Genomic DNA, 72089 nt, shown 5'->3' with positions numbered 1-72089 from the left:
CTCACGGGCATGCTTGACACCGACGTATAGATACTCGTCACCACACCTATACGTCGTACTCAACAATTAACACATAGCAAATAAGACTACAACTCCTATTCCCTCAAGCTAAGGTTAGACCAAACACTTACCCCAAAGCCACGAACACAATTCAAGCCTCAACTACCGCTTTACCTCTTGTTTCCACCAGTAATTCGCTTGTATCTAGCCACAATTTACTTAATAATATTAATAAATGATTAATAAATCAATTCTAATGCATGAAAATAGGTTTTCCAATGATTTCCCCAAAAGTCAAAAATCGACCCCAGGCCCACATGGTCAAAATCTGAGGTTCGATCCAAAACCCGATTACCCATTCACCCACGAACATAAATGTATAATTTGTTTTGAATTCGGACTCAAATCGAGGTCCAAATCCCCAAAACTTTAAAACCCTAAGTTCTACCCAAAATCACCCAATTTCCCATGAAAACCCCTTGATTTTGAATTGAAATCATGTAAAAAGATGTTACAGATTGAAGAAAGTGAGTTAGAAATGACTTACAATTGATTTGGAAAAGAACTTTTCTTTATAAAATCGCCCAAGAGAGCTTAGGGTTTGAGAGAGTTTGAAAAATAAAGAAAATTTCGTCTAAGTCCCAATTAACTGGTCGCAGATGTCGCAATTGCGATGGGAGCTTCGCAAATGTGAACCAGGCCTCACATTTGCAAACCTGTGCATGGTCTTCTTACCTCGCAACTGCGAACAAATCACTGCAATTGCGATATTGGCCCTCCCTTTATGACTTCGCATTTGGAAAGAAAGGTTCGCAATTGCGAACACTGGCAAGCCTAGGCTTTCTTCGCAATTGCGATCAAGCCTTCGCAATTGCGATCAAGCCTTCGCAATTGCCAAGCCTGTTGGGCTCGCAATTGCGAAGCCTGACCTCGCAATTGCGGAATCAGAGCCTGCAACACAACTGAATTTGCAACAGCCATCTCTCTAAGTTCAAATTCACTCCGTGGCCTATCCAAAACTCACCCGAGCCTTCGGGGCTCCAAACCAAACATGCACGCAAGTCCAAAAATATCATATGGACTTACTTGTGTGATCAAATCATCAAAATAAAATCAACAAGAATGAATTAAACTTCAAATTCATATAATTACTCAAGAACATCAAAATTTCTATTTTCTCAAACATGCGTCCTTTTTATACCAAATCAATTCCAATCTTTACTAAATTTTGCAGATTCAATGTAATTATTATTTTAAACTTGTACAAGGCTCCAGAACCAAGATACAAGCCCGATATCATCAAGAAAATGCATCAACTCACTTCTAAAAACTTTTATATTTTCCAGCAAACAATTTTCTTTAAAAAGTCATTTCTCGGGCTTGGGACCTCGGAATTCGATTTCGGGCATACACCCAAGTCCCATATTTTACTACAGACCCTACGAGACCGTCGGATCACGGGTCCGGGTCTGTTTACCAAGAATATTGACCAAAGTTAACTTTAATTAATTTTAAAAGTCAATTTCCTTATTTTACTTAGATTTCACATAAAAGCTTTGTGGAAATGCGCCCGGATTGCGAACACAAATCGAGGTGAGACAAAAAGAGGTTTTAAGGCCTCAGAACACATAATCAACTTGTAAAACAAGTGATGACCTTTTGGTTCATCACATTCTCCACCTCTAAAACAACCGTTCGTCCTAGAACGGACATAAAAAAAGTACTTGAGTCGGAGAAAAGATGGGGATATCAGCTTCGCATATCGGACTCGGACTCCCAGGTAGCTGCCTCGACAGGCTGACCTCTCTACTGAACACGAACAGAAGGGAAACTCTTCGATCTCAACTGACGAACCTGCCGATCTAGAATAGCTACCGACTCCTCCTCATAGGACAAATCCTTGTCCAACTAGACAGAGCTGAAGTCTAACACATGAGCTGGATCGTCGTGGTACTTCCGAAGCATAGACACATGAAATACTGGATGCACGGCTGATAAACTCAGTGGCAACGCAAGTTTGTTAGCCACATCTCCCACTCGATCAAGAATCTCAAACGGGCCAATAAATCTAGGGCTTAGCTTGCCCTTCTTTCCAAATCTCATCACGCCCTTCATAGGCGACACCCGAAGCAACACCCGCTCGCCGACCATGAATGCCACATTACGAACCTTATCGTCGGCATAACTCTTTTGCCTGGACTGAGTTGTCCGAAGCCTATCCTGAATAATCTTAACCTTGTCTAAGGCATCATGTACTAGATCCGTACCCAACAACCAAGCCTCTCCCGGCTCAAACCACCCAACCGGTGACCGACACCGCCTACTATATAAAGCCTCATAAGGAGCCATCTGGATGCTCGACTGGTAGCTGTTGTTGTAGGCAAACTCCGCTGAAGGCAAGAACTAATCCCATGAGCCTCCAAAGTCAATGACACAAGCTCGGAGCATATCCTCCAAAATCTGAATAGTACACTCGGACTGCCCATCCGTCCGAGGATGAAATGTTGTGCTCAACTCGACCCGTGTGCCAACTCACGCTGAACTGTCCTCCAGAAATATGAGGTAAATTGCGTACCTCGATCCGAAATGATAGATACGGGAACACCATGAAGACGAACAATATCCCGGATATAGATCTCGGCTAACTTTTCAGAAGAATAGGAAACTGCCACATGAATGAAATCTATCAACAATAACCCACATTGCATCGAACTTCCTCTGAGTCCGTGGGAGTCTAACAACGAAGTCCATAGTGATACGCTCCCATTTCCACTCAGGAATCTTAATCTTATGGAACAAACCACCAGGTCTCTGATTCTCGTGCTTTACCTGCTGATAATTCAAACACCGAGCCACATATGCAATAATATCCTTCTTCATTCTCTTCCACCAATAATGTTGTCACAAGTCCTGATACATCTTAGTGGCTTCCGGATGAATGGAATACTAGAAACTATGGGCCTCCTCTAGAATCAACTCTCGAAGTCAATCCACATTAGGCACACAAACTCGACCCTGCATCCTCAAAACTCCATCATCTCCCAATGTAACCTGCTTGGCATCACCGTGCCGCACCATTTCCCTAAGGACACACAAATGAGGATCATCATACTGTCGATCTCAGATACGCTCAAATAATAAAGAACGAGTGATTGTACAAGCTAACACACGGCTGGGCTCAGAAACATCCAACCTCATGAACTGATTGGCCAAAGCCTGAACATCTAAAGCAAGAGGTCTCTCACCGACCAGAATATATGCAAGACTGCCCATACTGGCTGACTTTCTACTCAAAGCATCGGTTATCACATTGGCCTTCCTAAGATGATATAAGATAGTGATATCATAGTCTTTCAATAGCTCCAACCACCTTCTCTACCTCAAATTTAGCTCTTTCTGCTTGAACAAATGTTGTAGACTCTTGTGATCCGTGAACATCTCACATGACACACCATATAAATAGTGCCTCCAAATCTTCAACGCGTGAACAATTAGGTTGCTGCTAACTCCAAATCATGAACTGGATAATTCTTCTCATGAATCTTCAACTGTCGCGAAACATAAGCAATGACCTTGCCATCCTGTATCAACACCGCACCAAATCCAATACGAGATGCGTCACAATAAATTGTATATGGCCCTGAACCTGTGGGCAAAACCAACACTGGTGCCGTAGTCAAAGCTGTCTTGAGCTTCTAAAAGCTCGCCTCACACTCGTCCGACCACCTGAACTGAGCACCTTTCTAGGTCAACCTGGTCATCGAGGCTGCTATATATGAAAACCCCTCCACAAACCGACTGTAATAGCCTGCCAAACTAAAGAAGCTCTGGATCTTTGTAGCTGATGCGGGTCTAGGCCAGTCCTTGACTGCCTCTATCTTCTTCGGATCCACCTGAATACCCTCTGTTGAAACAATATGACCCAAGAATGCAATTGAACTCAACCAGAACTCATACTTTGAAAACTTAGCATACAACTGACTATCTCTCAAAGTCTAAAGAACAACCCTCAGATGTTGCTCATGCTCCTCCCAGCTGCGGGAATAGATCAAAATATCATCAATGAAGGCTATTACGAGTGAATCCAAGTAAGGCTTGAACAGTCAGTTCATTAAATCCATGAAAGCTACTGGGGCATTCGTCAACCAAATGGCATCACCAAGAACTCAGAATGCCCATACCGAGTGCGGAAAGCTGTCTTAAGGACATCAGATGCCCTAATCCTCAACTAATGGTAGCCATATCTCAAATCAATCTTCGAAAATACCTTGGCACCCTGAAGCTGATCAAACAAATCATCAATCCTCGGCAATGGATACTTGTTCTTGATTGTGACCTTATTCAACTATCGATAATCTATACACATCCTCATCGATCCGTCCTACTTCTTAACGAATAACACCGGCGCACCCCAAGGTGAGACACTAAGTCTAATAAAGCCCTTATCAAGCATGTTTTGCAACTGCTCCTTCAATTCTTTCAACTCTGGCGGGGCCATACGATACGGCGGGATAGAAATGGGCTGAGTGCCTGGAGCCAAATCAATACAGAAGTCAATATCCCTGTCGGGTGGCATACCCAGCAGGTCTAAATGAAATACCTCAGGAAACTCACGAACAACAAGCACAGAATCCATAGAAAGAACCTCGGTACTAGAATCACGAACATATGCCAAATAGGCCAAACATCCCTTCTCGACCATACGTCGAGCCTTCATATATGAGATAACCCTACGGGTGAAATGACCAGGAGTCCCTCTCCACTCTAAATGAGGTAAACCCAGCAAGGCTAAGGTCACAGTCTTGGCATGACAGTCCAAGATAGCGTGGTAAGGTGATAACCAGTCCATCCCCAATATGACATAAAAATCAACCATATCCAAAAGTAACAAATCTAATTGAGTCTCAAGACCCCCAATCACAACTATACATGAATGATAGACTCGATCTACCACAGTAGAATCACCCACAGGTGTAGACACATAAGCAGGAGCACTCAAAGAATTACTAGGCATGACCAGATACGGTGCAAAATAAGATGACACATAGGAGTATGTAGATCCTGGATCAAATAAAACTGAAGCATCTCTACTACAAACCAGAACAGTACCTGTGATAACTGCATCGGAGGCCTTAGCCTCAAGCCAGGCTGGGAGAGCATAACATTGGAGCTGGACCCCACCACTCTGAACTACATCTCTAGGACGACCTCCTGCTGGCTAGCCTCTACCTTTAATACCTATACCTCCACCTCTAGCACTTCTACCCCCACCTCTAGCTGGTTGGGTGGGCGGTGGAACCCTCGGTGCCTGAACCATGGCACGGGAACCCTGATGTTGAAAGCTGCTCGGTGCTCGAGGGCAAAATCTAGCAATATGTCTCGTATCGCCACAAGTATAACAAGCCCTCAGCTGCTGAGACTGCTGACCCTGACAGCCTGAATAACCACTCTAAAAACTCTGGAGCAGAGGTGTACTAATAGGAGTTGGCGGTACACTGTAGGGCAGCTGATCAAAATACTGCATATGAGAACCACGGCCACCTGGAGCACTGTGAGAAGCCTAAAGTGCTAAATAAAACGGCTTGGAAGAATGGCCCTTACCAAAAGAATATCTGCTTCCAGATGAGGCACCACTGAACCTGCCCGAATGATGAGGCCTCTTGTCAGACCCTTGACCACTCCCCTGTGATAGAACCATCTCAACTCTCCTGGCCACATTGGCTGCATCCTGAAAAGAAATCCCGCTCCCTATCTCCTTAGCCATCTGCAATCGAATAGACTGAACAAGTCCCTCAATAAACCTCCTTACTTTCTCTCTTAGTGGGAAGTAGAAGAAGAGCATGACGGGCCAAGTCAATGAATCTGGTCTCGTACTGAGTAACAGTCATAGAACCCTGCTAGAGATACTTAAAGTGCCTCCGATAGTTCTCCCTCTAAGTGATAGAAAGAAACTTCTCCAGAAATAGCTGAGAGAACTGATCCCAAGTCAAAACCGGTGACCCAGCTGGTCTAGCGAAACAATAATCTCTCTACCAAGTCTTGGCGGATCTAGAAAGTCAAAAAGCAACAAAGTCGACCCCATTGGTCTCCACTATCCCCATATTCCGTAGAACCTCATGACATCTGTCCAAATAATCCTAAGGATCCTCAAAAGATTTACCACCAAAAGTAGTATTGAAAAGCTTGGTGAACCTGTCCAACCTCCACAAGGCATCAACAGACATAGCTAGCCCCTCACCGGTCTGTGCTATAACACCCGGCTGAACTACTCCAACTAGCTGAACTGCTAGAGTCTGAAACTGGGGAGCCATCTGCTCCGGAGTGCGAGTAGCAAGAGTTTGGGCTCCTCCTCCAACCAGAGAGATGGATGGTGCTGCAGGAATAAGCCTGCCTGGGTGACACTCTCCATAAGGCCCACTAGATGGACGAGAACATCTTAAAGTACCGGGGTGGCGATGAACCCCTCTGGGACCTGAGCTGGTCCTGCTGGAAATGTTTGGGCTGGAACCTCATCGTCAAACTCAACTAGAGGCTCCACTGCTGGTGCTGCTGCTCGAGCTCTAGGCTAAGCCCTGCCTCTGCCTCGGGCCCTAGCACGGCCTCGGCCTCTGCCCCTCGCAAGAGCTACTACTGGGGGCTCGGGCTGCTGGTCAGCTGATGAAGCGGTACGTGTTCTCACCATCTGTGAAAGAAAAGATGTAAAGTTATTCCTAACTCTGTAGCCTATGGGGGATAAATACAGACGTCTCCGTATCTATCCCTCAGACTCTACTAAGCTTATCCGTGAATTGTGATACCTAAGAAACCTAGAGCTCTGATACCAACTTGTCACGACCCAGATTTCTCACCCTCGGGGGTCATGATGGCACCTACTAGTAAAATCTAGGCAAGCCAATTATTCCAATTATTTTACCTTTTCATTTTTAATCCCTTAACAAATGTGAATTAACATTTTATAAACAGCGGAAATAATAAAGCGGAAGAATAAAATATAATAATTTAAGATAATACCGATACAAATCCATAAACATAAATCACCCAGAACTGATGTCACAGTCCCACAGACTATCTAAGAGTACCACAAATAGGGTCCGAACAAAATAGATACATGTATGTCTCTGAAATAGTAAAGAACAAAAGAAAAACTAGATAGGGAGGGGATGCCAAGACATGCGGACGCTTGTAGGACTACCTCCGGTCTCCTGATGAACTAAAGGTAGCAACCTCACTATGGTCCAAAAGCTCCAGCACCGGGATCTGCACACAGTGTAGAGTGTAGTATCAGCACAACCGACCCTATGTGCTGGTAAGTGTCCAGCCTAACTTCGGCGAACTAGTGACGAGGCTAGGACAAGACTACCAAATAAACATGTGTAGTTATATCATATACAGCAAATAATAACGACAGAAACTAGCAGTTAAAGATGGGAAGAGGAAACATGCTCGGGGGAAATATCATGTACAAATAGAAATTCAGTAAAGAAGCATGCAGAGCACCAAAATTCAACTATAAGCAAGAATAGGGAAAATAATCACAAGTGCACGGCATCACCCTTCGTGCTTTTACTCTCGTCCTTACCGTAAGAATTAATATATTCGGCACGGCATCACCCTTCGTGCTTTTACCTCACATAATCATGGCAAGGAATTATCCTTCGTGCATTATCACTCATATCATGGCACGACATTGTACATCGTGCGACACGGTATCACACTTCGTGCATTAAAATCACAATATCGGCACGGCATCACCCTTCGTGCTTTATCACTCTCTCACAAATATCACGCACGGCATCACCCTTCGTGCTTTTACACTCTTCCTTACCCAAGCAACAATCACAAAGCAATTCGGTCAAGAGAATCAATAAAATCACAATAGAATTCCGGCAAGGGAACAATAGTGTAACAATAATATCACGGCAAGGGAACAATATCATAAGCAATAACATCCCGACAAGGGAAACAACATCAAAGCAATAACATTCCGGAAAGGGAGACAATATCATAAACCTCTTCTCTTTTCCACAATTACTTCACAACTCAATTCTCAACTTGAGCCAATGCTCTAGAACGTTCAATTACCAAAAATACTTCCATAAACCTTGTCCAACATTAGAAATCATCATATTAAGTATGAACTATGCAAAACAGAGTCACATCAATCATCGTATAAGATTCACGGGCATGCTTGACACTGACGTATAGATACTCGTCACCACACCTATGCGTCGTACTCAACAATTAACACATAGCAAATAAAACTAAAACTCTTATTCCCTCAAGCTAAGGTTAGACCAAACACTTACCTCAAAGCCACGAACACAATTCAAGCCTCAACTACCGCTTTACCTCTTGTTTCCACCACCAATTCGCTTGTATCTAGCCATAATTTACTTAACGATATCAATAAATGCTAAATGAATCAATTCTAATGCATGAAAATAGGTTTTCCAATAATTTCCCCAAAAAGTCAAAAATCGACCTCGGGCCTACATGGTCAAAACTCGAGGATCGAACCAAAACCGGATCACCCATTCACCCACGAACTCAAATATATAATTTGTTTTGAAATTGGACCTCAATCGAGGTCCAAATTCCCAAAAATTAAAAATCCAAAGTTCTATCCAAAATCACCCAATTTCCCATGAAAAACCCTTGATTTTGAATCGAAATCATGTAAAAAGATGTTATAGATTGAAGAAAGTGAGTTAGAAATGACTTAAAAATATTTGGAGAAGAACTTTTCTTTAGAAAATCGCCCAAGAGAGCTTAGGGTTTGAGAGAGTTTGAAAAATGAAGAAAATTTCGTCTAAGTCCCAATTAACTGGTCGCAGATGTCGCAATTGTGGTGGGAGCTTCGCAAATGCGAACCAGACCTCGCATTTGCGAACCTGTGCATGGTCTGCTTACCTCGCAATTGCGAACAAATCGTCGCAATTGCGATACTGCCCCTCCCCTAATGACTTCGCATTTGCGAAGGAAGGTTTGCAATTGCGAGCACTGGCAAGCCTGGGCTTTCTTCGCAATTGTAATCAAGCCCTCGCAATTTCTAAGCCTATTGGGCTTGCAATTGCAAGGCCTGACCTCACAATTGCGAGATTAGAGCCTGCAACACAACTGAACCTGCAACAGCCATCTCTTTAAGTCCAAATTCACTCCGTGGCCTATCCAAAACTCACCCGAACTCTCGGGGATCCAAAACAAACATTTACGCAAGTCCAAAAACATCATACGTACTTGTTCGTGCAATCAAATCATCAAAATAACATCAACAACTATGAATTAAACCTCAAATTCATATAATTACTCAAGAACGTCAAAATTTCTATTTTCTCAACTATACGTCCGTTTTATATCAAATCAATTCTGATCTTTACCAAATTTTACAAATTCAATATAATTATTATTTTAAACTTGTACCGGGCTCCGAAACCAAGATACAGGCCCGATATCATCAAGAAAATACATCAACTCACTTCTAAAAACCTTTATATTTATCGGCAAATAATTTTCTTTAAAAATTTATTTCTCGGGCTTGGGACCTCGGAATTTGTGAGCATGTGATTTTTTCCCACATGGGTTACTCCTACAGAGTTCCAATAATTAGGTTTCTTCCTTTAATTATTTGTTATTTTAGGGATTTTGTAGGATTTTTATTTAATTATTTGCATTTCTGTGCATGTTTAAGTTTATTTTAAATCATGAAAATATCAAAATATCATGCATTGCATTTAGAATTTATTTTTATATTTTTAGGATTAATTGGTTAATTATTTTCTTTATTGTAAAATGAAAATCACGAAAAATGACCGGTTTCTACATTTCTTCCTTTTATTGATTTTTTTTTTCTAGAATTAGAGTAGCTTTTATAATTTTGTAAATAATTAATTAGTTTAATTTTTCATATTTTAGGTAATTTAGGATTTTTAATTATTATGATTTTTAATTTTTTTTAAAAAAAATAAGAGGAGAAAAGAAAGAAAAGAATTTTGAAAGAAATTGGGGAAATTAGATTTTGGGCCAAATTAATTGAAATTGCCCAAGCCCAATTGAATTCCTTTGAAACCCGGATGACCATACCCGGTCCAGCACCTCCCCTATCATCCTAACGACCCCGTTTTGTAAAGATTTGATCTCAGCCGTTGGATCTCATCAATCCAACGGCCCGGAACTAATTTGTACTCTGCTATATAACTATTCGAGAAAGACCTACCCCCCATCAAACCCCCTCCCTCACTTCGCCTCTCACCCTTTCAAAGACCAGAACCCTAGCAGCCCTTATACCTCATTGTCTCCGTCGTAGACCACCCACTGGAAATTGCCTCACGGCGGTTTCGGTGGTCCAATCGACCCCAAATTTACACCCTGAACTCTCCTTCACGACCTCATTCCAAATCCCCGTTCCTCTTTCCTCGAATCCCCGCCGAGCTCTTCGAATCTTGAATCAAAAGAGCCGGCCAAAACCCTAAGTCGTCCAAAATTCCCCAAATTGGCACCATGGTAGCCCCGTCCTATCCTCATCCTAAATTCCCAACCAATTTTCTTTGAACCCCCACTGAATGACTCGAATTTTGGATCTAAGATTCAAACCAAAAAAAAACTAAACCCTTGTTTCCTCTTTCGCCGGTCGGAGTTTGGTCAAATGGACTTCAAAACCTTCATTAATTGACTGATCTCTTCAAGAATAGTCAAGTAATGTTGGTCCAAAGTCCATATTACTTCCAGAGTTCTGGACGAGACCCTGTTTTGATCCTGGGCCGATTTTTGATCGGGTAAACCCCTTTTTCTTCCTTTCTTTTAATCGTTAGATTTTGGTTTCTGTTTTGTCCCTTCGTTACATGTTTAATTTTTCTTTTTTTTTTTGCACAATGATTAGGCCTTTCTTCTTTTGTTTGCCTTTTTTGTGTTAGTTGATTAGTTCCTGAAGTTCCTATTAATTAAAGCCTGTTTAAAAGTTCAGACTCGTCTTAGGTTTATATCTATTAGTTTCCTTTCCTCTTCTTTTGCTGGTTTGATTTTGGTTTCTGTTTCCCCTCTGCATACTTGACTGTTCTTGTTTTAGCAACATGTTTAGATTTTTCTTTAATTTCTAATTGTTTCCTTTTCTTTATCTAATTCATTTTAGTTTCATAAGTTTAGATATTGGGTTAATTGTTAACTCTCATTTGCTTCCTTGTTTATTGCTAATTCTGTCTTTAATTCGTGTTTGAATGCAATTTTCCTTTAAAGACAATGCATATTCATTCACTAATTAATTTACTCTTAGCCTTAAATATTGCATCAGCACTTCTCTTTGAATCATTTCAGTTTAGGTTTTATCTTTTGAATAAACATTAGTAGGAGGACTTAAGGGACCTAAGTAAACATTGAAAGAACCTGAAATAATTGATAGCCTAAGGGGTAAAAGTGGACTTTCACTTAGGCTAAATCAAAAAGTTCTAGAACTTAGTACAGTTGTCCCTATCCTTAGCAAAAATGCTGATATTGGATAAGAAAAAGGACATACAACTGTCAAAAGATGTTGTACTATTCTGAAATTTTAAAATTAGATCAGAATATTATCTTTTTAGATGCTCTTTAGGCACTCTATATAAAGAAAATATTCACTAACTCACAAGGGGGAGATTTTTTTTTCATCAAAAAATTACTACAAAACATTCCTTGCTTTGAAAATTCCAGAAAAATTCTAAAAAAGAAAACTAAAAAAAATCTTTTCTGATTTTTCTGATTCTGTGCAAGTCAAGAACATTGTTTGAATAGAAATTTTTTCCTAGTTTCTCTAGCTGAATCTTCTGGTTTGAAGCTGGTTTTGGGTCTATTTTTGAATCCCTAGGCTATTTCTGGTTTTGCTATTGTTGGTTTGCTGTTTTACTGTTGAAGTTTGGGTTTCATTTATTTTTTGTCTTTCTTGACTTCTATTTGGTCATTCTTTAGTCATATTTTTCAGTTTCAAGGTATGTACAATGCTCCTCTTAAATAGAATCAATTTCTATGTTTAAAAATCTGCATTTGAAACTTGTTTGTTTAGCTGATCTTTGGTATTTGGTTTGGGAATCATGATTTTTTTAGACTAAATGTTTGCTTGAGCTGAAACCATGAAATCTATAAGGTTGTGTTATATTCATATGTAAAATTCACATTTTTCGAATTGTTAAATTAGTATACATATGCACCTTTGAAACCATGTCCAAAGTTTTTCTCCTATGGCATCACAAAAGGAAGTGAATCTAACCCTTTAAATGGTCAGATTCATCCCTTAATAGTGCATGATAACCTGGATGTTCAGTATATGTCTATTTTATTCCCCTCCCCTCTCTTCTCCTGTACTGAAATGAGAACCATGGAGCAAATCATGGTTTGGGGGGTCATTGTTTGTCTATAAGGCTGACCCTCACTATGGTTAGACTTATGGACACATTGTCTTTTCCCTTCTACCCATTTCTGTGTTAGGATTAATTTGGTTACACTGTAGGTCCCTACATTTGAAGATGACTTGTGAATCTGACCCCTCCTCATGGTCAAATTCATGAGAATCTCAACTGATTTGAAGTTGGAGCAACAACTGTTTAGAAAGTTCTCTTTACGTATTTAGTTTAAGGCAATCATGTAATTTATATCTTTATCTTACTCAATTTTAGATTTGTAACAAATTGCACTGAACATTATAAATTCATAAACTGATCAATGTAGTTCCATATAGTATATTCAGATGTTTTCAAAGGTGTGAAGTAATAGGTTGGTCTAGATTTTGTTATATCCTGGGTTTGTAAGAATTGTAAGGGGACTTGTATGATTTTGAAGACTCAGTTTCATTTTTCTGATTTTGTGTATGTATTGGGTCAGTACGGTTGAGACCCCATTGTTCATAACAACGACTGGGTCAGGCTCACAGCCAGGCCCAACTTGAGATCCGTTTGAACAGATTCGAAGGCCTAGGCTGTTTGAGTCGGGGCTTTAAGCCCAACAATTTAATAGTGTGTTTGGAGTCGTATGATTAATAACTCACGCCTAGATTTTTATTTTGAGTTGAATGATTAATGATGATTGTTCTTTGTTAATTAAAAATCCGTGAAAAAATAATGAATGATGGCCCCTTTAGGAAAATGATTATTCTGAAGTTAAGTATAACTAGGGACTAGATATGGATTTGTTTAAATGCCATTTGAATTATTCATTTTTTTGGGCTTAGTAATAAAATGTGAATTTCATGTTGCTGGACGTGTTCCATCATTTGAATTGGATTTGTTGTTTACTCTTTTAGTAGTGGACGTATTTTCTTATATGCTGCTTCATCTGTCGGTATTACCCTTTAGTCAAATGATTTCAAATCCCTTGCTTTTCTAGCAAATTGTAATATTTACTTTACAAATGGACAAAATCATTGAAATAATCGTAGTTTGCTTTAGACACGATTTAGATTAGTATTGTGATTATATATACGTTCGCATAATATAATTGCAAATTTAACTCCAAAAGACTCGAGGGATGTGTTCGCGTACCTTCAACCAAACACTCTTAATAAATCAACAAAGCGTTATTAATCATGGACACGTTCGCGTGACATGATTTTGATGCGCCAAAAGAAAAGATTATATGTACGCGTAACTCAATTCTTTAATTATGAATAATCAAGTGATTTAAAAGCGGTTAAAAAGATAATTGTGTATAGGTCCTAAAAATGAGTAGTTAAACAATTAAGCCAAGTATAAATTGCTAAGCGATCGTGCTAGAACCACAGAACCCGGGAATGCCTAACACCTTCCCTCGGGTTAACAGAATTCCTTATTCAGAATTTCTGGTTTGCTGACTTCAAAAGGAAAGTCAAATTTCCTCGATTTGGGATTTAAAATAAACCGGTGACTTGGGACACCGATTAAAATATTTCAAGTGGCGATTCTGATTTAATAAATAATCTCATTTCGAATAATGTCACTTAAATTGGAAAAACTTCCTTGTACTACCTTTCGGGGTGTGTAAAAAGGAGGTGTGACAGCTCTGGCGACTCTGCTTGGGATTGAACTCAGAATCTCTGGTTCAGAGTTCAAGAATTCGAGCTTAGACTAGCTGTTATGATTGGCTTTATCTATTATCTGATTTTCCTACATGTTTGAGCCTAATATGCTAAATGCTTTTACCACTTTGATATTCTGTGAACTGTGTATAAACTGCTATGAAACCCTTCCTCTCTCTAAGTCTTCTAAATCATGGAGAAGGGTGCATTTCGTGTGACTTCTCTTCTGTCTAGAGTCTTATCCTGTTTTAGAATAAGGTTCGGACAAGTTTCTAAGTCGGTGAAGCTTCTGTATTCCCGGTAGGCTGCCCCCCCTCGGCTCGAGTTGTCCGCTCGGGTAAGCCAGGTCTAGAATAATAAACCTAGGTTTTAAACCTAGTATAACAAAGCCTCATGCCTGATCCCTAGTAGGAACATTTGTTTGCATCACGTGCATTTGACTTAGGAGGCTCAACACAGGGGTTGGGTCTGTCTAGGACAGGTGTACCTGAAATGAAAAGACCATCCTGATGCATTCTACTTGCTACTTGTGCATTTATTTGCTTCAAATTTGCATGTTGACCGGCTTATAGGTAATAGAAGAAATTGGAAAAAGAAAATAGCAGTGTGAGGGCTCAGAAAGATAGTTACTGGTTTTGAGAAACCAATGTCCAAAATATACCGAAACTCTGCCAAAGTTTTAAAAAAAAGAAAGAAAAAGAAAGTTTTGTCTTTAGAATTAGTTGGTTTTCATTTTTTTCAAAACTGCTCGAACTACACCAGTTTGATTCTTACCGGATATGGGATACGTAGGCAACCCCCATCGGGTCCAACTTCCCTTTTGCAAAAATAGCCCAAAAACAACAAAATTTTATTTTTGTCAGAAATAAGCATGGTGATGACATTCTTGTTTAAAATAAGCCGAATGTCCCCAAAAGGGCGTCGGAAGGCTGTTTTTACAAGAACAACCACCTTTGGTCATTTTTTTTTATTTTTCGCCCGGTTAGCAGGTACAACCTTAAAATCTTCTTCCCCGAAGTGTTGAAAGGTCATATCTGCAAAACCGAGTTTTATTTTTTTAAGTAAAATTTTGAAAAAGGGTGTTATTCTTTTGGGTCAAAATGAGTTATTAAATCACTTTAATAAATGTGCAGGATGAGCACAAATAAAATTGAACCCTTCACAACCCTTAAAGAGATCCCCTTACAGCTCCACATGTGGTGGAATGATCTAGGAAAAGGCAGTAGAGAAACTATGGTAAAGGTTCTGGGAGGCCTTGTCGGACTGTTGAACGTCAAGCCAAGGTTGGACATAATTGAAGCTTTAGTACCTTTTTGGGACCCAACTCGCAATGTGTTCCGTTTCTCTGACTTTGAGCTCCCACCTATGTTGGAGGAAGTTGCGGGTTATGGGGGCCTTAATGGAAACCTTAGAAGTCGATATCTAGTGTCACCAAGACCGGTATCTCCTCACAGATTTCTGGATTTGCTGAGTATTAGTCGGGCTATCCAGGATGGAAATTTATCTGAAGGTTATTGCACTCTCCAATTCTTGTATCAATGATATGGTAACCCCCGAGGTTTTGAAGAGCCGAACACTGGTCTGACCCATGCCGGAAATAAAGACAGATGGGAGGAAAGGCAGGGTTTGGCTTTTATAGTAGCCTTTTTGGGTGTTGTAGTCTGTCCGTAAAAAGATGGTAATATAGAGGTAGGTCTCGTAGGAATGTTCGATGTTGCAATCAAGAAAACCAACAGCACTGTGATTCCCCTGATCTTATCTGAAATCTACCGAGCCTTGACTATCTGTCGGGAAGGAGGAAAGTTCTTCCAAGGCTGCAATCTATTACTACAATTATGGCTGCAAGAACATCTCTGCCACCGGGTTGGGTATATGAATTACAGTATGGACGGTTTGAGTTGCATTGAAGAATTTGAAAGCCGAGTAGTGGGTATTGAATTCCCCGAGGGTACTGAAGCTTGGCTTGCACATTTGATCTCCTTGACCGCCGATAAAATTGAGTGGGCATTCGGATGGCTTCCTGTCACCGAAGCAGTATACATGTCAGCTGAAGTGTGTTATCTCCTCCTGATGGGCATCCGGAGCATCCAGTCGTATGCTCCCCACAGGGTTTTGCGCCAATTAGGAAGATTTCAAACCGTCCCCCATGACGAAGATTTGAGTAAACATGTCATTGAATTGGGTCCAAAAGTCGTATTTCCAGAAGGGAGAATTTGCCAGGTGTGGAATGAATGTAGATTTCTTAAACCTAAGACTATGGTGCAGGATCTAGCTAGAGGTGAAGTAGACCCCAAGTACATTATTTGGTTCGGTAAAAGGTTCCAGATTCCGGAGAGACCTGCTAAGAGAGCTCATGCTCAGTAATTTACCAACGACTCGCAAGAGCAGTGGGGCTAGTTGGCAAAAGAAGAAAGCTATAAGGCCAAAATAAGTAAATTAGAGGGACAAATTAGGGACCTCAAGTTTGGCAACAGTATCCAAGCTGCTGCAAATGAAGGGGAAAAGAAAACACTAACTCAGGAAAATGAAGCCCTCAAAGCTCAAAATCGGAAGATGAAAATAGCTGCTAGAAACCCGGAAAGAAGCCGAGCGGATGAAAGGCTTATAAGCAGTCTGAGAAAGAAAGCACTTGAGTGACAAGATGACTTAGAAAAGTCTGAAGCCAGTCTAGCAAAAGCCTGAGCTCAATTAGCGGAAAATGCAAAGGGTCGAACACAGTTTGTGCAACAACTGAAGAGAAAGTATGAAGGGAAAATCACCAGCCTGAGAAGAAAGGTAACTACTCTTGAGAATAAAGCAGCCAAGCAGTCTAAAGACTTCAAAGCTGACAGGGAACACTGTTATGATTTGATGGCTCAGATGGAGGAAGGAATACAACAATTGCAAAATCAACACCTTCACGACTCTCAAGTGTTGGAAGCCCAGAATCAGCAGATAGGGCGATTGCTTCAGGAAAAGGGAAGAATCCGAGAAAGGATCAGAGCCATTGCTGACTACATTACCGTGAAGTGCCAAGCGTGCGAGGACATGACTCGTACCACTTTCTTCGCTGCAGTGATGACTTTCGTTCGCCAGATAATGAGTGATTTGGAGCGGCTGCAAGGGGATCTCGCATATAGGCCCGCAGCGAGACCGAATGATGTCCCGAGGGCCCTAGGAGCATTAATGTATTGCTGATTTTCACTTGAGTCTGTTTCTATTGGAGTCTGTCAGTTTATTTTCGAGTCTGTATTTTCTTTCTGTCAGAGTCAGTTAGTCGGTTCTTGAGTCTGTATTGTCATCTTACTATTAGAGTCTGTTGATTTCCTTTTCAAGTCTGTTAGTTTTGAGTCATTGTAATCAAAGCATTTTCTTTTTATAAAAATTTGAAATCACAAAATATTTTGATATTTCTTCCAGAACTACGCTCAGTCTGATTCATGCAGGGTCATGATACGTAGGCAATCTCTATAGGATTTGACCATAACCAAAAGAAAGAAAAGGGAAACAAGGAAAGAAAAAGAAAAAAGAGAGAGAGAGAAAAACAAAGAAAAAGAAAAAAAAAGAGAAAATAAGAAACCGTGAGGAGGAAACAATGGCAAAAAAGAAAAAAAAAAGAGAAATGAAAAGGAAAGAGTGGAAATGGAAAGAAGAAAATGGAAGGAATAAGTAAAGCCGGGATGAAGCATGCAGCCGTTGCAAAACATGTAGAAACACTTTTAACGGTTTAGGTGCATCACATCCCAACGTGTGATTACCTATCTGTTATTTGTTTCAAACTAATCGTCTGTTGCTGTTACAATCAGTACAGGTTTTTATAGAACGTGGTTGGCTTTTGTGGTAATCTGGCTTCGCACCCATACTTTACGAGATCAAAGGGGAGCGTCAAAATGTCTTCAGAAATGACTCTGCCAACAGTTCCCATCATAGATGATAGTCCAATCTCAGGTATCCCGACCTCATAATTGGCAGCTGCCGAAGAAAACAGAATCCTACGTCTTCGGTTTATGGAAATGTGGGACGCCTGGACAAACGGAAGAGAACTACCAAGTGCAATCCCTGGATTTCCTGAGCTTTTTCCCAGGGCAAGTGGGATTTCCAACATCCCCATAAACTATCCAAATACCCCACTAGGATACCCTACTATTTCCGCCAACTTTGTGGGAACACCTTCTGAGGCTCGCCCCCAGGTGTTAGCTTCAGGTGCAACTTCGAATATCTTCACTGCTCCGCCTTGCTCGGCTACGGTACAGCCTACATTGCCCAGGCCCATCTTTGACCCATCATCCTTCACCTTCCAAACACTATCTTTCCCACTGGAACCTACACAATTTCCCACCAATACTTACTCCCAACCACCCCGGTATGAGTCCACCGCAGGGAAAGAGAAAGCCACCAAAACCCCTAAGCAAGAAGAGATTGCGAAGAAGATGAGGAGTATGGAACAGAGTCTCAAAAGCATACAAGTCTTGAGTCGACAGAAAAGTGTATCATATACCGACTTATGTATGTTCCCTTATTGCATCTGCCATTGGGATTCAAAACCCCAAAATTTGAGAAGTATGATGGACACGGTGATCCTATTGCTCATCTCAAGAGATATTGCAACCAGCTGCGAGGAGCCGGTGGGAAGGAAGAACTCCTCATGGCCTATTTCGGAGAAAGTCTGGTCGGCATCGCATCTGAGTGGTACATGGACCAAGATATATCCTGCTGGCACATCTGGGATGACCTAGCTAGAGATTTCGTCAGGCAGTTCCAGTACAACATTGATATTGCTCCAGATAGGAACTCATTGACAAACTTGAAGAAGAAATCCTCGGAAAGCTTCCGAGAGTACGCAATTAAATGGCGTGAACATGCCTCCAGGGTAAAGCCTCCGATGGATGAGATTGAAATGGTCACAGTATTCCTCCAAGCTCAGGAGGCTGACTACTTCCAAAATATGATGTCCGCAATGGGTAAACCGTTCGCTGAAGCCATCAAGATTGGCGAAATGGTTGAAAATGGGTTGAAAACGGGTCGAATTCTAAGTCAATCCGCCATCAAAGCTACCTCCCAAGCCATTCAGGGTGGGTCTGGAGGAGTAGCAAAGGTCAAGAAAAAGTAAGAAACATCCATGGTAGTGTCGGGTGCAAGAAAACACTGTACTCCCAGATCCCTTTTCTCAGAAAGGACCCCGTAGCACTATTACCCCCACGAAGACATGGCCTATGCTCCTCAGCCATACACAGTCATGAATGATCAACCTTATGTCCGGCCACAACAACAAGCCAACCGAAATCAAGCTCCATTTCCTAGAACCAGCCTCCTTACCAAACCCACTACAACCCCCGACCTCCACAAAATAATTTCCACCCTCGTGAACCACCAAAGAGGGTAAACTTCATACCCATAGGTGAATCCTATTCCAGCTTATTCCCCAAACTTGTTCAGATGGGTTTGTTGCAGCCTGTTCTCCATACCAGACAGAACTCAGCATCACCCGCTTATAGAGTTGGTACCCGATGCGCCTATCACTCAGGGGCATAAGGGCACTACATGGATGAATGTTGGACTCTAAAGAGGGCCTTGGAGAACTTTATAGAACAAAGGAAAATAGTACTAGGGGATGAAGATATTCTCAATGTGACTAACAACCCACTACCGGCCCACAACAACGGATCGGTAATCGAAATGATTTGTGAGGATAAGGAATTTGACCCGGCGTTGAAGGCCATCATTGCCATCGCTGATGTAGAAAAGAAATCAAAAGCTGCCCCGAAGCAAGAAAAAGGGGAGAAAAAGAACAAAACCACCCCTCCAAAGTCAGAGAAGAAAATTGAAGTTGAAACTGGGGCAACGCCTCCTAAAGATGTTGTTCTCTATGTCCCTCGAGGCTGCAAAGAAAAGCAGATGACTTTAAGTCCTCCCAGGAGGTTCGAGATGAACAAGACAACCCAAATATATGTGCCCAAGGAAGCTTATGTGATGCGGGGACCAATTAATCCACCAAGGCTAAGTGAGCCCGTGGTTATTGGCCGTGCGCCATAAAAGCCCATGACAGATCCTACCACTGTGCCATGGAATTACAACAAATTGGTGGTGACTTATAAGGGAAAAGAAATCTTAGGAGAAGTTCAAGAAAATAACCCGGTTGAAAAGTATTTCAATTTGGAAGAAGTGAACAACGCCACTAGAAAGCGCTTCCCATCTAAGAAGCCCGTGAGTGCCGAAGAAGTGGAGGCCTTCTTTCAAAAGATGAAAATGGCGGATTATGAGGTGATCGACCAGCTTCAAAAATCTCCCGCACAAGTCTCCTTGTTATCTCTGTTGATGAACTCCGCTGAACATCAAAAGGTATTGATTAAGACCCTTAACGAAGCATATGTGCATGTAGAGACTTCTATAGAGCAGTTGGAGAGAATGGCAGAAAGATTTTTCGCAATCAACCAGATCTCCTTCAACAAAAATGACTTGCCCCCAGAAGGGGCCGCACATAACAAAGCCCCGCACCTGATAGTCAAATACAAAGGGTACTACGTGAAAAGGGTTATGTTGAACGGAGGATCTAGGGTAGACAATTTCCCACTCTCAGCTCTGCAGCGTATGGAAATCGGTACCGAAAGAATCCGACCCAACCATGTCTGTGTACGTGCCTTCGATGGTAAAAGGGACACAATTGGTTCTGACCATCGGCCCAGTGGACTTTGAAGTAACCTTCCAGGTTCTGGACATGGACACATCCTACAACTTTCTTTTGGGGAGGTCGTGGATTCATGCAGCAGGGGCTGTACCCTCTACTCTTCACCAGATGGTAAAGTTCGAGCATGAGGATCAAGAGATTGTGGTCCACATGGAAGATGAACAATCAATTTATCGGGACCCATCAGTCCCATGTCTTGAAGCAAGAGAGGGGAGTGAACACATAGTCTATCAGGCCTTTGAAATTGTGGTCGTAGATCAGCGCGAAGAAGGAAAACCTTGCCCTCAACCCTTTCTTTCAAATACATCAATCATGCTCGCTAAGGAAATGATTAGGCGCGGCTTCAAACCGGGGAAGGGGCTGGGGAAATCATTGCAAGGAATAGTTGAACCTATCACCCTGCCTGCCAGTGAAAAGCTCTTTGGGGTAGGCTTCAGACCCACACCAGCAGATATAAAATGGGCGGATGGTAGAAAGAATGATGGATGGGTCTTACCGCAGCCAGTGCCGCATCTATGCTAAACATTTGTCAAGCCCAAATACAATAAAGAAGAAGAGGATGAGTCCTTTACGGCCGAAGAGATTGAAGAGATCCGTAGGGCCATGAGGAAGATACTGTATGAAGCCCACATGGTTTAACCAGGGGAAGGCTCAAGCACCGCTGAGGTGCTGTATATGGGACCTAATGCCAAACTGCAGAATTGGAAGGCTACGCCATTCCCAATCAGGCGGGAGTCCCGGTAGACCTGTCCTGCCACTTTTTCTGCATCACGAGTTATTCAGGGTGTAACTTGGATGTTTTCTTTAGTTTTCTGTCTTTTAATTTCCATTGTAAACCATGTTATCTTCAAATCCAATGAAATGAAATCAATATTTCATCGTTCATTGTTCTTTATTCTTTCTGATTTTTGTGATTTTTTTCTTTATTTCTTCTTTCAGTTTTAATGATGCGTCTTTAAATAACATGACATGCTTGCAGACTTCATGCCCAAATCCAAACACGCTGTCTAACTGTGAAATAATGAACCAAGAACCAGACAATGATGAAGAAGAGGATTTTAGGGAAATAAATCGAGAATTGGAGCAATTTGAGAATAAACCTAAGCTAAACTTAAATGATACTGAGCCGGTAAATTTGGGTAATTCAGAAGAGGTCCAAGAGACCATGATAAGCATTCACGCAAATGAAAGAACCAGGGATGCTTTGGTCCAACTTTTGTTTGAGTTCAAAGATGTGTTTGCCTGGTCATTTGACGACATGCCACGACTGAGTGTTGATTTGGTGGTTCATAAGTTGCCAACTTACCCTGAGTATCCCCATGTTCAGCAAAAGCAGATAAAGTTTAAAACTGATATCAGTGACAAGATTAAAGAAAAAATCACAAAGCAATTGAAAGCGGGGGTGATCCGAGTGGTTCGATACACCATTTGGTTAGCCAATGTAGTTCTAGTGCCAAAGAAAAACGGGAAAACCCGAGTGTGTATGGATTACAGAGATCTAAACAAAGCAAGTCCTAAGGACAATTTCTCATTGCTAAACATCCACATCCTCGTTGACAACTGTGCCAAACATGAGATACAATCTTTTATAGATTGTTATGCTGGGTATCATCAAGTCTTAATGGACGAGGAAGATGCAGAGAAGACAGCATTTACGACACCTTGGGGAACCTATTGCTACAGGGTCATGCCTTTTGGTCTGAAGAATGCTGGGGTAACCTACATGAGAGCCATGACTGCCATTTTCCAGAGATTGATCTAGTTCTAACCATCGGCCTAGTGGACTTTGATGTAACCTTCCAGGTTCTAGACATGGACATATCCTACAACTTTCTTTTGGGGAGGCCGTGGATTCATGCAGCAGGGGTTGTACCCTCTACTCTTCACCAGATGGTGAAGTTCGAGCATAAGGATCAAGAGAGTGTGGCCCACGGAGAAGATGAGCAATCAATTTATCGGGACTCATCAGTCCCATGTCTGGAAGCAAGAGAGGGGAGTGAGCACATAGTCTATCAGGGCTTTGAAATCGTGGTCACAGATCAGCGTGAAGAAGGAAAACCTTGCCCTCAACCCTTTCTTTCAAATGCATCAATCATGGTCACTAAGGAAATGATTAGGCGCAGCTTCAAATCGGGGAAGGGTCTCGAGAAATTATTGCAAGGAAGTTGAACCTATCACCCTGCCTGCCAGTGAAAAGTTCTTTGGGGTAGGCTTCAGACCCACACCAGTTGATATAAAATGGGCGGATGGTAGAAAGAATGATGGATGGGTCTTACCGTAGCTAGTGCCGCATCTATACAAAACATTTGTAGAGCCTAAATACAATAAAGAAGAAGAGGATGAGGCCTTTACGGCCTAAGAGATTGAAGATATCGGTGGGGCCATGAGGAAGATACTATATGAAGCCCACATGGTTCAACTAGGGGAAGGCTCAAGCACCGCTGAGGTCCTGTATATGGGACCTAATGCCAAACTGCAGAATTGGAAGGCTATGCCATTCCCAATCAGGCGGGAGTCCTGGTAGACCTGTCCTGCCACTTTTTATGCATCACGAGTTATTCAGGGTGTAACTCGGATGTTTTCTTTAGTTTTCTGTCTTTTAATTTCCATTGTAAACCCTGTTATCTTCAAATCCAATGAAATGAAATCAATATTTCATTGTTCATCGTTCTTTATTCTTTCTGATTTTTGTGATTTTTCTCTTTATTTCTTCTTTCAGTTCTAATGATGCGGCTTTAAATAACATGACATGCTTGCGGACTTCATGCCCAGATTCAAACATGCTATCTAACTGTGAAATAATGAACCAAGAACTAGACTATGATGAAGAAGAGGCTTTTAGGGAAATAAATCGAGAATTGGAGCAATTTGAGAATAAACCTAAGGCAAACTTAAATGATACTAAGTCGGTAAATTTGGGTAATTCAGAAGAGGTCCAAAAGACCATGATAAGCATTTACGCAAATGAAAGAACCAGGGATGGTTTAGTCCAACTTTTTTTTGAGTTCAAAGATGTGTTTGCTTGGTCATATGACGACATGCTAGGACTGAGTGTTGATTTGGTGGTTCATAAGTTGCCAACTTACCCTGATTATCCCTCTGTTCAGCAAAAGCAGAGAAAGTTTAAAACTGATATCAATGACAAGATTAAAGAAGAAGTCACAATGTAACTGAAAGCGGGGGTGATCCGAGTGGTTCGATACACCACTTGGTTAGCCAATGTAGTTCCAGTACCAAAGAAAGACGGGAAAACCCGAGTGCGTGTGGATTACAGAGATCTGAACAAAGCAAGTCCTAGGGACAATTTCTCGTTGCCAAACATCCACATCCTCGTTGACAACTGTTCCAAACATGAGATACAGTCTTTCGTAGATTGTTATGCTGGGTATCATCAAGTCTAAATGGACGAGAAAGATGCAGACAAGACAGCGTTTACGACACCTTGGGCAACCTATTACTACAGGGTCATGCCTTTTGGTCTGAAGAATGTCGTGGAACCTACATGAGAGCCATGACCGCCATTTTCCATGATATGATGCACCAAGAGATAGAGGTGTATGTGGATGGCGTGATAATCAAGTCCAAAACTCAGGATGACCATGTGCGAGATTTGAGAAAATTCTTTGAGCGACTGCGTAAATATGATCTGAAGCTGAATCCATCCAAATGTGCATTCGGGGTTCCATCTGGCAAACTTTTGGGATTCATAATTAGTTAGAGGGGCATCGAGTTAGACCCAACCAAGATAAAGTCCATTCGAGATTTGCCTCCTCCAAGAACCAAGAAAAATGTTATGAGTTTGCTCAGAAGATTGAACTACATCAGCCGATTCATTGCCCAATTGACATCCATATGTGAACCCATTTTCAAGCTGTTAAAGAAAGACGCAGCAATTAAATGGACAGGCGAGTGCGAAGAAGCTTTTAACAAAATCAAAGAATACTTGTCGAACCCACCAGTATTGGTCCTGCCTGAACCAAGAAGGCCTCTTTTCTTATATCTGACAGCCTTGGCGAATTCTTTTAGATGTGTCCTCGGACAACATGACGTGACCGGGAGGAAGGAATAGGCAATCTACTATTTGAGCAAAATGTTCACAAGCTACGAGGCCAAATATACTTTGTTGGAAAGAACTTGATGCGCTTTAACTTGGGTTGCTCAGAAGCTGAGGAATTACCTGCTGGCCTACACCACCTACCTCATTACTAGGTTGGACCCTTTAAAGTACATATTCCGAAAACCAATGCCCACTGGGAGGCTAGAAAAGTGGCAGATCTTGCTCACGGAATTTGACATAGTCTACGTCACTCGCACGACAATTAAAGCCCAGGCATTAGCATATCACTTGGCTGAAAACCCAGTTGATGATGAATACCAAGCTTTGAACACCTACTTCCCTGATGAAGAGGTAAATTCAGCTGAGGTAATATCCGAGGACACCAATGCTTGGAAAATGCTCTTCGATGGAGCGGTAAACACAAAAGGTGTTGGAATTGGGGCCATCTTGATCTCACCCAATGGTTAACATTATCTGGCCACAGCCAGGCTTCGGTTTTTCTGCACAAACAACACTACCAAGTATGAAGCTTGCATTATGGGTATGAACATGGCAATCGACCAAGATGTCGAAGAGCTAGTAATCATGGGAGATTCAGATTTGATTATCCGACAAGCTCAAGGAGAATGGGAAACCCGATGTGTCAAGCTTATTCCTTATAAGAGACATGTGGAAGAACTTGGCAAGCGATTCAAGTCGATAGAGTTTAGGTACATCCCTCGTTGCCACAATGAACTAGCTGATGCACTTGCCACTTTGGCCTCGATGCTGCCATACCCAGGCAATGCCCACATTGATCCCTTGGAAATCCAAATTAGGGAAAGGCACGACTACTGTAATACAGTTGAGGAAGAATCAAATGTTCAACCATGGTATCATGACATCAAAAGATTTTTGAAAACCAAAGAATACCCCGAGCAAGCCAGTGGAGACCAAAAGAGAACCATTAGACGGCGCGCAAGTGGTTTTTTCTTGAGCAGCGATGTCTTGTACAAAAGGACTCCGGATCTCAACTTGTTAAGATGTGTTGATGCCGGAGAGGATGGAAGAATTATGTTTGAAATGCACGCAAGAATGTGCAGACCCCACATGAACGGGTATGTTTTGGCAAAGAAAATCCTCTGAGCAGGCTACTACTGGATGACCATGGAAAAAGATTGCTTCAGTTTTGTTCGGAAGTGTCATCAGTGTCAAGTGCACGGTGATTTGATTCATGCATCTCCCACGGAATTGCATCCCATGTCAGTGCCTTGGCCATTTGTTGCTTGGGGCATGGACGTCATTGGGCCAATTGAGCCGAAAGCCTCAAATGGGCACAGATTTCACAAAGTGGGTTGAAGCAATCACTCTCAAATCCGTCACCAAGAAAGCTGTGGTAGATTTTGTGCACTCCAATCTTATCTGCCGTTTCGGTATCCCTGCAACTATTATCACAAACAATGTTGCAAACTTGAATAGTCATTTGATGGGGATGCGAACAATTCAAGATTAACGCCAAGGGTTTCTCTTTCTATTTCACCTCGTAGCCCATCAACACTAACTAGAACTAGAAACAAAATAAACAAAAACTACCTACACCCAATTCAAGCTAAACTCTTGGAAAAGAACCGTGGCCCAAAGAAAAACCAAGGCGGGGTTACTGCACTACCTAAAAAAAATCTTTTTGGTATTTTTTCTAGACTACTTCCCTCAAGAAACTATCTCAAATATCCGTCATCAGGAAGAGTCCTTATATTCTCTTTTTTTTCGACTAATGTCCCTCAAGAGACATGTCGAAAGGTGTCCGTCTTCGGGCCACGTTGAAGTTAACTACATTACCCTACCATACCAATCAATCAAAAAGGAAGCAACATCATACAAAGTTACACAATCTATTTACAACAACAACCATCCCCCACCCCACACTTAAAAGTTTGGCATGTCCCCATATCAATAATATAAAGCAGAGTAAGGTAAGGGGATTTCCCTGAGAATCAATCTTGATCAGAGATTATGCCAGGATCGAGGTGACATGCTCGTCCTAGTGCTTGAAGCCATCCCATAATTGTTTTCTCCGACTTTGCCTATTGAGTGGTCAGAGTGTCAACTCTAGTGCCTAGGTCCATGACAGAAGTGCGGAGACCAGCCATATCTTGTTCCAAGGCTGTCATACGTGTACTATGGCGTGGATATGATGGGCCTGCCTCATCAACTCTCGTAGGTGATGGGACAATAGCTTCCTCAAATTCATCATCAAATTTATCATCATCCTCAACCATCACCATTGGCTCTCTTCCAATTCCGATTTTGCTTGCCCGGAATGCGGCTTTCAATGGCAATTTCCCATAAACTCTAAGGTTTTCAGGGACTCTAGCAGCACGACACAACTTGGTGACCAGAGAAGGGAAGTAAAAACTTTTGAGTATCTCAGGTGAGCGAATAAACATCTCATCATAAAGGAGTCGGGCGACATCAAAATCCTGGTGGGTCATGAGACTGTAGATAGACGCTGCCCGTGGCCCATTGAGATCAGGCATGTTGCTAGAGGGTAGCAAGCAGCTATTGATAATGGTTAGCTAGCACTTTCCCTCCCAATAAAGAGACTGGGATTTTAATGTTATTAGACGCTTTACCCATATAAACTCCCTGTCAGGAACATATATGACATAAATAATTGGTGTCCAATTGACCCTCGGGCTATGATAAGCAATATAAGCATCCATCTCCCCCGTGAATACTGGTAGGCAATACACTCGGCGGATGGCCTCGAGGGACGCATTTACCTGGGTATTGCGTACTGTGACAACCCCTCCTCATGTTCCGGGTAGTTGGCATAAAATTCTTTTACCACTTATACATTTGCCTCATCCGGTTCCTCAAAGAAGATGTCCAGCTGACGGTTCCTCAACTCAATAAAGATATTCGGGCATTCCACTTGCAAAGCCACCCGGTCAATGTGCACCTCCGCTAACAATTTCTTAGATGCCTTTGCCTTGCACCTGTCCTCCGCCGGTTTGGAGACAAACCTAGTGCTGTCAAACTGTGGCGCACTAGCTTAACCCCTTGCTCTCGAGGAACTGCCCGGTCCACTAGTGGAGGAACCTGTGTTGCGTCTCTTCCTAGATGGGTGCATTTTACCTGTCAAACAGAGAAACGCCTATCAGTGAGGGTGTAAGTTTTGTGACTATGGGTGGTTACTCATACTTCACCACAACCATGGCCACATTAGCTCTTAGAATTCCATTGGGGCAATTCCACAAACACCTTATGAGCAAGGCACTATCCTAACACATATAGCCCTCATGGATACACCAAGTCCTCCCCCAAATCAACAATGTGTATTTCACTATCCCACCCCACAACCATTAATCTTACACACACACGCACACATATCTCTATAACATAGTGCACACACTACACTACTCATTAGGCACATAACCCATTACAAAGCAAAAGGACAATCAAAAGAAAAACTATACATAAAATACTACACAATTAAACATTAACTACATAAAACTAAAGAAAATACAAGAAAAGAGAGAGAGATAAGCATGCCATACCTAGGATGACTAGAGAGTGAGAGGAATGGAGGTTGGGGGAAGTGGGAGGAGTGAAGAAGAAGAAGAAGAAGAAGAGAGGAAGGATTTGAGAGGTTAGGATTTAGAGAGAGAGAGAGAGAGGAGATGGGGGAATTGAGGGGTTGGGCGGGTGGGTCTGATGGAATAAGAGGGTTGGGGGGGGAATTTTGAAAAGAAAAGAAAATAAATAAATAAACAAAATATTTTGAAGTTACTTACCTGGGCGACAACTTTTACCGAATTACCATGGTCGACCACGGTCCCACCGCGGCTGCGGTGGGTTAAACAATCCGAGGCAGAATGTAAGCCTCTCATCGCGGTCCTACCGCGGTCGCAGTGGGTCGAATGTCCTTGAGGCAAAATCTTCGTCCTTGACCGCAGTCGAGCCACGGTAGCGGTGTGATGATTTTTTTTTATGGGAAATTACATACGAACACAAAAACAACAACATTTGTGGGTTGCCTCCCATGCAGCGCCTGATTTAATATCATGGCACGACGCAGATAAGCACATTTATTGTTTGCACGACCTCTGAGGTTCCGTCAGGTGGATCTCTGTCACTTCTTTTGGTTCATTCATGCCTACATATAGCTTCAATCTCTGCCCATTGACTCTAAATATGTGAGAGTCTTTCTATGAGGCAATCTCCACAGCCCCTGAAGGGAATACTTCGACCACCCGAAATGGACCAGACCATCGTGACTTGAGCTTTCCCGGGAATAGCCTTAATCTTAAGTTATAGAGCAATACCTTGTCGCCGGGGTTGAAATGTCCCTCAACAATGTTCTGGTCATGCATCCTCTTCATTCTTTCCTTGTGCAACCTTGTTCTCTCAAAAGCCAAATATCTGAACTCATCAAGCTCATGCAATTCAGTGATTCTCATTGTGCCCGCAGCCTCAATGTCTAGGTTCAGCTGTTTCAGTGCCCACCAAGCTTTGTGTTCAAGTCCACTGGCAAGTGACAGGCCTTCCCGAACACCAACTTATATGGTGACATACCAATTGATGTTTTAAAAGAAGTTCTATACGCCCAGAGTGCATCATCTAGCTTTTTCGCCCAATCAGTTCTTGTGGTGTTTACCGTCTTGGTCAATACACTCTTTATCTCTCTATTTGACACTTCAACCTGTCTACTGGTCTGGGGATGATACGGGGTTGCCACCTTGTGGTGCACATCATACTTTGCTAGCAACTTCTCGAAGGCTCGATTGCAGAAGTGAGTGCCTCCATCACTGATAATCACTCTCAGTGTCCCAAAATGGGTGAATATGTTCTTCTTCAGAAATCCCACCACCATTCTTGCATCATTAGTTGGCAATGCTACAGCTTCTACCCATTTGGACACGTAATCCACAACATCAAGTATGTACTTATGGCCAAAAGAGCAGACGAAGGGTCCCATGAAGTCAATCCCCCAGATATCAAACACTTCCACCTCTTGAATTGGGTTCATGGGCATCTCATGGCGATGGGAGATGTTCCCAGTTTGCTGACATTCATTGCAGCCCTTCACCCATTGGTGTGCATTCTTAAACACTGTTGGCCAAAAAAAGTCGGCCTCTAGCACTTTCGCGGTTGTCCTGACTCCTCCAAAATGCCCTTCATACGCTGATGCATGACATGCCTGCAAAACAAAAGATTGTTCTATCTCGGGGACACACCTCCGAATCATATTGTCAGCACATATTCGAAACAGATAAGGTTCATCCCAATAATACATGCGGCAATCATGATAAAACTCTTTCTTTTATACAGATGAAAGGTCATAGAGAACTATACCGCTTGCCACATAGTTTGCAAAGTCTGCAAACCATGGCACTTCCTCAAGACTTGTAGCAAGCAGTTGCTCGTCTGGAAAGGTTTTTAGAATCTCCTCAACCTCAACTGAGTTTTCAGCTCCCTCAAGTCGTGATAGATGGTCAGCGACTTGGTTTTCTGTGCCCTTACAGTCATGAATTTCGAGGTCGAACTCTTGCAGTAACAGCACCCAACGAATCAGGTGCGGTTTAGACTCCTTCTTCTCAATCAAGTACCTGAGAGCTGCATGATTAGTATATACAATTACCTTTGAGCCATTCAAGTATGATCTGAACTTGTTGAAAGCAAACACCACAGCCGACATCTCTTTCTCAGTCACGGTGTAGTTCAATTGGGATCCATTCAGAGTTCTACTGGCATAGTAGATTGGATGCATTAGCTTGTCTTTCCGTTGTCCCAGCACTGCCCCCACTGCATAGTCACTGGCATCACACATGAGTTTGAATGGTTTCTCCCAGTCAGGGGCAACAATGATGGGTGCTATGATCAGCCTCTTTTTTAGCTCCTCGAATGCTACCCTGCAATCATCAGAAAACAAGAAAGGGTGATCTTTTTCTAACAACTTACAGATAGGATTGGAAATTTTTGAAAAATCTCTTATGAATCTCCGGTAAAAACCGGCATGCCCGAGGAAGCTTCTGATTGACTTGATTGAAGTTGGAGGTGGCAGCTTTGCTATCACATCGACTTTAGCGCGATCCACTCGATTTCTTTACTTGACACTCGGTGCCCCAAGACTATGCCCTCTTGTACCATGAAATGACATTTCTCCCAATTAAGAACCAGGTTAGTCTCTATACACCGTCTCAGCACATGAGCCAGATTTATAAGGCACTCATCGAATGAGTTCCCCACCACTGAGAAATCATAAATGAATACCTCCATTATGTCCTCTACCATATTAGTGAAGATGACCATCATGCACCTTTGGATTGTGGCGGGAAGGAGGTCTTTTCTCTATCCTCAGGTGTAATGGAGATTTGATTATATCTTGAGTACCCATCCAGAAAATAGAAGTGAGACCTCCCTGCCAATCTGTCTAGCATCTGATCAATGAAGGGAAGTAGTAAATGGTCTTTCCAGGTGGCCAGATTTAACTTTTTGTAGTCCATGCAAATTCTCCAGCCCATGACGGTTCTCGTAGAGATCAACTCATTGTTATCATTTTTTACCACCATCATGCCACCCTTCTTAGGCACACATTAAACCGGGCTAACCAGTTGCTGTTAGAGATTGGGAAAATGATTCCCGCATCCAACCACTTTATCACTTCTTTCTTCACCACTTCCTTCATGTTGGGGTTCAGCCTTCTTTGGTGTTCACTGGAAGGTTTGTGTCCCTCTTCCAGCAAAATTTTGTGCATACAATAGGCTGGACTGATCCCCTTAATATCGCCATGGTCCACCCAATAGCAGTCTTATACTCCTTGAGTACCTGCAAAAGTTGTTGTGCCTGCACATCTAACAAACTAGATGAGATAATAACAGGTAATGTGGAGTTAGATCCGAGGAATTCATACCTGAGATGGGCGGGCAATGGCTTCAATTCTAGTTTTGGTGGTTCTTCTATGGATGACTTGGCTGGAGGAGTTTCTCTATTCTCTAAGTTCAAGGGCTCGAATTCAAGAGTTCTATCCCAAAATCCTCTGCCCTCTAAAGCCAACACCCATTCTGCTAGTTCTTCACCATTCACCTCATTTAAATTTACCATACATGCAGCAAGAGGATCCTCAATAGTCAACATCTCATCATTTGTTTCTACGATCACATCTACAGCATCAATGAGAGAGCAATTGGCGAATTCACTTGGTCGCCTTATAGATTTCTGCACATTGAATGTTATCTCCTCATCATTCAGCCTCATCTTGAGCTCCCCAGCTTCACAATAAATGAGAGCTCTCCCCATGGCCAAGAACGACCTTTCCAAAATTATGGGAATTTCTTGATCCACCTTGCAGTCTAGGATCACAAAATCTGCAGGGAACACAAATTTCCCTACCTGAATCAGCACATCATCCAAGATACCAGAGGGTCTTTTTATGGTCCTGTCAGCCAGTTGTAACAACATAGAAATGGGTATAGCTCTTCCAATCCCCAACCTCTTATAAATTGCTAGGGGCATAAGATTTATGATGGCTCCTAAATCATAAAGTGCCTTGGAAAAAGCAAAATTACCAATGGTGCAGGGAATTGTGAAACTCCCCGGGTCAGACAGCTTCTCAGCAATTGGTTTAGTCACCACTACACTGCAGGTCTGAGTAAGAGTCGCTGTGGCCAAGTCTTGGAAATCAAATTTTCGGGACATCAAGTCCTTTATCATTTTTGCATAACCAGGCATCTCCTTCAAAGCATCAATCAATGGAATATTTACCTGGATTTGTTTCAGCATCTCCAAGAATTTCTTGTATTGTTCCTCTTTTTGGTACTTGGCCAGCCTCTGTGGGAATGGTGCTGGAGGTCTCTTCTTCCCAATGATTTAGGTAGTTTCTTTGTCGGACACCACCTCAACTACCGGCTCCCGGGCTGTCTCAGCTTCTTTCTCAGCTTCATTTGGGTGTTAGGTTCTTCCTAGACAGGCTGTACTGTCACCTCTGTCAGTTTTGTTGAATCATCTAGCTCAATGGGAACTGGTACAAATGTCTCGGCCTGTATACTTTCTCGAGCTCTCTCCTGCTCTAAGTCTAAGTCTCTGCCATTACGTAGACTCACTGCCATCAGCTGCTTCGGGCCTTGATCTTTTGGATTTATTTGAGTGTCTGTAGGTAATGTCCTATGATGGCGATTATTCAAAGGCATCGAAATCTGGCCCATCTGCACTTCAATATTCTTAATGGCTGAATCATGTGCATCTACTCTTTCACTGATATTTGAATTTGACCCAATAACCAGTTGCATCATTGCCTCGAGTCTAGCAAACCCATCTTCCTGCCGTCCACCATGCTGCTGCTGAGGAGGATGATATCCCTACTGCTGATTTTGATTATTATATCCCTGTGGCCTTTGATAAGGCGCCATATTGTTGTGAGGTCTCATACCTTCCATGCTTCCATTGTTGAGCTGTGGCTGGACTAGCCTGTACAGCTGATTTTGTTGGCCCCAATTTTGACCACCCTGTCTCTGGCCTCCATAATTAAACACATAATTCATGTCCTTAGGGTAGTGATGATGATCACTTTTTGCATTCCACTGGTTACCAATTGGCTGACTAATGCAAGATGTGCATAAGCCCTCATTGGTAGTATCTACAATGTGTACCTGCTGCTTCTACCTTGACTCTTCCACCTTTTTGGTGAATATACTCATTTGTGTCATTAATGTGGCCATGTTTTCAGCAAGAGTGTTGGATGGATCTAAGGGCACTGAGTGAACTACTGGAGTGATAGGTGTATTCCTGGTTGTCCACCCCGAATTCTGTGCCATCTTGTCAAATAGACTCTAGCTTTCTCTCCATGTTTTACTCAAAAATGCTCCACCAACTGAAGCATCCACATTACCCTTCATGCCATCTGCCAAACCCATGTAAAACCGCTGCCCCAACATCAAATCTGGAATACCGTGGTGCGGACATATAACCAACATCCCTTTGAATCATTCCCATGTTTCTTACAGTGTCTCAATTGGTCTCTGTTTGAAACTCAAGATTTCATCAATTTGTTGAGCAGTCTTGTTGGGTGGATGAAGCTTGTTCACAAATTGCTTGACTAACTCCTCCCAAGTCGTTATGGAATTAATGGGGAGCGAGTTTAGCCAAGTCTGGGCAGCTCCTGTCACTGAGAATAGAAACAATAACAGCTTTATTGCTTCCTGAGTTACATTGGGCTGCCTTTGGGTTTTGCAGATTGACAGAAAATTCTTCAAGTGCTGTTGAGGATCTTCGATTTGTGACCCCGAAAATAGTCCCTTATTTTGCAACAAGTGCAACATGTTGTTCGTGATTTGAAACGATTGAGCCTGTATCTGTGCGACTAAAATTGCTATGGACAAATTCTCCACTGTGGGTTGTGCCCAATCATATAGAGCCGCCTCTGACACAAGAGGTGCCACAGGCGCTATTGGCGCAGCTGGGTCTACCACGTTGACTTCCATGTCTGGTTCGAATTGTTCAGTTGTTTGTTTTTTCGGTTGGCCCGATTCAAGACCTTGAAAACTTTCTCGGGATCTGATAATGCTTTAAATACTTCATCAGTTCTCAATGGGTTTCTAGGCATGCACTTGTACAACCACATAAACAAACGTTAAAATTTCAATGTATAGATTGGATAAAGAGAAAACTGACTATACTAAGAATTTTTATATTTCTTTCAATCGTAATTGATAACACCGTTAATTCCCCGACAACGACGCCAAAATTTGATCAAGCCCAACTATGTCTTATAAAAAAGGACACGCGGACGTTGCAAATATAATCTGAGTATTTCGCTTAGAGTTGAACCCACAAGGAATTAACCTATCAATTACTCTTGTCAGACTCACTAAATCCGACGTAATCAACTTCCCAAACGTTATGAATAACAATTGAGGATATTTCTACTATCTATGGATGACTGCAATTAAGTAACAAAGATTGACTATGATTAAGTTGTAAACAATTAATAGAAGGATCTAAGGTTATGATTTCCCCTATTGATGGAATCCCTTCCGGTTATGTTTCGCATAGATTCACGTAATCGTCTCTATCAATTGTGAGCACTCTGATTACCGTAAATCTCTCCCGAGTAATCACGACAATTTACTAGACGCACTCTCCCGAGTAACGCTAGCTGGCTTTAATTACAACTCACTTAGATCGCACCCAAGGTTTCGTTATCCCTAATCCCACCTTTAAACCCTCGATTATTGATCCCTCTTATACTTTGGGAGTGGTGTTGTTCAATAATTACCTAAATATGCACTCTCTCCCGAGTAATACATACTAAATAGGCAAAGCTAATTGAGGATCCTATCAATTAATTACAAGAAGAACGTAGTTGAACAAATAGAGATTAAGCTGGGAAAACTATATTAACATAACAAGAAGTTCATCCTTCAATAGGTTCCATCAAAACACTTGACTAGGGAATTAGCTACTCATAACAAAGCAAGATAAAACAATAAAATTGTTCATAATGTGTAATTGCAAGAAGTAAAAGGAGATAGAAAAACTCTAATGTTTGGTTGATCTTCTCACACTTGTTCTTGCCTCCAAAGTAGTCTAAAAACAAGCTTGATAATGTCTTGGGTGAGCTTCTAGAGTTTATAAGGGTTTGGAATGAGTTTTTTCCGAGTTACACTTTGGTCCCCAAATTTTCTGGCAACTGCACAGTTGGTGGATTCAACCCCAGTCCGCTTTTGGCTTCCTTCCGCTCGGGTGCTTTTTGATTGGACGTTTTCTTCACATTATTGACTCCAAAACACTCCATAGTTCTTCCTAACTTGGATTAGTCCCTACGAAGCACAAGAACACCAATTAGAGCATTTTGTTATCATTTCGCCTATAAAACAACAATAAAGTATGGTGTGATTAAGGTGCAAATATCGTCTATATAGCCTAATATCAGGCAATAATAGGTAATTTTTCATAATGGGCTGGACATAGACAGTAGTTGATTTGAACTATTTGAAATTTCCAAGCTCACTCATTGATGCTCTTTTACATTCATATTTTATGTTATAAATCCATTATTCTTGTTACCAGATTACTAACTTTTCTAATTGATGTAAAGACCTTATTATGCCAAATTGGGACAAAAAGTCCACTGCATTGGCATGAACCTGCCCCATAATATTTGTCAATATTGGTAGAACAAGTTATCTCTTCGAGTTTTATAGAAAATATAATTGAAACACCACTCAGAGAATTTCAAATCAATGGTTATTCTAGGGGTAGTGTCAGTTGATTCAGTTCGATTTTTGTGAAGTTCGGTTTTCTATTTTGTGCATCAATAGCCGAATCAAAATTAGTTCGGTTTCTTCGGTTTTTCCTAATAAATAAATAAATAATGGGACACTTGAATTTAAGTTATCTTAGAATGTCAGATGAACAGTGGAGTTGTTAATGGAGAATCTGGTATGGCCAAGATAGAAGAATTAAGAGTAAACTTCATTTGTAGTCATCCGAGAAAAAACAATGACAATAGGTAGCAACAAAATAAATCATACAATTGATAGCCCAAAATTAATTACAAAGGCTAGCCCAAAACTACTGTCACTCTTTGTGAGCACGTAATTTTTGTCATACGAAAATACTCCTACAAAATTCACAAAGAATAAATTTTTTAATTGTTTTTAATTTTATAAAATTTCTAGGAATTTCTTGTTAATTGTTTGTTTGAATTTAGTTGCATTTTTGTGCATATTTAACATCTTAAAATCATAAAAAACACCATAAAAACTTTTAAATCTTCATTCCATGTCATTTTAGGTCTAATTGTATTTTAGGAATTAATTACTTATTAATTGTAGAATTAATACATGAAAATCACAACAAAAATACATCAGTAACATTACATGCATTATTAGCTAAATTAATTTAATTAATTGTTAGAAAATAGGCCATTAAGTGAATTTTGCAAATTAGTTGTGAATTAGAAGTACTTAAATAAAATGGTGGTTTTTGAAATTAAAGGAAAGAAGAAAGCAGGCTGAATTTTGTTTGGGCCAATTCATTGAGAGGCCCAAAATCCACAAAAAACGCCTGCCCCACTCCCAAAATCCGGTCCAGCTCCCTCTTTAACCAAACGACCCCATTTTACCCCTGAATAATCTCATCCGTTGATCGTTTATGATCGGACGGCTCGCAACTAACCACTCCCATACCATATATACTAAGTGATCTAAAACCTACCCCCCCCCCCCCGCCCAAAGACCCCATTCTCTCACTTCACTCTCATCTCCCTCACCCTTCATCAAACCCTAGCCGCCCAAAATCTCTCACCGGCGGCCAAGCTCCAAACGACTCCAAATTTTCACCCCATAATCCCCAGCGCTTCCTTTCTCCAAATCCGTCAACCAACCCTCTAAAAAACCAGTAGAGTTTCACAAATAGCGGATCTAAGAAACTTGGAAAGTTGAAGTTTCTTTTTCTTGTTAAAATCGGCCACGAATATGGTTGAAACCTACATCAACGGATAGCTCTTGGCAAGAGCTATCAATTGATGTAAGAATTAACCCGTTTCTCAACGGTTCGTATTTTGGTCGATTGATTTTGACTGGTCAAGTTCTTTTGAGGATTCTCCTTGCCGCCTTGTCTCCAGTCCGATAGGTATAACTTACCTTTTCCCTTTTCTTGTTCTGTCTTTCTTTTCTTTTCTTTCTTCCCTCAATGGATCACTGGCGAGTTTAATCTTACTCGGCTATGTGAATTTTGTTCTGGTTTGAATGTTTAAGTAATTTAGTTGCATGCCTTTCTTGTTAAGAATTTGATCGGATTTCATAATTTGTTTGCCATATCAATCTCAGTTCCTTTAAATTCAGACGACCAAGTTTAGATTTGTTAATTATTTTAAAAGTTTTATGAGTTAGAAGAATTAAAATCTTGTTTGGTTTGTTAAAGTGGGAAGGCGGTAGGTTGAATCCATGTCAATGAGACTCGTTAACCCAGGCCTAATATGTTGGGCAGCTCAATTAGGTAGCTTCTAGAAGGGGAAGGGCTAATTTACCAAGAAAGAAATTAAAATGGCCAGGTGTTTGGTGCTGAGAGTAATAAACAGAAGTTGAAGGGGGTGGGAAAATAGGAAAAGATTAGATGAAGCACAACTGTCCATCTTCTACATTCCTCTCTCGTAAGAGCACACTTTTATACTCTATATATGACCACACATACTCTCACATTAGGGCACTGGTTCATCTCCGTACTTTTCAGAAATTCATACACTCTCATTCAATAATTTTTAGGTAAAGAACACTCCATTCTCACGATTTGGTTTATTTCAACACACTGATTCTCTTTTTTCCTCACTCTTTTTTCCTGACTCATTCACACATTCATACAATTTCAGTTGGAAATCCATGAGAATAGATAGAGAATACCAAAACAGTAAAATTTCAAACAAATACAACTAAAAAAGAGCTGTAGTTGTTCAGTTGATTCCAAAGGTTTCTTCTCTGTCATTTCTGGGTTCTTAAGCTGGATCTTACCTATTGGCAAAAGTTATTTCTGCTACAGCAACATAGCTGAATTCATTTTCAGTTTTTCCAACCTTTGTTTGGTTTAAATTTCATCTCCTGTGCTGTTTTCGAGGTAATCCTCTAATGCCTCACATATTTTTCTTCTAATGTACTGAAGTTTGATTTTTCCATATTTGTTATAATGTGAGATTGTTGCCTTCCATTGATTTACCTGTTATTGTAAGTTGGATTTATGCACTTCGATTAGTTTTTAGCATGAAATAATTGTCATATGTTCAATATCTGAAATCATGGTTCATCTCTGATGCATTTGTTAGTATTGTTTGGATTGAATGATTTTAAATTTAGTTTTTAACACAAAATGAAGTGCTTATGAACTCAATGAAGATATATTTATAGATTGGGCATGGTGTTCTTGAAGTGTAAGCAATCTGTTTTGGTTTAATTTCCGCCTCTACTTAGCCTTCTATACTTGAACGGAAAAGGGGGTAGTTGATGATTTAGATCTGTTAAATTCAATTTCAATTTGGTGTTGTATCTGGATTCAATTTATTATAGTTAAACTTCAATTCTTAAACCCAATTCATGAAGAATGTTCATTTTTAGAAATTGTGTTGGTATGTGCATAAATGGCGAGTTGGGCCAGACTTGCACAGGCGGCCCAGTAGAGGCAAGTCCGAACACCTCAGGTCCTCAGGCCTTGGAGGTTGGCCCATTGTAATTTTATGAGAAATTTTCATAAAGCACTATCTTTTAGTAGTAATTAGCCATCTATAGATACCATTTGTTATATTACGGATTATAGATACCTTTTGTGTGGTTATAAGGTGTATTTGATGTATTTAAGCTATTGTATTCATGAATACAGTAGCAAAAATAGGCTTGCATCGGGGAAGTCCAGCTAATCAGTTGTTGTATTCGAGTGTATTCGACTGTATTTATGGAGTGAAACATGGGATTACAACTGGACAGATTATTGTATTCGACTGTATTCATAGCGTGAAAAAGGGGATTACACTGTTTTCAAAATTGAAAGTGAATCAATTAACATAATAGACTCATAATATAACTCAACAAACTCAATTATAACACAATTTTTGTATTTTCGGTTATAAAAAAGATTCTCAATCGAAAAATACCCCAAATACATAGCAATCTTCAGAGAAATTATATAATACATTTCAATACATAAATTATATTAATTAAAAAAATATATGAATACATTCATGGCATATAGCGAGATAGTTAATATAATGAAATACATATAATACAGTTGGATACATTGAAATACAATGAAAATAAGATAGTAAATGCAATGAAATAGATGGAATACAACGAGATACATTGAATTACAATGAAATACATGAAAATACAGCGTGATACATTGAAATATATTAACAGAAAATCAAGTTGCTTAGCCCAAAGTTTCAAGAACAACCCCTAATTTCCGGTGAATCCGTTGTCGAGCAACGAAATAATCCACTTAGTATCCGGTCTACTATATCATCTTTTGAGGGTATTATCAGAGGGTGCTGCCTCTCTTTCATCGGAATTAGAAAATGCACAGCAGATGTTTGAGGACCTTGCAGCGTCACTCATAGACTGCATTCTCGAAAGAAACAATTCGCAAGTTTTACCAATTAGTCACGTTGCAGCTAATGAAGATAATTCTTTGAGAAGAAATGCTGCTATCATACGATCAGAACGTCAGACTCTGGATTCAATTGTGGAGACAAGCTATGCTATTTAGTGGCTTAGGACTAGGACGTAACCAAAATTAAATATTTTGCTATAAATCTTAAAAAGTATTTATAGAATATAATTTTTTTAAATGGTATTTATATAAAATAAATAAGGTGTTAACCTTTGTTATAAGAGGTAAAAATTCTTAATTTTATTCTGATCGAGAGATCTCTGGCCCAGCGAGTTCATGGTCATAGGCCTATCTATTCTCACTATGGCCTAAATAAGCTAATCTCCTTCGTATTAACTTGATGAAATCAGTATTTCTTCTATTTTATTGCATACAGATTGTTTTTAACCCTTGGTTTAATCCAAACACGTATGCCCCAGTGAAAATCCCAACAGTTAATCAATGAATCAAAACCATCACCGGCTATAGAATTGATTTGAACGCATAAAAGTTTTTTAGTCATATGAATAAATCAAATCTTGACTCCAATAATTCCTTCACCATACTATGCGACCTTCAAAAATTCCCAAATACAGGAAATTACTCTTCCATTGAATATTCGTAGTTTGCTTTAGGTACGATCAATAATAATTTATCGTGACTATGAGTACGGTTCCCGTGACATGTTCATGATACATAAAGCCCAACTCAAGTGCGCGTTTCACGCGACTTGACCACAACTTCAAATAGTAATAATTTAATAAATATGTTGTAAATTAGGGGTGACGTTTCACGTGACGTGATTTGCGATGTGTACAAAAAAATAAGTGCGCGACATCGTTACTTATTTAAATAAATTCCATAAATAATAAAAGCGGTTAAATAAATAATTAAAAGCGGTCAGAAGATAAAAATGCATAATAGGTTTGAAGTATGTAATAAATCAGATAATTAAGCCAGGTATTAATTGTTAAGCGATCATGTTAAAATTACGGAACTTAGGAGTGCCTCACATATTTTTTTGGATTAACAGAATTTCTTACCCGGTCTTCTGTGTTCGGACCATAAATAGAGTCTATTTCCTCGATTTGGAATACTCTAATTAATTAAATAATCTCATTTCGATTAATGTCACTATAATTGAAAAAATTCCCTTTCTTCGAAAAAAGGAGGTGTGACACTCTTCCCCCTTCAAATTTCAAACTTTTCAACTATGTTACTTACTTTAATCCATACCTTCCCTATACTCTACCATCTACTTAGAGAAATTCGAAGTAAATTGTTTGGACATTTTCAGATGACGCACATAATTAGTTTGTGAAATGGTCCAGTTTTCTTCTCGCTAATAGTTGAGGTCAGATTACTTTTGTTGTTGCTTAAATTGGCCAAACTTGACCTTACTAACTACCAGCCAAAGCTTTTCAACATGATTTTTTTTACAAGAGAAAATGGTAAAATTTATCCTAAAACTATGTAAAGTAATTTCAGATTTTGCTCTGAAAATCGAATAACAAAAATAGTAACACACTTAAATTAAGTTGGGAATAACAAGTCTATTGTGTATAAATTGTATAGTGATAATCTATTTTGTTTAATCTTTGTATAGTGACAGTCTATTTTGTAAGAGTGACAGTGGATTTTTTAAGTGCCACTATACCAAATATATACAAAATTGACTGTTATTATACAAAAATATACTAAATAGACTGTCACTATACAATTTATATACAATAGAGTCACTATACAAAATATATATTAAATAGACTGTCACTATACAAAATAAATGTCTCTATACAAAAAATATATAAAATAGACATTTCGGGCTATTAGATGTATTATGTTTGGGCCGGAGGATCATTTCGTGTCAATGGAAAAAAACATGAGCTATTAAAATTTTGAGGAGTTATAGAGAGTAATTTTCTCAAGAATTAAACTCCAAGCCCACTTCGCGATTACCATAGTCATCTGGGGCATTTGCATCTATACTCGTTTTTTGTGTCACATTTTAACTTGTGTCCGCTTTGCAAAAATAATTGCAAGTGTACCCGCTTTTTCGCATAACTTCAGCAGACGGGGCTGAAGTAACAAAGGCAATCACGCAAAACTTCAGCATTCTAGTAGCCGGGTCTGAAGTTCAGCTCTAGAGCTGAAGTTTTTGTGTTGTAACTGGGAAATTTCAGCTCTAAAGCTGAAGTTTTGTGTTTACTTTAAAAACTTTTCTTGAACGATCTATTCATATTCATACAAATGGATGTTCTTTTCAAGACATCTTCAAGACATACCTATTAATCCTATAGGTTTTATGCATACCATTTTAGATAACTATATGCAGCCATAGTTGCACTCTACAGACCACAATAAGTTTTGTAAGCAGCAACTAGGTTATCAGGTGCACTCTACAGACCACAATAAGTTCTATACACAGCAATGTAATTGTTAACCGCCGGAGAAAACAACTGAAGCTTTCAGCTCTTAACAACTGAAGCTTATTAACACAAATGGGATTTTATCACCATACTTAGAGCTGAAGTTTTTGTGTTGTAACTGGAAAACTTTAGCTTTGGAGCTGAAATTTTTGTGTTGTAATTTTTGTGTTGTAATTGGGAAATTTCAGCTTTAAAGCTGAAGTTTTTGTGTTGTAACTGGGAAACTTCAGCTCTAGAGTTGAAGTTTTTGTTTTGTAACTGGAAACTTCAGCTCTTAGAGCTGAAGTTTTTGTATTGTAACTAGAAAACTTCAGCTCTAGAGCTGAAGTTTTGGAAACTCAGTTCCATCTTGGTTGTGAAATTCTCTCTTATAACTTGTTCATTTTTGTTCATTTGTGATTTCCGAAATGGGCAGTCTCCTAATACCAGATGTTCCCTCTCCAACTCAAGACGCTGAAACACTCAGGAAATCCTTCAAAGGATCTTTTTTCTTTCCCTTTTTCACAACCAAGATGGAAATACATTACTCCTGCTTGCTAATGAAGAAGCAGATTTTATTAATGTTAACCAAGCACAATAGGATGATGATACAACAGAAGAAACATATAAAAAGAAGAAGCAGAGTTTTGGAACCTGGAGGAATCAGAATTTAGCTTGATAAAAATTATTCTAGTCTTTGAGAATTGAGAGGAGTAGTAGCACAAAAGAAAAAGAAGAGGAGAAGGAGGAGAAAGGGAGCTGAAGTTATTTCAGAAGTGGGTACAAGTTAAAAGTTTTTAAAAAAATGGGTATAGGTTAAATAGGGGCGACCAAATAGGGCGCCCCGTGCAATTTTTACTAGTCATCTTCTCGAGATAAAGGCCCAACTATCACAAAACGAAGAGGGAATTTATTTATTGAAAGAAGAAAAAGAAAAAAAAACTGAATTTAAGTTTAATCTATTGATAATATAAATAATTATAAAATAAATTTTAAATTTATAGCGTAAGTAGATGAAACTATAGGATCCGTTTGGCCAGATTTTGTCAAAATAAATTTGAGTTTTATTTGGCAAACACATATTTTGCCATAGATTTTGCCTACATTTTGGCAAAATCCCAAATCCCAAAACCATCTCAATAGCTGGTTTTGGGCCGAAATATCACTATTATATTTTTTTTGGAATTTTTACTTCCTATAGCAAATATTAACACCTTATTTATGTTAAATAAATACCATTTAAAAAAATTATATTCTATAGATACCTTTTAAGGCTTATAGCAAAATATTTAATTTTGGTTACCTCCTAGCCCTAAGCCACTAAATATGCTAATCAGCTACACTATTTTTTTTTCTCTTTCTACTTTGATATATCCCATTGTAAAACATAACCCTTTATCTTAATACCCTCCAGAATTTCTGCGGATCAGTTCTGCCATTCAAACCCCATTGAAACAAGGATGAGTTTGGAGAAGAGGTGAGGACGAAATATAGAAGCAACAACACCGATCAAAGTCGAAGCTCCTAACTGATTTGAAGCTCCTCCAAAAGGATATAACATACAACAACTGATTTGAAGTGCAAGTGTCTGATTTGAAAGGCCTCATCAAAATCGAGGTAAGGTTGCCCCAGATTCGCCGACGAGGTGTCGATATTCACAGACGAGGTAAGGTACAAGGTGTTTCCAGACAGATTGGTCAGTGCCAAATCCATGGCCGAGGACTATTGTATAATCATGGGTTTTTTTATCCCTATGGAGTGTATTGTTTAGATCTCTCATTCTTTCTGATAGTGGTTCGAAATCAAAGCAACGGCCATCGAAATCAAAGCAACGACCATCGATATCAAGCCCTTGGAGTGGAAAGGCCTCATCAAAATCGATGGCGTTCCGATCGAGTAGTCCAGCCTGAAATCCTCCGTTACAAAGCTTTCGAACCAATTCTCCTCTTAGGCCGCCACAGATTCGCCGGAGTGGCTTCATGTATTTCATTGTATTCATTGTCTTGTTTTTCATTGTAATTCAATGTATCTCGCTGTATTTCGTATATTTCATTGTATTCACTGTCTTTTTTTTCATTGTATTTCAATGTATCCCACTGTATTCTATGTATTCATATGTTTTCCAATTAATATAATTTATGTATTCAGATGTATTATATAATTTCTCTGAAGATTGCTATGTTTTGGGGGGATTTTCCAGTTGAGAAATTTTTTTATAATCGGAAAAATAAATTTTGTGTGTTATAATTGAGTTTGTTGAGTTATATTAGTAGTCTTTTATGTTAATTGATACACTTTTCGTTTTAAAACAGTGTAATCCCTTGTTTCACGCCGTAAATACAGTCGAATACAGTAATCTGTCCAACTGTAATCCCATGTTTCACGCCATGAATACAGTCGAATACACTCGAATACAACAACTGATTAGCTGGACTTCCTGATTCATGCCTATTTTTGCTACTGTATTCATGAATACAATAGTTTAAATACATCAAATACATCATATAGCCACAGAAAAGACATCTATAACCCGTAATATAGCAAATGGTATCTATAGATGGCTAATTACTACTAAAAGATAGTGCTTTATGAAAATTTCTCTATTTTTTAAAAAATTGCCCCAAACTTTTGTATTTTATAAAAGTGCCAATATTTTGTAACAATGTTGCTTCGTATCTCGGTCATCTGATAGTGTATCATGTAGTTCATTATAAAAATGATAATTTTGTATCAAATTTATTTATGTTCAGGACTATGATTTGCGACAATATAATAAATGTTACTAATAATGGTACTGTTGGATATTTGTGATAGTTTTTAGAACTTGTGGGTATAAGTCATGTTTCATGTTTTTTCAAAATAAATTTGGGAAATATGTTTTAAAAACTGATTTCCAAACACATTTTCATCATCAAACCAAATTTCACCTAAATCAGATTTTTCAAAACAAAATTTGGGAATCTATAGCCAAACCCTAGCTTAAACTAGGGAGAACTTTGAGAATCAGGTGAACGGTCAAGTTTTAAGCTTACCTTTTTGTTTTACTAATAATTAAAGTTTCTGAAACCAAAAAGTAGACCTAATGCAGTATGCTTATCATCTACGTAAAAGAGGGGTACAAGGAGCTGATCAATTGTTTTCATTGCCCATATTTTTGGTTCAATCACCTACCAAAACTGGTTATTTTGAAGTAGGACCCTCTCTCTTAATGTGGAGCAATAGGCCCAAAATTGCAAAGGCAAAAGGATCTGTTTTGATGGAAATGACTGGGCCAGATCCAACACTTCCGCTCATCTGTTCATTCTGCTGCTTCCCTGTTTGTTCTATATAGGCCTGAGCCAGTTGCTGCCAGTAATTAACTGTATTTCAGAATTCTGACATATCCATCTAAGGGCAATGCTAAACGGAACTTAATGCAGTTTAATTTACACGCCCAATTTGTAGAAGTAATAGTAAATCGAAACATAAATAGGCGAAAGCTAATTTCATAGACAAATGCATCAAAAACAATTTTGCAGTAAGTTGGGATGAGCTATGTAAATTTTCACAGACCATGTTTCTTTATTACATATATCTCAAATCAATATTAAAGAAAATAATAGAAAAAATGTATCAAATCGAATAAATTTGATTGTTGAAGCCTAGGAAAGTTCTTTTAAAAAAAAAATACTATCAAGCGTGGAATTGTGTAAAACATTCTTGGGAATATAATGTCTTAAAACAAACAAAGTGGAGTATATACATATATAAATTGGACAGCGAGAATACAAGTGATGATGTCGTATGGAGATTTAGACATTTGTTTTTTCTAGCGTCTAGCGTAGCGATAGGGTCCACTTAATTTGTCGTTTGGTTTGAACCCAAGGATGCTTTGTGTTGTTTCCTGCATCATGAAAAAAAGGTGGACTGTGGACATAATGTTCTTCCGCATCCATTGTTTAAAATTAAAATCCTAAATTAGCCGTTGATTGGATATAATAATTGATATTTTTCATATGAATATATATAGTTAAAATCGAGAACAATGTGTTTAGTTGAGTCTATAAAATCCAATCTAAATCTGCCAGTTCTACCACTTGATGACTGAATATAAGTTAAATCATACAGTAGTAAGCCCTCTTTAATCATGTAGCTAGGTGAAAAATCAAGTCTTCGTTTGCTGACTCGTTTGGTCACGAAACCATTGAAATGTAGCCATTTCGTCTGCCAATATAATGCATGTGTCATCGTACATAAAGTTAAATACCTAAATCCAACATGTCATGTCCATTGTCCAGCACACAACAGTCCAATGTGTCTAGTCCAAAATTTCTGAAATATACTCATATTGTTTCTGTAAGTTTAATATGTACGTGTTTGATGGATTGTGTCTATTCCAAAATTTCTGAAATCAGTATATATATATATATATATATATTTTCGGTAAGTCTAATCTGTACGTGTTTTTGAATATCAAATTGAGCAACACAAAAAGAATCTGTTGTTTGAAATTAACACACGTAATTCCAGTTCTGTTTCATCTTTCCTTTTCGTCAATCTAGCTTGTTAAATCATTTCTCTCGAGAATTCTCGGATTCTGCTATCTCCTTGCATGCACCAATCAAGCTTGTCATTGGGAAAAATGGACAAAAAAAAAAAGAAAAGAATGATCAGTCAATACTTTCCAGTGTCACTCATATGCATTACTCTTCGTTGCCTAATTCTTTATGACTTTCATATGTACTTCTACAGAGAAAGCTGGAAACCAATATTTTCATGTTCACCCACGTTCTTTCACCTTTTATTTCGTAATTAACTAAACAAAATATAAGTAACCTAAACCCAAATTTTGTTCTTTTATTGGAAACGACTAAAAGGGGAATTACTGCACAGGGTGTGATGTAGGCAACTTATAGCATCAGTGGCAAAGGCGGCAGAATCTTCCCGAAGGGGGATCAATTTTTTTTTTTGTAGCTAGTGGGAATTGAACCCATGACCTTATGTAAAATTTGAATCCCCTTGACCACTAAACTATACTTTGGATTGTGTTAAGGGGGTTCAAAACTTAATATATAGAGGTAAAAAACAGATTTTGCCTTATATATACAGTGCAATTTTTCAGCGAAGGGGGTTCGGGTGAACCCTCTTTCGTCCCCCTAAATCCGCCCCTGTCAGTGGCTGATTCCACAGTTCGAACCTGTGACCTGTTAGGGAGATAATTTACCGTTGCTCCAAGAAAACCCTTATCCGAGATCACTGTTCTACAGTATAGAAATAACATTTAAAATGATATAATGTTCATAATGCGCACTGTCTCTAATGACGGCGACATTCAAAAGTAACCAAATTAGAGCTATAATAGAAGTTTAATTACACGAGTTGCTTTTGGGGGGAGGGGGGAGGGGGCTCTCACATGAATAATTCCAAAATGAGAAGACTGTCAGCTAACAAGCCAGAACAATAATAAGGTAGCTTTCTAAAGGGGAAACCCTAATGAGGTTCTGATTTTTGTAGTATTTGATTGGCTTCTAACAAGTGAAAACTAAATATAAAAGAAATAATAATGGCTAGCAAACAAATGAAAATACAGAGGCCCCGCCACATGCAAAGGAAGATGACAGCAGAATGTCCTTTTTCATGGGTCCCTAAAAGTATTTACATGTATATGATTTGGACAGCCACAATAAATATATACTCCATTTTAGCATATGATGATGATTTAGAGAGTAGTATGATTTTTTGTGATGATTCTGATCCAATGGCTACCAAGTGGTGGTCGGTTCTTTCTGTCAAGACATGGCTGAGGTTTTATCATTGGTCATTCTTTGATTTTCAGGACTCGAGCGCAAGATTTCTAGCTTGCATTTGGCCATAAACTTTGGGAGTCTGTTTTCAAATATGTGTTTGTTTATAGAGTAACTATATTTTGCAATATTTTGAAAAAAAAATCTTCAAATCCCCAAAAAATTCTAGAGTAGATATTGAAGTTTTTGAAGTTTTCTGCTAAAAAAATTTCAAATTCTTTTCAAGTCAAATACATGTACAAACACAATTTCAATATTCAAAAATTATTTCTCATCTCATCTTTAAAAATTTATTTTTGAGATTTCAACCAAATCTATGTCCAAACGCTAACCTAGATATACAAAGAGATATCATTCACCTCACCACATCTGTAGTGGTCCTAAATCGTGTCTCATGTTTCCCTTCATGATCATATATTAACAAATCCGTCAATTCGAGTTCTCGAACGATAATAACTTATATGTTTGACAATTGACACTATTAAGACATTTTTGTACAATCGATATATTTAAGTTATTATAATATATGTTTATTGCCTTATTTTTTAAATGATCTAATAATATAAAATTATTTTGTACGTATATTATATAATTATTAAACTCATCAAAAATTAGGTCTTCTCTCTTGGAGTAACATCAACTTATTTGCATGTACTCTAACAACTATTGAAACGAAACAAAGGTAGGTAAAAAACAAATGTACTCTATCATTGAAGAATTTGATGTAGAACAATTCAAAAGGAGCAACAGTGAATCACAATTTGTTAGAAGTATTCAGTTGGAATCTAGCGAGCAAAAGAACCTTAATTAGCTAAACGCCAAAAATGTTGTCACCTTAAGATTGAGGGGAATTGCAGAAACTCAACTTTGGGCCCCAAAATTTTGCCTGTTTTGACTCTGTTATTGTTTTTTCTTTAATCACTAGTACATAATTAAGAAGATAGATATGTTAACTCTACCTTAGGACTTTATCGTGTTCAATTACCAATCGATTCAATTCAAGCTTTCTGCAGCCATGTATAATAATGTATGAAAGGAAAAAAGGAGGAAAAGAATTGAAACTATTACACTGTTAGTGTATATTAATTAATTTATTTTCTTTTTCTTATTCTCAAAGTGATGGCCAGTTGTCTGATGTAGATGGAAAGATCACGAATAGACAATCCAAAATTCTCCCCCCGAAAGTGCAATATTTTGACAAAACAAAAGGTAATGGGACAGTGTTGAAAAGTGTTTCTTTGAGACCGAAAGTGAGAACATCTTTAGGAATCACAAAATTTATAAATATATATATGATTAAGACTTCAATTAAAATCCCTATCGAAGGTTCCAATTCTTTTAACGAAAGACGTCAAAGCCATAATCAAATCTGTGTTGAAAACATTTTTGTCTCCGGTTTTGTAGTTCTTTTATTTTAGTAAAGCAATAGGCTGCTTTTTCCTAAAAACTTGACCCCCTTCATCCATAAAAATGTCCCACTCCACATCAGAGAGAAGAAAAAAAAAAGTGCATTTGCTCAAAAGAAACGAAAGTGTCTACCCAATTGATAATTTCTTCTATAGGATGATTAGTTATGACTTTAAATTAGAAGACACAAGACCAAAGTAATGATTTGGTTTTTGACTTTTGTCTGAAATATCAGAAAACCAAGTCGACCATTGTTAGATCCAAATGCAATACAAAACAAATTTGTCCATTTATGTTGAGGTTTGTTTCTCTATCTCACTATTTGTTTTATTTATAGTGACCTCTACTATATATGTGATTTTCCTCAATCTAATTTACAATTACCATGTCTTAAGAGCTAGTTATCATTTTTGCCTTAAAATAGGTGAATATAGCACGAGCTAGTCATTTTTCAGGCGAGTAATAAAAAAATAGTCAGCGTTTGTAAATTTATTAAAAAATAGGCACTGTTTTGCTGAAACACGAAAAGTTCCAGCGTAATATGTGGGATTGTGGAGCTCCTGCGTATAAACTTTCATCATATTATGTTGGAACTCCAGCACATTATAGCGGAATCTCATATGTAACAAATCGAACTCTAGCATATTATACTGGAATTTTCTGGATTTTAAGGGTGGTTTTGTTCAGATTTTATCTTTACATGAAAAAGTGACTAAATTTTGATTACTTTTAAAACTGTGACTATTTTTTAATTTCTAGTTATAAATCTGACTATTTTTTTTATTTTCCCCCTTAAAATAGTTACAAAGAATTTAGTTAGCTATGTTTAAAGGCTTCGTGCATTTTATTCTTTTAAAAAGAATGCAATAAGGTATGTACTATTAAAAAGAAGAATAAACTGAAATAGCCACTCACCCAACTTTTTAATCTAAAAATAATTGGTAGATGAATAATATATGTATGATTCAAATATAATGTGTATAATTATATATAATCTATATATACACGCTAGAAAAAGTAATCACTGGATCCGACGGGCTATTTGTATAAAATTCCCGACTGAAAATAACAAAATCACAAAAAAAGTTGTTATGGGATTTTTACCTTCCTATACCACATAAGAAACCTTATTACCCTCAATGTTTAAAGTTTGATTTAATTACAAACCCGTATACCAAATTACCAAACCTATACCATACTTAATTAAGGGTCTAATTAATGGGCATTTTTACTCCTTAATTAAATGTATCCATATATCCCACGTTTCTCTCTCCCCTTAATTCCTAAGATCTGACCAGCGTCGTTTTCCCCCTCCCATTTCTTTCTCTTCTCCATTCCTTCTTCTTCTAAAAAAATACAGAGATGAGACCCATTGAGTATAATCAGATTTTTAGCCAAAGCGATTCAATATGAAACTCATTATCTCGGTTATTGTAATTTCTGGTAATTGTCAGATATTGTTCTGAATTTTAACAACTACGAGATCGAGAGTAGATGTATGACACAGAAGACTTCCTCAATCGATCAATCAACTCAACAATTCTCAATTGTAAATTTGAGGGGTAGCCATATGAATCTTCTGTAACCTCCAGCTCCATTTTGTCTATATTATTTCAATATTAAATAAATTATCTTTTTAGGCAATTTAGAGGTTCTTTAAAAGTAGAGATTCTTCAAGTGTCACACTTATCCCGCATTGACACACAAGTTCTTGACCAAACTAGAAAAAAACTTAGGTTAACAAACATCTGACCCAATATAAGTGTGACAGTGTGGGTGCAATTGTAGTTTATTTGTAGTTTTTTGTAGAAATTTTGTAGATGAAGAGCAAATTTTGTTGTCAACATTTTTTTTAACATAAGGTTGTAGTTTAATTGTAGTATAAATATAGTAATTTTGTAGATACCCTTAAAAACGATACAACTTTATATAATACTTAAACTGATTTGTAGTTTATTTATAGTAATTTTGTAGATAAAGAGAAAATTTTGTAGTCAACATTTTTTTTCAACATAGATTGTAGTATAATTGTAGTATAAATGTAGTAATTTTGTAGATACCCTTCAAAACAATACTGCTTTATACATACGTAAACCGATTTGTAGTTTCTTTGTAGATTTTTTGTAGATTAGGAGAAAATTTTGTAGTCAATATTTTTTTTCAACATAGATTGCAGTTTAATTGTAGTATAAATATAGTAATTTGTAGATACCATTAAAACAATATTGCTTTATACATACTTAAACTGATTTGTGTTTATTTGTAGATTTTTTGTAGAAAATTTGTTGACCCAAGCGCATTAGCTCACTCCCGTCAAGAACAAGAGCTCCTCCCTTCGAATAGTTGACGAAAACAGAGCCTTGCATATTTAAATATGCTCATCCATTCCTAAAAGAAAAAAGAGGAGAACCAAATCAAAAAGGCCCTGAGCTTTAGAAAGGGAAGACTGGTATATACTTAGAGAAACGGAAATACGTGAAAAATGAGGAAAGAGAAGCCTGCAGAAAAAGGAGGAAACAAATCTGATGTGAATATGAAAAAATATTTAGTCCCAAATTTTTAGGCGCCTAATTTGGAAGGAATAAGCTATTCAAATATTTATCTTAGATTTGTAGGCGCCTAATTTGGAAGGAATCAGCTCTTAATATTGGGTATTTAATGAATGGTATAAATTTTGTAGGAAAAATATAAACATGGTGGGTAATAATGGAAATATGCACATTTTTAGTAATAAGGTTTCATATATGGTATAGATAGGAAAAAATCCCGTTATGGGATTTTTACCTTCCTATACCACATAAGAAACCTTATTACCCTCAATGTTTAAAGTTTGATTTAATTACAAACCCGTATACCAAATTACCAAACCTATACCATACTTAGTTAAGGGTCTAATTAATGGGCAGTTTTTACTCCTTAATTAAATGTGTCCATATATCCCACGTTTCTCTCTCCCCTTAATTCCTAAGATCTGACCAACGTCGTTTTCCCCCTCCCATTTCTTTCTCTTCTCCATTCCTTCTTCTTCTCAAAAAATACAGAGATGAGACCCATTGAGTATAATCAGATTTTTAGCCAAAGAGATTCAATATGAAACCCATTGTCTCGGTTATTATAATTTTTGGTAATTGTCAGATATTGTTCTGAATTTTAACAACTACGAGATCGAGAGTAGATGTATGACACAGAAGACTTCCTCAATCGATCAATCAACTCAACAATTCTCAATTGTAAATTTGTGGGGTAGCCATATGAATCTTCTGTAACCTCCAGCTCCATTTTGTCTATATTATTTCAATATTAAATAAATTATCTTTTTAGGCAATTTAGAGGTTCTTTAAAAGTAGAGATTCTTCAAGTGTCACACTTATCCCGCATTGACACACAAGTTCTTGACCAAACTAGAAAAAAACTTAGGTTAACAAACATCTGACCCAATATAAGTGTGACAGTGTGGGTGCAATTGTAGTTTATTTGTAGTTTTTTGTAGAAATTTTGTAGATGAAGAGCAAATTTTGTTGTCAACATTTTTTTTTAACATAAGATTGTAGTTTAATTGTAGTATAAATATAGTAATTTTGTAGATACCCTTAAAAACGATACAACTTTATACAATACTTAAACTGATTTGTAGTTTATTTGTAGAAATTTTGTAGATAAAGAGAAAATTTTGTAGTCAACATTTTTTTTCAACATAGATTGTAGTATAAATGTAGTAATTTTGTAGATACCCTTCAAAACAATACTGCTTTATACATACGTAAACCGATTTGTAGTTTCTTTGTAGATTTTTTGTAGATTAGGAGAAAATTTTGTAGGCAATATTTTTTTTTCAATATAGATTGCAATTTAATTGTAGTATAAATATAGTAATTTGTAGATACCATTAAAACAATATTGCTTTATACATACTTAAACTGATTTGTGTTTATTTGTAGATTTTTTGTAGAAAATTTGTTGACCCAAGCGCATTAGCTCACTCCCGTCAAGAACAAGAGCTCCTCCCTTCGAATAGTTGACGAAAACAGAGCCTTGCATATTTAAATATGCTCAGCCATTCCTAAAAGAAAAAAGAGGAGAACCAAATCAAAAAGGCCCTGAGCTTTAGAAAAGGAAGACTGGTATATACTTAGAGAAACCGAAATACGTGAAAAATGAGGAAAGAGAAGCCTGCAGAAAAAGGAGGAAACAAATCTGATGTGAATATGAAAAAATATTTAGTCCCAAATTTTTAGGCGCCTAATTTGGAAGGAATAAGCTATTCAAATATTTATCTTAGATTTGTAGGCGCCTAATTTGGAAGGAATCAGCTCTTAATATTGGGTATTTAATGAATGATATAAATTTTGTAGGAAAAATATAAACATGGCGGGTAATAATGGAAATATGCACATTTTTAGTAATAAAGTTTCATATATGGTATAGATAGGAAAAAATCCCTAAAGTTATTATAAAGTAAAAAGTTGGGCCGGGCCACTCGTTTGGGCGGTGCGTCACTTTTATCACACCCATTTGACCATTTCCAGGGGCATTTTAGTGTTAACTACTAATGGACGACAAATTAGTTGGGTGTACTTGCGGAAAATTCCTGCCGCTCGCCTGTACACCTCCGGGATTAGTCGGGGTCTTTAGAGACTCGGACACCCGGTGCAAATCAAAAAAAAAAATACTAATGGACGCCAAATTATGCTGAAAGTGTAGGTAAATTTCCTTTGAAAAAAAGAAAGAAATTGAAAATAGGTAGATTCCCTTTTTCCTTCAGCAGGTTACACTAATCTCTCTTTGCCCTCTAAACCTCAATTGATTCTTTGCAATTAGGTGCATTTCAACTATGCATTTTAACTTGTCAACATCATAGCGTTACGGGCTTTGTATAATCCTATATCTTTTCTTTAAATGGCCGAACTCTCACAAATAATGCAGTTGCATACTCATCCCTCTATCGAAATCTTTAGACCTTATTTACATAGAATCTAGTTCTATTAGGATTAGCAAAGTGGTGCACCATTATATGTTGAAATACGATGATCATTAGGGCCTTTTGAATGGTCTTGCTTTGATAACAACACGATGTTTATTAACAAAATTTTAACTTAAAAAAGTTCGACTGTTTATCTATGTGAAATTATTTCTTATTTTGGTAGGAAGTTGTGCCAATAGTAGGAGGAAAGAATTGTAGAATATACAATTGAAGTCTTATATATATATATCCTCCCCGAGATTTTACTCTTTTTAGTTTTTAGATATTTAATTTAGGCCTAATATTGCTATTTTACCTAATTTTAACTATTTTACTTTATTTTAAGAACAAAAATTGAAAATTACAAAAAATAGTCCCATATTTCTCTACTTAATTCACGTATTAGATATTTTTAGAAGGATATGTTATTTTGAACCTATTTTATTTTAATATAATCTTTGAAAATACCAAAAATAGTTTCAACTTTAATTTTTAGTTCTATTCTAAATATAATTAGAAGAAGATTAAATTTTTAGCCTTTTCTTAGCCCAATTTTATAGAGTTTTTAGTCCAAGTTGAATTCTTGCAAGGAGATGGTCCAATTTTAGCAAGCCCAAATCTTCCCAACCCATGTAACTCATGACCCACGCCCAAAAACCCATCCAAACCCATCAGATTTTCTTTCTTTTGGAACTAAAAAAACAAAACCTTCTTCTTCTATGGGGGAACAATGAAAAAACCCTGGAGAACAACACTCCCTTCACCATAGAAAATCGCCGCCGTCACCCAACTCCCTCCTTTCAAAATCCGTTGCTCTGTAACCACCAAAGCCGCCGGACCTTCTCCTAACCTGAAACCGGACCTTCTTCTTCTCCTGAACATCAGCGACAGAAGACCAGCGCCTCCCCACCCTGATTAGTCTCCAACATCAGCCGCGACCTCACCTTCTTCGCCTTTCAAAATCACCGGCGAACACCCTCAACGGACCAACGACCACTAGTGACCCCACTTCTCTTCTTATCTCTATCTGAACCCGCCGTTCCCAGCCAGCCAGCCACCGGCAGTAACGCGTGCACACACATAGAAGAACAAAAAACCAAAAAAAATAGAGTGTGGAAATAAATACCAGAAAATCAAACAAAAAATAGGTTTCAATCGTCTTTTTCTGATTTCGACTTCAGTTTTTATTATGGAACTCGTTTGAGTTTGTTGATTCGAGTTCGATTAAGATGCGGCTGTTCAAAGTCAGTTCGTCACGAGGTGCTGTCCGAGGTTAAGGTCGTGATGCTTGGTCTAGTTTTTGTCAATTGTACTTGGTCGAGCTCTCATTTCGATAGATACGTTGGTCACTCTGTTTGACCTCTGCTAAAAGTTGCTATTTTATTTGAATTCCGAAAAGGAAATTGCTCATTATAAGACGAATCTTGCATTCCCAAATTTTGCGTCTGTATATTTGGTTACTTTCTGTGTTTGAGTTTTCGCCAAATCAATTTCACTGGTTCGAGCTTCGCAATTAAGCTCGTGTTGAAATTTTAAATCGAAGTTTCTTTGTGTGCTTGCGTTCGTGGTAATTTCAGTTCGAATTCAGGGGGTATGTTCGGTTAAGTTCTCGCCAGTCTTCGAATTTTCTTTTGAATTTGCTGTGTAATCTGGCTTGAAGTTCTGCCATCCATCTGACTTTCAGAGGAGTTTTGACTCAACACTGAGGTTCAATTCTTACTTTGCTCTTTGAATGCTTATTCTGTGATTCTTGTGAATGTTGGATGAAGATGAATGCTAAATAAGTGTATTTGCAGATTGTGCCCAACTTTGATACTCTTCCGTTAGTGTTCAAATTACATGAGCAAATAGCAAAATTAGGAAATTAAGAAATTAAAAAAGAAGTAAGGTTTGATAAACTGACTTGGATTACACCAGATTGGACTAAAGGGGGTTCGGGTGCCAAAATTTATGAAATTGAGCTTTTAATTATTTATTACTTTGTCACATTCCTATATTCGCTAGGAGCATGCTTAGGCCGGCAACATTTGGGTAGGAAAGCCTTAGGATTTTTGTTAGTTTTGAGGAGGGAGGTCATTCCCTTAGTTAATTTTATCCGGGGAATGCTCCGAAGGATTTGTATATATTTTATTCCGGGGAATACCCCGTAGTATTATGTAATTGGAGGCCAAAAGCGAACTCGTAGCACATTTATTTTTATTTCGTTTTTATTTTATCTTTCTTTTATTAGGTGGGGACGACCTCGAGCCTCTTGTGTATTTATTTTTCTTTTCTGTGTTTGTTTTTACCTCAATTTGGATAGTTTAAAAGCTAACTAGATCGAGTACGCAACCGTGATTTTCACGGGACTTGGGTAGTGCCTAACACCTTCTCCTCGAGTCAAATGAACCCCCTTACCCAAATCTCTGGTGCAGACTTAGTTTTGGAGTCTCAAGGGTTTTGAAAGGAAAAATTATTTTTAGAAAAACGGTGATCTAATACACCGAAATCAAATGTCAGGTGGCGACTCTGAGTTATTTCCTTTTGAACACAATTTTTGTCACTTTCTAATTGAAAACCCTTTTCGAGCTTTACAAATCTTTTTATTTTTTTTAAGAGGGTTAGTGAAGTTTGTAAAAAAAGAGGTGTGATATCTCTGGCGACTCTGCTGGGGAGTTGCAGGTTCGAGCTAATACTTGATCTTGTTGGCTTTTAGGATATTCGGTTGAGGTGTTTGTTTTCTTTATTTTCTTTGTTTAGTTGGTTTGTTTGTCTTATTTCGCGTTTTGTTGGTTGTTTGTTTATCGATTTTCCTTATGTGTTGCTACTTTATAAATTGTCATCATTTGCATAACCATGAGTCTTCTTTCTACAACAAGTCTTCCGGAGTACGTTTGAGCGTACACGGCCTTTTTGTGAGTCACCCGTGTCTTTAGGGGGTAGCGTGGGAGCGTGGAGTGGGCAGACAGCTAAAGCAGTCGCCATCGATCATGTGTCGCCCCGAATTGCCTTGTTAGTGTACCCCAAACTTAGGTCAGCCTTTAGGTCTTTTTTATTTGCATCATGTCATTTACACCTAGTAGGGCTCGGTCCCAGGCACCATGTCCCTTTGTAGGAAGCCTATCCAAATTTTGTCAAAAATAGGCCCGTGGCCCAAAAAGACATTCAGTCATCCCTATGTGATACATGTTGCATCTTTGAGGGTAAAAAGGTCATTTGGAGGATCGATGTTTTGGAAAGAAGGGTAAAAAATGAAGCAAGCAGGGCCCAGTTATATTTTTCTTTCACTACTTTTTCAAGGAAAAGAACAAAAAAAATGAAAATAAAAAAATCCAAAAAGTTTTTATACTTTTCCATCATTTTCCAAAAAAAAAAAAAAAGAAAATCCAAAAAGATTTTACATTTTCCATCATTTTTTCAAAAAGACAAAAAAAATATAATTTTTGCAAATTGGGTGCATTTTTTTTAAATTCTATCCCTTATCTAATCTGCTCGAAATACGCATACCTGATTCTCGTCTCTCGGGGCGGGATACGTAGGCAACCCACATAGGATCCGATCTTCCTAGTGAGTCTTAGGTTCTTGGCTTTGCGGGGTCTTAGCCAAATCTAGCATGTCTAGCAACTTTTGGCCACACCGACCATTCTTGCAAAATTGGATCATTTTCGTAAAATGGTTCAGTTACCCATGTCTTAGGATCTCGATTCCACAACTAGGAGTCATATTACTTTAAGGCATGTCCTTATTAAGTTTGCAACTTTAGCCACTTCTGGCCATCTCGGTCATTTTTACCAAATGGGTCATTTCTGCAAATTGATTTTGGGCCAAGATTATTGGGAGTTGAGTCCATATAAGCCTCAGTGAGGTATTTCCATGTCTTTGAGGTCACCTTTGTTGAGTTTGCACTAATAGTCATCCTTGGCCACATAGGTTAATTTTGCAAAAGTAGCCCAATCATGTCTTGCGTCTGTCCAATAGGAGGTGTTGTGGTGTCGCATAGGGTCTTGAGTCACTGATCTATTTGGTCTTATTTTTCTCATTCAGGTGTGGATCCATGTACCAGGACTCGAGCATGACAAATACCCCAGGACCATTCTAGTCAAGACCATTACATGCACGAGCTGCTTGAGGAAACGTTTTATTTTTTAGTCTATTTTATGTTGTCTTTTAATTATTTTTCTTGTACAGTAGTACCTAGTCTGTCAGTCTAGTTAAGATTTTCGAGCCTTTTGTTATAGTACTTCCTGTTTTGTATTTGAAAAAAAAAGAAAAAAATTCATTATAAATGAAAAATTCAAAAAGATTTTTGTTTCTTAGTTTATTTTATCCATTACTTTTTCAGAACTACACTTGATCTGATTTATGAGGGACATGATACGTAGGTAACCTACATAGGGTTTGATCGAATCATTTTTTTTTGAAAACAAAAAAAAAAGAAAAGAGAAAAGAAAAAGAAAAAAAGAGAGATGAAATTGTAGATGTGAGAAATGAGAGAAAAGGAAAGAGTGACAATTAAAAGAAAAAGAGAGGAAGGAAAATAAGCAAGCCAAACAGTGTTAGAAGGAAAATAAAGAAGGAAATGTGTCAAGAAGAGTGAAATCAGGATGATGCCATATGACCTTTGTACCCTCAAAGCCATTTTAGAACCGTTAATTGTGAATAGGGGGCATTACACGCAATGTGATATTTCTATCTGATAAATGCTCTAACTCGAACATGTTGACTTTGTTTTGCTCCTCTTTATTACTTTCATTGTTATCATAACAGAAGGTGGTTAGTTTGTGGCACTTTGGCGATTCATCCGGACAACACAAGGTTAAAGAGCAAGGTATCCATGGCTAGCAAAGACTTGGACATAGGAGTTGTTGACCCGTCGAGGGAGTTTGTGGAGTCGGAGTCTGAATTTAAAGAGGAGGTTCAAAAGTTAAAACAGCAGATGACAGAAATGTATGAGTCTTGGATGAGAGGGCATCCTCCACCCTCATTCCCTACCAACTATGCAGAAAACCCTGCTTCCATTCCACCATTGTCCCAAGCCCATATGCCAAGTACCGTTGATCTTTCCCCAGAACACGCACCAGGCTTCACCCCTTACCACAATTACCCTGGAACTTCCTCCAAAACTTTCCATGCTCCACCAGCTAAAACAACCGCATTCCCAGCTCCAGATACCCAATACTATGCCCCGGAACCCACTTTCAAAGTCCCAGATCCTTATTCCTACACTCCTCACTTTGAGCCTCATGTTGAAACTGAGAAACCACCCAAGAACGGGGAATAAGAGGAGATATTTAGGAAGGTAAAGAGTTTGGAGCAATTACTGAGAAGTATGCAAGGGTTAGGAAGCCAGGTGAGTGTGGCTTATAAAGATTTGTGTTTGTTTCCTGATATTTAACTACCTCCCGGGTTTAAGATGCCCAAGTTTGACTCGTATGATGGACATAGGGATCCTATAGCTCATCTGAGAGGTTATTGCAGTAAAATAAAAGGCGCCGGGGGAAAAGACGAATTATTGATGGCGTGCTTCAACCAGAGTCTGAGTGGGGCAGCTCTAGAATGGTACACCCGCCAGGACGCCAGCAGGTGGTACACATGGGACGATTTGGCTCAGGCCTTTGCTCAACATTTTCAGTACAACATAGACATTGTCCCGAATCGCCTGTCCCTGAACAAGGTAGAAAATAAGCCTAGTTAAAGCTTTAGAGAATATAGGTTCCGATGGAGGGAGCAAGCTGCACGGGTCAATCCTCCGATGGAAGAAGATGAGATGGTTGATTACTTTCTTCAAGCCATGGAGCATACTTTCTTCGGCCATTTGATCTCAGCCATTGGTAAGCCTTTCAATGACGTGGTAAAAATGGGAGAAATGGTGGAAGAGGGATTGAAGTCAAGCAAGATCATGAGTTATTCTACCTTAAAAGCCATGACACAGGCAATTCAGCATGACACATGAAGCTTGCCAGGTCAGAAGAAATATGATGATGTTGCCATGGTTGTCTCAGGATCACGACATGGCCCAGCGGGTCTGCCTTACCAATATACTCAGCCTCGACCCCGACCCCAACTCCAAACCTCTCCTCGAGCTCCACATTATCCACCTCAGTATTGTCCCCCAAACAACGTCCAGTTATCTGTTCAACCACTGGGTCATCCTAGAAGGCGAGCGCCAGTATCGCAAAATCTCTACCAGCCTCCACAAAAATTTTTAGGTACCCTATAACCAACATTCAAGCTAGGGGAATAGAGGTAAACAAAGGTTGAAAGATAATTTTACACCGATAGGAGAGTCCTATGCAAGCTTGTTTGCGAAATTAAAACATTATGAACTGATTGCACCTATTCCTCCGAATCATGTGGACCCGCGTGCAAGAAGCTTTGACTCTTCTAAATGGTGTGAATACCATTCCAATGCCCAGGGGCACAATGTCAAAAGTTGTCGTGCTTTGAAAAAGGAGATAGAAAGAATGATTCAGGAAGGGATAATTGTGGACTAGGGCACTGACACCCAGAATATCGCGCAGAATCCTTTACCTGCACATGATGATGCACATTTTGTGAGGGAGATGCATGGTGGTAGGGAGTATGAGAATTCTCTGGGGAACTTGCTGACTGAAGTTAACGATATTGAAATTGGTGAAGGTCCCAACAATATTAATGTGTAATCCAGTGGCTAATATGTCGAGTTTGGTAATTGGAAAGAAATTCCTTTCTTGGCATTTTTAAAGTATTGCCCATTAGCACTTTTGTTTGGATTTCTTTGCTTATCTTCAATTGCATGTTTGTACTTGGCATTTTTAAAGTTTGGTATGACGAAGACATTTTATTCTGCTACCCAAAAACTTTTATCTTTTGCTACCCCTTTTGAGCTTTAATTTGTTTTGTTTCATACCCTTCTTTTGGAATCAGAAATAGAGATAGGAACTAGAAAAGAAAAAGACAAAATACAAAAAGAAGAAAAAAGGGAAAGAGAAAAAGGAGAAAGAGAAAAAAAGAGAAAAAAAGAGAAAAGAAAAAAAAAGGAAAAAAGGAAAAGAAAACAACAAAATAGTCCAACTTTGGGTTGAACTACGTTCGATCTGATTCCTTTTAAGGATACGTAGGCAGCCTTACACGGTTCGGTCCCATCAAAATAAAAGTCAAAAATTCCCCAGACCTAAAGAAACTGGGGCGAAAGTTTTAATTTTGCCAAAAGACCTGATTCCAAAAGTAGTAATTTTGAACCCTTTCATCATAAATTATTTTGAGCCTTAATGCCACCCTTTCTTTCTAACCCTGTCCAAAAGTCTACATTACGGTCCAAAGAAAGACCTTCCGACCAATCTTTGAGGATGTCAAATAAAGTGTGTGGTAAAAGTCTGATCTTCTTGTATCATGGGTAATTCTTTGTTCTCAGCACAAAGAGATAAAATAATGAGAGAGTCTTATCGGTGAAAACCCTCATGGGCACCGTAAGGTGATGGTGAGTTGAGGAAAAGAGCAAAAAAATGATAGAGGCTTGATGATGAAAACCCTTCAAGGCACTACAAGTCGACTGAGGATTGTGGATCAGATGGGACAATTGAAGGGCTGAAGCCCAGTTTCACAGCGAAGAGGTACAACAAGAGTTGAATATTAGACTTGCTTGAGAGATTAGGCCACTTAATCCAAAGGTGCATGTCATGGTCATTAGAGTTGGTATCCACATCTGAGAAGTTTCTACTTTTTAATTTTCTTCTTAGGTATCATCTCTTTCCCTTGTCCCTTTTATTGTTCCTCTTGTTTTGTTTGAGTCCCTTCTTGAGTCTGTTTGGTCAGAACAAGTGAGGAATGACTTCAAAATTTGCTACCAACTTTCCAATTGCACAAAACGAATTTAGCTAGCACATCAAAGTGGCATAAGTCAGGGAAAAGTGGTATGCGCATTAAGTTGGTAACAATCAACATGATTTGGGATTCATGTGAAATGCAAGGGTTTGGTAAATGTCAATTCATGAGCAAAATGCAACAGATAGAGGATATTGAGATCGAATGGAGTAGAGGTGTTTTATGTGATAAGGGTTGAAAGAAAATGGAGAGTCGATAACAGTCAAGGTCGTCCAAGTTGAAATCAAAGTTATCTTGGGAAGTGTAGAAGCAACCGCACTCAAGTTCAAGGCCGCAAACTAACCACCACATTTAAACTCACAAGTTTTCTTTTTTTTTGAAACAGGAACAAAGCAGTGCAGGCAAGTGGGTTCAAAAACAAGAAAAAAAAGAAAAGAAAAGAAAGAAAAAGAAAAAAAGAAGAAGAAGAGAAGAATCGACAAAGGGAAGTTTCTCAAATCTTTTTCCTTACCCGTCTTGCTAGTGTGCACAAAATGTTGTTATTACTCTTCACATTTTTCCTCCTACGATAAAAAGTCCTAGTCTAATGGATTTTTCTCCTAAGATAGAAAAACCTAGTTTGATGAATTTTCTCCTAGGATCGAAATCTTAGTCTGATGAATCTTTCTCCTAAGATAAGAAAACCTAGTCTGATGAATTTTCTCCTAGGATAAAATCTTAGTCTGATAAATCTCTCCTAAGATAAGAAACCTAGTCTGATGAATTTTCTCCTAGGATCAAAATCCTAGTCTGATGAATTTTTCTCCTAAGATAACAAAAAAGACCTAGTCTGATGAACTTTCTCCTAGGATCAAAATCTTAGTCCGATGAATCTTTCTTCTAAGATATAAAAATCTTAGTCTGATGAATCTTTCTCCTAAGATAACAAAAAGGGACCTAGTCCGATGAACTCTCTCCTAGGATCAAAATCTTAGTCTAATGAATCTTTCTCCTAAGATAAAAGACCTAATCTGATGAATTTTCTCCTAGGATTGAAATCTTAGTCTGATGAATTTTTCTCCTAAGATAGAAGACCTAGTCTGATGAACTTTCTCCTAGGATCAAAATCTTAGTCTGATGAATTTTTCTCCTAAGATAGAAGACCTAGTCTGATGAATTTTTCTCCTAGGATCGAAATCTTAGTCTGATGAATCTTTCTCCTAATATAAGAAACCTAGTCTGATGAATTTTCTCCTAGGATAGAAAATCTTAGTTTATGAACTTTTCTCCTAAGATAGAAAACCTAGTCTGATGAACTTTCTCCTAGGATCAAAAATCTTAGTTTGATAAATTTTTCTCCTAAGATAGAAAACCTAGTCTGATGAATTTTCTCCTAGGATCAACGTCTTAGTCTGATGAATCTTTCTCTTAAGATAACAACAAAAAAAAAAAAGAGAAAAAAGAGAAAAAAAGGATTTAGTCTGATGAATTTTCTCCTAGGATCGAAATCTTGTCTGATGAATCTTTCTCCTAAGATAGAAGACCTAGTCTGATGAATTTGCTAGTCAAATGTTGGTTTTACTCACAGGAGACGCACATCCCAGTCAATATTTTAGTTTTCCTCTCATCATTGCATCAATAACATAGGTGATTTACAGTTTTGCTAATAACTCACAAATCTTCCTAATGCAAACTAGGGCAGAAAATTTTGTTTGTTATGTTGTTTTGATTGCAGGCACCCACCTGAAAAATGAGGGAATTCATTTCGGAATTATTTCAAGTATCAAGTCAGTAGCAGGCGCCCACCTGGATAACGAGGGAAGTCATTTCATAATCCAATTCAAGTTAGAAGTAGCAGAACCTCGCGGCAAGAATGCAAGCCAACAATCTGAGGTGACCAATAGTAGTAGTCTCAATCCAAAAAAAAGAAAAAAAGTGAAAGAAAGTGAATCCAAAATGCAGAAGCAGACAAGAGGTGGATTGCTTAAGATATAACTAAAGTCACAAGCATGGTGTGTCTGGTTCTGATCTGAAATATAAAGAAGAATGAACTAGTACCTGCAACTAGCGAGTGTCAAGGTTCAAATCTAAAGTCTGCATGAAGAACCACTGAAAACTCAAGATCAAGTTTCAGAAGACTTATAGATAGGAATCTTGTAACTCATAGTTGACATGCTTAGTTAGTCTTTTTCATTTTTTGTTTTTGATGTAATAACATGACCGCAGACCGGAACCTCGACGGAACGACACCTCAATCGGCTCTCCATCTCAGTATACTCCATCACCCCATTCACTTCTGAACTACACGTGGCCTGATTCCTTTATAGCCAAGGATATGTAGGCAGCTCAAATACCAGGGCTCGGTCACATTCTCCTTTCTTTTAAATTTTTGGTCTCTCTAAATAAGGGTCGGGTCAAAAAATCTATCTAGTCGTTCTTTGTCTGAAAATACTTTGTATTTCCAGTCAAAGAGGGACAGCTGTAGACATGTAATTTTTGATCCTCCCCGATATTTTACTCTTTTTAGTTTTTAGATATTTAGTTTAGGCCTAATATTGCTATTTTACATAGTTTTAACTATTTTTCTTTATTTAAAAACAAAAATTGAAAATTACAAAAAATAGTCCCATATTTCTCTACTTAATTCACGTATTAGATATTTTTAGAAGGATATGTTACTTTGAACCTATTTTATTTTAATATAATCTTTGAAAATACCAAAAATGGTTTCAACTTTAATTTTTTGTTCTATTTTAAATATAATTAGAAGTAGATTAAATTTTTAGCCTTTTCTTAGCCTAATTTTATAGAATGTTTAATCCAAGTTGAATTCTTGCAAGGAGATGGCCCAATTTTAGCAAGCCCAAATCTTCCCAACCCATGTAACCCATGACCCACGCCCAAAAACCCATCCAAACCCATCAGATTTTCTTTCTTTTGGAACTAAAAAAACAAAACCTTCTTCTTCTATGGGGGAACAATGAAAAAACCCTGGAGAACAATGCTCCCTTCACGCTAGAGAATCGCCGCTGTCACCCCACTCCCTCCTCTCAAAATCCTCTGCTCCATAACTACCATAGCCGCCGGACCTTCTCCTAACCTAAAACCAGACCTTCTTCTTATCCTGAACATCAGTGACAGAAGACCAGTGCCGCCCAACCCTGATTCATCTCCAACATCAGCCGCGACCTCACCTTATTTTCCTTTAAAAATCGCCGGTGAACACCCTCAACGGACCAACGACCATCGGTGACCCCACCTCTCTTCTTATCTCTATTTGAACCCGCCGTTCCCAGCCAGCCACACTGCCATTAACACACACACATACATAGAAGAACAAAAAACCAAAAAAAAACAGAGTGTGGAAATAAATACCAGAAAATCAAACAAAAAATAGGTTTCAATCGTCTTCTTCTGATTTTGACTTCAGTTTTTATTATGGACCTCGTTTGAGTTTGTTGGTTCGAGTTCGACTAAGATGCGGCTGTTTAAAGTCAGTTCATCGCGAGGTGCTGTCCGAGGTTAAGGTCATGATGCTTGGTTCAGTTTTAGTCAATTGTACTTGGTCGAACTCTCATTTCGATAGATATGTTGGTCACTCTATTTGACCTTTGCTAGAAGTTGTTGTTTTATTTGAATTCCGAAAAGGAAATTGCTCATTATAAGACGACTCTTGCGTTCCTAAATTTTGCGTCTGAATATTTGGTTACTTTCTGTGTTTGAGTTTTCGCCAAATCAATTTCACTGGTTCGAGCTTCGCAATTAAGCTCATGTTGAAATTTTAAATCGAAGTTTCTTTGTGTGCTTGAGTTCGTGGTAATTTCGGTTCGAATTCAGGGGGCATGTTTGGTTAAGTTGTCACCAGTCTTTGAATAATCTTTTGAATTTGATGCATAATTTAGCTTGAAGTTCTGCCATCCATCTGACTTTCAGAGGAGTTTTGACTCAACACTGAGGTTCAATTCTTACTTTGCTCTTTGAATGCTTATTCTGGGATTCTCGTGAAGGATGGATGAAGATGAATGCTAAATAAGTGTATTTGCAGATTGTGCCCAACTTTGATACTCTTCCGTTAGTGTTCAAATTACATGAGCAGATAGCAAAATTAGGAAATTAAGAAATTAAAAAAGAAGTAAGGTTTGATAAACTGACTTGGATTACACCAGATTGGACTAAAGGGGGTTCGGGTGCCAAATTTATGAAATTGAGCTTTTAATTGTTTATTACTTTTCACATTCCTATATTCGTTAGGAGCATGCTTAGACCGACAACATTTGGGTAGGCAAGCCTTAGGAATTTTGTTAGTTTTGAGGCGAGAGGTCGTTCCCTTAGTTAATTTTATCTGGGGAATGCCTCGAAGGATTTGTATATATTTTATTTCGGGGAATGCCTCGTAGTATTATTTAATTGAAGGCCAAAAGCGAATTCGTAGCACCTTTATTCTCATTTCGTTTTTATTTATCTTTCTTTTATTAGGTGGGGACGATCTCGAGCCTCTTGTGTGTTTATTTTTCTTTTCTATATTTGTTTTTACCTCAATTTGAATAGTTTAAAAGCTAACTAGATCGATACGCAACCGTGATTTTTACGGGACTTGGGAAGTTCCTAACACCTTCTCCCCGAGTCAAATGAACCCCCTTACCCAAATCTCTGGTGCAGACTTAGTTTTGGAGTCTCAAGTGTTTCGAAAGGAAAAAATATTTTTAGAAAAATGGTAACCTGACACACCAAAATCAAATGTCAGGTGGTGACTTTGAGTTATTTCCTTTTGAACACAATTTTTGTCACTTTCTAATTGAAAACCCTTTTCGAGCTTTACAAATCTTTTTATTTTTTCAAGAGGGTTAGTGAGGTTTGTTAAAAAAGGGGTGTGAATATATATATATATATATATATATATATATATATATATATATATATATATATATATATAGATATATATATATATATATATATATATATATACCTCGGTTTCCCGATAAGGCAAATGGAGTAAAGACGTGATCGTAAGGAACTGGAATCTGGGCGAAGAACCCCTCGTATCGGGGTTCGGGCAACACACCTGCCCTCAGAAGCTTTGGAACCACGATCTCCGAGTTCGGTTCGAATCTCAAGAATTCGAAGAACATCGTCAAACGGCTGCACACGACTAACAAAGAGCCGTGATATTCGTTCCCAACCGGATTTCACGACGTGAATTTTGATCTGTATCAGCAAAAAATCAATGGTTAGAAAAATGGAAAACTTTTATCTTTTATAAAGGGGGAAGATTATTATTCATGGAACACATGGTAACATGCATATCAAGGCAATTTATCTCTATTCGCTCTGTTATTCAAAGTTATTATTTTTCATCAGTTCTTCATTAGTATGAGCTCCGGATCGAAGGCATATTCTTCATTAAGCCATTAACCGAGCTCGGATCACTCTTACCACTGGTTTGGCAATTTATTACGTCTTTTATTTGTTTAATCTAACACCATTAATCATTTGTATTGAATTAATCCGAATATCTTTAAAATTACTTATAAATTCAATTGTTATCCGTTTTTAAGGTAAACAGGTTGGCGCCCACCGTGAGCCTAAGAATAATAGTGGCAATTTGATACAAATTCCCATAACACACTTTGCTTTACGCTTGTTCTTTGAGATTTTAAATTTAGGTAAATTTAAGAATGTTAAACTCTCAATCTGCTTACTTGAACGTTGATGTTGAGTCTGGCCACCATGGTGAGAACAACATGGTACCTAGCAACGAGGTCCCTCCTGTTGACCCCAACAGAGTCCCGGTCGCCAACCCAATTGATGCTAACTCACATGTGGCCATCGATGTAAACTTGCCTACCGACCTAGAGAATAACGTTCATGGAGGAGCCAGATTGGTAGTCCGGAGTATGCACGACGGGATCAATTTGCGAGTGATCTTCGAAATATTACAAGCTCAACAGGTGGCGATAACCTAGTTACAAAACTAAAGCTGTGCCCCCAGCAAAGTCAAGCCCAAACCATCTCGAGAGAACACCCGAAGAAATGAACAAGCCTCGGAAAGGTCGGGTGAAGTTAAACTCGGGACTAACCCCGAAATAATAAAGATGCTTGAGGAACTGTCGAAGCGAGTGAAATTGGGGGAAAAGAAGATTGAAGCCAACGACAAACAACCACAGTCCTATAACTCCAGGGTTGATTAGATCCCAGGAGCACCCCCGATACTGAAAGGTCTGGATTCTAAGATATTTGTTCAAAAGCCTTTCCCTCCAAGCGCGACACTGAAGCTAATCTGAAAAAAGTTCCATATTCCTGAAATTCCAAAGTATAATGGAACAACGGATCCAAATGAACACGTGACCTCCTACACATGCTCCATCAAGGTTAACAACATAGAAGATGACTAAACCGAGTTCGTTCTACTGAAAACATTCGGATAAACCTTGTCAAAAGGAGCTATGATATGGTATCACAACTTACCACCTAATTCTATTGATTTATTTGCTATGCTTGCAGATGCCTTTGTGAAGGCGCACGTCGGGGCCATCAAGGTCGAGTCTAAGAAGGTAGACCTTTTCAAACTAAAGCAAAGAGAGAATGAGATTTTTAGGGAATTCGTGTCAAGGTTTCAAATGGAACTAATGGATCTTCCTCCACTCGCTTATGATTGGGCCGTTTAGGCATTCACCAAAGATTCAATCCCTAAAACTCTTTGGCTTCACAACAGTTGAAACAAAACTTGTTCGAATACCTGGCGGTAACTTGGGCCGATGTCCATAACAGGTACCAATCAAAAATCAGAGTCGAAGATGATCATCTCGGGGCCCTCTCCAGGTCTGTTTATCCCGTCAAATCTAGCGACAGATCTATGAGGTCTGTAGATCATGAACCAAGATCGAACAGAGAACGATATCAACCATATAGCGGAGATCAGAAGGGTAATGAATCCAGACGCAACCCTACGAGGAGTGAGAAAAGGAGCGATCGAGGCCACAATAGTCGGGGACTCATGACTAAACACGATTTCAATCGGCCAATCAGGGCCAAGGAGGCATCGAGATTATCGAAGTACAATTTTAGTGTCAATGCCACCTGTATCGTATCTGCCATTGGACATATTAAGAACACCAAGGGGCCTCAGCCATTGCAATCTGATCCTGCCCAAAGGGACCCCAGCCTGATATGTAAGTATCATGGTGCTCACGGCCACAAGACCGAAGACTACAGGCAATTAAGGAAAGAAATGGCTCGGCTATTCAACAACGGACACCTCCGGGAATTTTTGAGTGATCGAGCCTAAATTCACTTAAGAAATAGGGACTCCAACAAGCAGACCTAGCTAGAGAACACAACACGTCATTAACATCATCATTGGTGGAGTCGATGTCCCCCAGGAGCTAATGCTAAAATGAACTAAGGTGTCTATTACAAGGGAAAAACAAACTCGGGATTAGGAGGGGATAGTATCTTTCAATGACGAGGACGCCGAAGGCATCGTGCAACTACATAATGACACAGTGGTAATATCTGTTAACATGAATAAATTTCGAGTCACCAAAGACGTTGACGATCGATTCCTTCCAAAGGGAGCTGTTGCCGACCCTTACACCATAAAAAGAAGACCAGTTTCCGATCGGACAAGAGAAGCAACTAGAGTTGACTTTTTTGTTAGACCGATAATCAAGACCCAGTTGCGAACAATAGCGTCTTACACTTTCCCAAAGACCAATACACAAGTGATTCGCCTTAAGCGTGTGTTAATTTATCCAAGTAGCTCGACCAATATCATCAGATCGAGGGTCGTGGAACAGCTGGGTCTACATGGCCAAATAGTGCTTGCAGTCCAGGTTTTAAACGGATTCAACATGACATACAAAACTACTAAAAAGGAGATAACCCTGCCGGTGAACACCACTGGGACCATTCAAGAAACAAAGTTCTATGTGATTGAAGGTTATATGAGGTATAACGCTCTATTCGGAAGGCCATGGATTCACAATATAAGGGCAGTACCCTCGACACTACACCAGGCATTGAAGTTCTCCATGACGGGAGGAATCGAGACAATTTACGGGGAACAACCAACTGCAAAAAAAAAATGTTCGTGGTCGATGAGGTGATCCCGATTTTTGCGGTCTCAACATCGAAGAACTCAGATTTAGTTAGGAAGGAAGAAACTAAATAGCAATCACCGACACTGGCCCCAACCAAACTAAAGGAACTAGAAGGGGGCGAAGATGATGATTACGAAGTTCCTAGGTCGTTCATCACCCCTGATGATTCCGATGCCACCAAGTCGATGGTCGAGGAGCTGGAGCAACTCACATTGATCGAATATTTGCTCGATCGAAAGGTATACCTGGGTACGGGGTTAACACCCCAGCTCAGGAAAAAACTCATTCATTTCCTTACAAATAACATAGACTGTTTCTCCTGGTCTCATTTAGACATGACAGGATCCCGCCAGAAATAACCACTTACAAGCTAAGCTTGGATCCAAGTTCCACCCGCTTAAGTAGAAGAGTAGGACTCAGTCCGAAGTCAAGCATGCGTTCATCAACGACGAGGTATCAAAACTCCTTAGAATAGGTTCTATCTGAGAAGTTAAGTACCCAGATTGGTTGGCTAACACAGTAGTAGTGCCTAAAAAGGGGAACAGTTAAGAATGTGCGTAGATTACAAAGACTTGAATAAGACATGCCCCAAGGATTCCTTTCCTTTGCCTAACATCGATTGCATGAATGATGCAATGGCCGGGCATGAGATACTCAGCTTTATCGACGCCTATTCGGGGTACAACCAAATCTGGATGGACGCGGACGATCAAGAAAAAACTTCCTTTATCACTAAATTCGACACCTACTATTATAACGTAATACCGGTTGGACAACAAATGTCGGTGCCACTAATCAACACCTAATAAATCGGATGTTCGAAGAACAAATTGACGACATGTTAGTCAATCCCCTATGAGTAGAGGACCATTTGAAACATTTGTAGAAAACCTTTGACATACTGAAGAAATACAATATAAAGTTGAACCCGGAGAAATGCATATTAGGAGTCGGGTCTGGGAAGTTCCTTGGATTCTTGGTTTTCAACCGAGGGATCAAGATCAATCCCGAAAAAATCAAAGCTATAGAAGATATTACCGTGGTGGATAGTGTCAAGGCCGTTCAGAGGTTAACTGGGCGCATTACCGCTCTGGGCAGGTTCATATCGAGGTCCTTCAATGAAAGCCATCAATTCTTCGTGTTATTGAAGTATAGGAATAACTTTTATGGACCCTGGAGTGCCAACAAGCTTTGGAAGAACTCAAACAGTACCTTTCGTGCCCACCCTTGCTCCATACTCCGAAGGCACACGAACAAGTGTACCTATACTTAGCGGTATCCGAGATAGCGGTAAGTGGATTCTTAAATCGGGAAGAGGATGTTACGCAATTTCCTGTATATTATGTTAGTAGAACTCTAGGCGAGGCTGAAACAAGGTACCCTTACCTAGAAGAATTGGCGCTCGCTTTGCTAAGCGACTCCAGAAAGTTGAAGTCGTACTTTCAATGACATCCCATATGCATCACAACTTCTTACCCACTAAGTAACACGATGTACAAACCCAAACTCTCGGGTCGATTGGCCAAATGTGCCGTAGAAATTAGCGGATACAATATCGAATATCGGCCCTAGAATACCATCAAATCTCAAATTTTGGCAGACTTCGTGGCCAACTTCATGCTGGCCTTAATACTCAAAGTCGAAAAGGAATTTTTGATAACCTCGGGTGCTTCCTCGAGAATCTGGACCCACTTTACGGACGGTGCCTCAAACGCAAAGGGATCCAAACTCGGCATCATGATGAAGCCTCCTAGGGGTACCCTAGTTAGGCAATCTATTAGAACTGTAAAATTGACTAACAATGAGGCCGAGTATGAGGCCATGATTG

At 38.9% G+C, this 72089-nt stretch overlaps 1 protein-coding gene and 1 long non-coding RNA gene across 2 annotated transcripts; one reads left to right on the top strand and one right to left on the bottom strand.

The window, feature by feature from the left end:
- Positions 1–27678: 27678 nt before the first annotated feature.
- LOC142177447 (uncharacterized) lies at positions 27679–29692 on the bottom strand. Its single transcript, XM_075246137.1, has 3 exons — positions 29372–29692; positions 29040–29204; positions 27679–27849 (listed from the first exon to the last, which is right to left on the bottom strand). The coding sequence occupies exons 1-3, from the start codon at positions 29690–29692 to the stop codon at positions 27679–27681; spliced, it is 657 nt and encodes a 218-aa protein (XP_075102238.1).
- Positions 29693–36947: 7255 nt separating this feature from the next.
- LOC142179509 (uncharacterized) lies at positions 36948–39182 on the top strand. Its single transcript, XR_012707859.1, has 2 exons — positions 36948–37347; positions 39082–39182. It is a non-coding gene; the product is annotated as an uncharacterized LOC142179509 (long non-coding RNA).
- Positions 39183–72089: the final 32907 nt, after the last annotated feature.

Source organism: Nicotiana tabacum, chromosome 3 (genome assembly GCF_000715075.1).
Source record: "Nicotiana tabacum cultivar K326 chromosome 3, ASM71507v2, whole genome shotgun sequence".
Taxonomy (NCBI): Eukaryota; Viridiplantae; Streptophyta; class Magnoliopsida; order Solanales; family Solanaceae; genus Nicotiana; species Nicotiana tabacum.
The sequence above is the reverse complement of the archived record's forward strand: the minus strand, read 5'-3'. Positions and strand labels throughout refer to the sequence as shown.

Coding starts and splice junctions, on each gene's coding strand:
- LOC142177447 (XM_075246137.1), bottom strand. CDS start 29,692: ATGGGACCCTTCGTCTGCTCTTTTGGCCATAAGTACATACTTGATGTT. Junction 29,205..29,371: donor AGAGTGTATTGACCAAGACG/GTAAACACCACA, acceptor GCACTGAAACAG/CTGAACCTAGACATTGAGGC. Junction 27,850..29,039: donor ATTTCAACCCCGGCGACAAG/GTATTGCTCTAT, acceptor TCTGTTTGACAG/GTAAAATGCACCCATCTAGG.